The following is a 72089-nucleotide window of genomic DNA, read 5'->3' as shown; positions in this document are numbered from 1 at the left end:
TCTTAACGGTCATAAAGTAGGGCAGTTGGTGGGGTTCGTAGGTTATTTTTGGGATTCCGTCAGAAGGTGAGGAAAGCGGTCGAACTGATCGGACCGCTACGGACAGGCGTCTGGAGGGGTTCCGGTTTCAGGGGTCACGCATAGGTGGCCGGTAAGAGGAGCACATTGTTTACGGAACAATTTTCATAGCTGGGTTTCACTACTGCTTGACAGCGGTGGCTATGAGCCACGAAGTTATGCCTCCCAGTCGTTCTGAATTGGGGTGGTCACGGGGGGCTGCCAGGCCCAGTTTCAAGTTATGTTACAAATAAGGGCTTGGAGAGGTGGGACTCGGGGATGGATTTGAGTTTTTTTATATTCGCCCATATTCGTTGCAGATTTGGGTCTAAAGATGCGGCTTTCGGGCCTTTATCTTAGCATTACGGAAGGGGGAACTTACTGTTTTGGGTTGTCATTTTCTTGTTTGCATTGGGGAAGTTGGCCAGTGTTGATCCTGGGTCACTCATAGGTTTACTGGGGTGGGCCAGGGGATCAAATGTTCGGCTAATAGGTGCGCAATGGGGCAGCTCAGCCAGCATGGTCATGGCTTGGTCTGATATGGTGGGCAGTCATCTTGGCCTGCGGAAAAGTTTTATAGGACTCTGGGGGGTAAGAACATGGAAGTGAGTAGGCTTGTGAGCAGGAACGGGGGTATGGCTGTACGTCATGGTGAGCTGGAGGTGGATACTTGGAGGTATCTTGGGAACGATGGGGGTGCGCTGCAACGAAGTGGTACCAGTCTTTGGGCTCTAGGTTTGCGGAAGGCATACATCGAGCGAGGAGGGTGTGGAGGTGCACGCAAGGGTAAGGTTTTACCCCTTTCGTGCTGTGGCAGTGGTTGGATCTTTGAAGGAGGAGAATATGGATGTTATATGCATATATAACATGGTTGGTACCCATCCGTGGGATGGGGGTTAACATGGTTGGTACCCATCTGTGGGATGGGGTTAGCATGGTCGGTACCCATCTGTGGTACGGGGTTAACATGCTTGGTACCCATCTGTGGTATGGGGTTAACATGGTTGGTACCCATCTGTGGCATGGGGGTTTAACATGTTTGGTACCCATCTGTGGTATGGGGTTAACATGGTTGGTACCCATCTGTGGTATGGGGATAACATGGTTGGTACCCATCTGTGGTATGGGGATAACATGGTTGGTACCCATCTGTGGATGGGGTTATCAGGTACCTTCTGGTTAACAAGGGGTTAACCTGGAAGGGGTAAAAGGTGGGTCACTGCGAAAGTTGAGTACCGTCTCCGGGTCCGGGGATTTGCGACTGGAGGCCTAAAGTAAAAAGAAGTTTGTCGCAGTGACCAGTGGGGTAGGGTTCCCCTCAAAGACCCCAAAAGTACAAAAAGTTGGTTATGAGTTATTTAAATGTTGTTTATTTAATCTCAAAGTAATTGTTAATAAAAGGCCATCAAGGCCATTTAATCCAAAATCTTGTCATGTCATTTGTGAAGGGATTTGGAGAGGGTTAGATATTATGGTTAACGGGTGGAGGAAGTGACTGTGGGTTAGGTCCTTCACATGTCATGCCATCGCAGTGCTCATCCATTCCACATCAGTGCCATCACAGTGCTTATCTATGCCACATCAGTGTCATCACAGTGCTTATCTGTGCCACATCAGTGCCATCACAGTGCTCATCCGTGGCACATTACTGCCATCACACTGCCCATCAGTGCCACACCAGTGCGAATACAGTGCTCATCCGTACCACATCAGTGCCACAGTGCTCATCCATGCCATCACAGTGCTCATCCGTGCCACATCAGTGCCATCACAGTGCTCATCAGTGCCACATCAGTGCTGTCACAGTGCTCATCCGTGCCACATCAGTGCTGTCACAGTGCTCATCAGTGCCACTACATTGCTCATCAGTGCCTCATAAAAAGTGTAATAGGTAGTCAGGAAATGAAATGCTCCCTGCATGTTGGGCAGGGCTCAAGTCCTGCGGGAACGCATGGGAATGGAGTTCCTGTACTCTTTCCACAACAGGAACTCGGTTCCCGTTAGCAGCCGCGTTCTAAAAGACTTTGAAGTATGCAAGCTGTGTGGCAGGTGCTACACCAGCAGCCGCCGACACAGCTCGCAATAGTAAGTGCCGCACACCAGGGGTGGACTGACGATTCAGGCATTGCCAGTAGGGGGCCCCATGACAGCTTCCTCTTCGATCTACCTGTCAATCACAGCTAGCTGATGGGTAGATCAGGTCTCTGCTGCTAAGAGATTGTATTTAGTCAGACCTCTTGTGATGCGTTCCTCCCTGCCGGCCCCCCCAGTCTCCTGCATAATTGCTCTGTGTGTCCCGCTGAATCCCTCCCTCCTCTACCTTCAGTGCCATATGATGAGAGAACCCAGAGGAGGAGCACAGCTATTCTGCTCACAGGACATGCAGGGAGAGAGGTGAGCTGAGGGAGGAACATCAGTTTGGGGTTGTAAGCTGAGCACAATACCTGGCAAAGTTTAATACCAGGAGGGAAGTTTATGTGGAAATATGTGAAGGGTTGGAATAGCAGCGAGTGTGTGTTGGAGCCCTGCAGAGTTTGCAGCCCCCCCAAGCTAACATACATCTCCTAAGCAGGAACACATCACTATCTCCCCAAGCATTCTGTCCAGATAATGTGCAGTTAATTTATGACCTTTCCGTTTAACCCTGTGTTATCCAAACTCTGTTCAATGAAAAGTGTAAACTCATCACATAAACACTCTATATACAAAATAACATTCCCCAATAAAGATCAGAATTTGCATGGAAGCACAATTGAATGAATGCTGATTATTCAGAGAATTACCATATTTATGTTTATTTATTTTTTTATGTACTAACAGTTAAGCTTCATACACACGATATGAAAATTGGATGAAAAATACCACTTTTGAAGTTGTTCGTGCATATTTTTTTTTTTTTTTTTTTTGGTGGGGGAGTGGATCTTGGTTGGGAGTTCCCACACTTTTTTCCCCAGGACTTGACCCCTGATGTTGGGCCTCTGTATGTGGCCAGGATGTGTAAAAGTCTCACACATGTGGTATCGCCATAGAATGTATTTTGGAGTGTAATTTTTGGTATGTACATGCTACAGTATATGTTAGAAATATTTTATAAATGGACAACTGTGTATAAAAAAAAAATGCATTTTCATTTTTCTTTCCACATATTCCAAAAACTTGTGGAAAAAAAATTACATGTTCAAACGACTCATTAGGCTTCCCAGACTATGTGTTGGGGTGTTTAACTTTCAAAAATTGGGTCATTTTGTGGGCATTTACATTATCCTGGTGCTCAAGGGCCTTTAAAAGTGTAATAGATAGTCAAGAAATTAGATGTTTACTTTATGTCCCTAGAACACCTGACGATGCTCCCTGCATGTTGGGCCTCTGTATGTGGTTAGGCTGGAAAAAAAGTCTCTCGTATGTGGTATTGCCATGCTCAGGACGAGTAGCAAAATGTGTTTTGGCTTGTAGTTGCAAGTATGCATATGCCATGTGAGGGAAATAACCTGTTAATATGACAATTTTGTGGGGGGGGGGGGGGATCTTAATTTTACATAAAATTGTGGGAAAAAATTACTTAAAAAAAACTCACCATGCCTCTTACTAAATACCTTGGAATTTCTACTTTCCAAAAAGGGGTCATTTGGAGAATATTTGCACTGTCCTGGCTTTTTAGTGTTTCAAGAAATTAGGCCCTCGGTACATCAGGTGTTATCACTTTTCAGTGATTGGCACTAGAGCTATAATCTTCAAAATGACCAAATAATATACACCGATTTGGGTTATTTTTACCAAGGATATGTAGCAGTATAACTTTTGGCCATAATGTATGAAGAAAAATTACTAATTTGCTAAATTTTATAAAACGGAAACAAAGAAAAGTGCATTTTTTACAATTTTTTCGATCTTTTTTTATTTATAGCTCAAAAAAAAAAAAAATCGAAAAAAATCAGTGGTGATTACATACCACCAAAATAAGATGGAAAATTGAATATCAAATACCAAAATTTTCCTTTCATGATGAGCTCCATGTCCTGCAGGACCTAACTCATAAATTTGACTCCCTCCCTCAGGTCGGCATTCCATAACACAATTTCCGCACCTGAGTGGAAGTTTGTGCTGACATGGAGTTCGTCAGGAAAGGAAAATTGCGGTAAGTATTTGATATTCAACTTTCCTTCTTCCTGACAGCTCCATGTCAGCCTACCACTGGGAACTAACTACCTAACCAGGGCGGGATAATGCAGAAACAAAACAGGGTTAATTTTGGCCTTCAGCTAACAAGATAACCGTTTTGCCAAAAATTAACAATTGTCAAAAATGGATAACCATGTTGCCGACTTGCATATTAACGTCATTCAGACTCTACAGGCAGCTGCCCAGGAGGTTGAGACTCTCCTTGTGGAGAGTGCCATTATTCCTTCTGAAAGGACCAACCCCCTATCCGTATATGAGAAGGAGATCACTTTCACAAAAGAAGCAATCACTCTGCTCAAAGCTCTGGCCCACTTGTGTGAACCTCTGGGAACCACAAATGGGCAATCTGATGACCTGAAAGTTGGAGTAGCATGGATATACATCTTCAGTATCTCCCCGACATCCAAAGGACTAACTTTTTGTCCATTTTCCAGAAGAAAAGTAGGCAAAAACGATTTCTTGACTTAAATGGAATCTTGAGGCCACTTTTGGTATAGAATCCAGCATCGGGAGCAGAATAACTCTGTCCACCAGGAAAGACTCATTGGATTTATTATACCCTGGGGTTTCCAGCTCAGAAACCCGCCTCCTAGCTGAGGCTACTGCCACCTGGAAAACAGGTAATTTCCATAGCCACAACTGCATCATGGATTTTTTGGTGCAGACAGGTAGTTGAGTACTAATGTGAGGTCTCATGTAGAAATGTGGGGCTCTGGGAGGCCTTAGCTTTACTACCGCCTTAAGGATTAAAGAATCAGAGGTCCACTAAGTCCTGCTAAGGGCCGATGTTGAAGAAATGTGTCCTTTGAGTGTGATTGTGCTCAGGCCCATGTCGAGAGCTCTTTGAAGAAAACAGAGGACATGACAAACTCTTGCCTCCCTGGAGAAAACTTCTGATGTAGCATATTCTTAAAATGTTTCCATACATTGTTGTAGACTTTGTTAATGCTGCTCTTCCATGCTCTCATGAGGGCATCTACCATTCTCGAAGAGCAACCTAAATCCGCAAACCTTCGCCTCTCAAAATCCAGGCCGTTAACTTGAGCTTCTCCAGAGCTGGATGGAGAACTTGACCTTGTGCCACTGTCTGGCAACTGAGAAGTTTTGTACTAGGTGTGAGATATAAATACTTTGGTTTATATCCACTGTTGAAGAGAAACCACTGGAAAGGGTATCTTCTCCATTGAGCCACTCAACACAAGGATAGGAGAGTGATTAAGAAATGGTGTTGCGCTCCGACTACTTAGATCTAATTAAATTAACATGTACTCAAGTGACAACCAAAACAGAAATAAACTAAAATGTGAAACTGTATGTTTAAATAAGCTCAGACAATGTGCATAAATATTAAAGTGCAATAAACCAGGTCACATTGTGCGCTTGACAAAAAACTTGATATGAAAAATCCTCTATAGATGACAGTGAGATGATATTAAGTATATATCCAAATATATAAATGATATGAAAAAAAAAAAAAAAAAAAAAAAAAAAACACAACTGAGTGTCGTTATAAAAGTGCAAAACAGATCAAAGAATACACAAAATACTAATAATCCATGTGTAGTGTATCACGTGTCTGAACAAAATACTAATAGTCCATAAGCAGTGAAATGTGTGTTTGAGCAAAAATTCCAAAAACAAAAATAAGGTGAACTATAGTTATATGGAGAGCATATCCATTTAGTGATACAATGCGTCCATTTGATGATCAACAAGGCAGTATCCTGCGTGCTCCAAAAGCAGGGGGTGGATTCCACCAGTGCTCCTATGCGTATAATATCCTCACACTAGGTGCAGTAATTACCTTACCTTACTGCTGTAAGGTAAACAGCATTTCCAAAGTGACGCTTGTTGTCCAATGTAGGTTCAGTAGGTGATGTAATCCTGGACTCTCATTCACCATGGGCACGTTGTAACATGCAGAGAAAGCAAGGGGAACACTCCAATAGTGAAGTACGTATTCACAATTTATTGGGTATAAAACGAAGGTAAGGTACTCACATTTAAAACAATAATAAAAGCACAACTTAAACGAACGCGTGTCACGTTCGCGCTTCCGGACGTCACTTCCGGTGTCCTTACTGGCCAATTGTGTTCCTACGCGTATCGTCAAATGACTTCATCAGGGAATAACAACTGGGGTAAGGGCGGACGTATAAATAGTGTCAGTAATTAGCAGCCATTTTTGTGAAGTCCATTGTGGCCCCATCTACGGCCATTTTCTCGTGGGCTAATATATATAGAGTAATGGTCAACGGACGTGACAGTGGCAGGAAATGTGCAAGCCTCACTTGCGATCATTTTGTGGGGGTATTTTTTATTGTAGATGATCATTAACTGTTATAGCCCGCTGGGAAATACCCAGGAAACATTATTCTTATTGGCGCAGCCCCAAAGGTAATAACAGAGCAACCCTTCTCATTAGCGCACCTGCGCAATAACGTTCGTTTCTAAAATGACATCTAGCATAAAACAACAAGAAAGAAAAGTATGGGCAATACTGGACGAATATATTAAAATTGAAAGTGATTAAATAAAATCAAAATAAAAGCTACACTAGTAAAACCATAGTCATAAAATTATTATGTGTAAGAGATATCGATAATTATATAAAATCTTAAGGTGTGTGGTATAGCATGGCCAATAATTGGGAATCAGCTATTGGCGATATAAATTATCAACAGGTCCATCTAAAAAGCAGTGATGTCTAGGAGGGAGACAGTGATCTAAAACACACTTACGACTATTTACTAGATCACTACCAGTGTATAGACTGAGTGGTATGGGAAAGAATTAAAAGTTATAGCTAAAATTGTGTGTATATGAGATCAACAATATATTGGACTAGGATGTAAGAATTCCATGATAACGGCCATCATAGATGGTCCTAACGGGAGTCATAATCGATCTCCAAGAGTAACACTAAAAACATAGACTGATTAAAAAAAAGGGGAATAGAATATATATAAAAATAGAATAGGATAAGATAGAATATGTAAAAATATCAGAATCACTCTGATATGAGCGTTATAGTTTAGTATGAGCGGTAGTCATAATCGATCTCCAAGAGTGACACTAAAAACAGAGACTGAGTAAAAAAAGGGGAATAGAATATATATAAAAATAGAATAGGATAAGATAGAATATGTAAAAATATCAGAATCACTCTGATATGAGCGTTATAGTTTAGTATGAGCGGTAGTCATAATCGATCTCCAAGAGTGACACTAAAAACAGAGACTGAGTAAAAAAAGGGGAATAGAATATATATAAAAATAGAATAGGATAAGATAGAATATGTCAAAATATCAGAATCACTCTCAATTTAGGAGAGGACACCGGAAAGGAGATCCAAAATTCACATAATAGTAATTTTAAAACATCCTAACAAAAGAAGCTTATAAATAATGTAGTCAAAAATCACTAATAAAACAATTAAGGTCAAAATCAATATTGAGTCCCTGGGGCGCAAAAGTGTCTAAAGTGAAAATCCATCTAGACTCTGCCTGACTTAGTGTTCTGACCTTATGGCTCCCTCTCCAATGTCTTTTGTAGGGTTCGATACCCCAAAACATAAGCTGGGTAGGGTCCTTGTTATGGTGTATGCAAAAGTGCCTGGAAACGCTGTGCTTGTCGAAGCCATTAATGATGTTTTTAACATGCTCTTTTATTCGTACCCTTAAAGGTCTTTTGGTGCGGCCTACGTATTGCAAGCCACAACTGCATTGCAACACGTACACCGCTCCCTCGGTATTACAGCATACGAAATCTTTTATTTCGTACGTGTTCCCAGTGCTTGTAGACGTAAAATTAAATTTCTTTTCAGCTGGGCGATTTGTTTTTAAGCATGCAAAGCACCTTTTACATGGGAAGAACCCTTTACCAGTGAAGAAAGTCAGGCCTGTGGGTGGGGGGTCGGGGACGTTCTTGACTATCTTGTCCCTTAAAGTCATTGCCTTTTTGTACACAAATTTAGGGTATTCAGGCAACAATTCCTGTAAGTGTACATCTAAGCGTAGGATGTGCCAGTGTTTTCTGATAATCTTTTCAAATTTCTTGTGTTGAGCGTTGTAGTTTAGTATGAGCGGTATCCCATCCGTCCCTCGTGCCGGGGTGGTTTTATCTCTAATTAGAGTGGTTCGATCCATATTTTCGACTTCTGTAATTTTCTTTCTAATGTCTTCATTGTCATATCCCTTATTTATGAACCTCTGGCCTATCTTTTCAGCCTGTAGGTGGTAGTCCTTAGTGTTTGTACAGTTTCTGCGTAATCTTATCAGTTGACCCTTAGGAATATTACACAGCCAGTTGGTGTGATGGCAGCTACCTCTTGGCAAGTAACTATTCCTATCGACATTTTTGAAATGGGTCTTTGTATATAATTTGTTATTATTTTGTGTCACTTCTAGATCTAGGAAAGATATTGATCCGGTACTCACTTCCCAGGATAGTTTAATGTTTCTGTTATTAATATTTAGTCCTTCCAAGAATCTAACTAGGCTGGTTGTTTCGCCTCTCCAGAGTATCAGAATATCGTCTATATACCTTTTATATATAGCCAGTTCTCTGGGTCTGTTAGTGTATACCGCTTCCCCTTCCCATTGGGCCATGAATAAGCATGCCACACTGGGAGCAAATTTGGCTCCCATCGCCACTCCAGTTCTTTGATGGAAGTACTCACGGTTATGCCAAAAATAACTGTTTTTAAGGCAAAAGTCCAGACATTTAACCAAATATTTACGCTGGGAGCACGACAACGTGCTGTACTTTCTTAGGCCCCATTTTACAGCCTCACAGGCTTGATAGTGTTGAATCACCGTGTACAATGAAGAGACATCAACTGATGCCATAATCCAGGGTCCTTCCTCTTCAGGTAGTTCTTCTAATATTTGCAATACCTGCTTCGTGTCTCTCAGATAGGCTTCGGTTTTTGTGACCACAGGTTGTAAGAATTTATCTATGTATTCCCCCATTCTAGAGGTGAGGGAGTCAATCCCATTCACTATGGGCCTAAACGGGGGATCAATTTTATCCTTGTGTATTTTTGGTAAGGCGTAAATAATCGGAGTCCTGCATGCCTCTGGAATCAGGTATTTGGCTTCTTTTTTACTCAGGATATCCTTTTTCAGCCCAAGGTGAACTACCTGCTCAAGTTCTTTCCTACATTTAAACATGGGGTTCTTGGTTAGTTTTGTATATGTAGTGTTATCTCCTAGTAGCTTCTTCATATTATCGCAGTACTGTACTTTTGAGAGGATGACAATTCCTCCGCCCTTGTCGGCGGGTCGGATAACGATATCTTTCCGCTTTGATAGTTTCTTAATCCCATTTTTCATAAACTTGGGATCCTCACGCTTCTTGATTTTTAGGTCCTTGAGATCTTGTAGCACTACCTTTTTGAATACTTCAACATGTTTATTATTGGAGACCGTTGGGTTGAACACCGATCTATTCCTTAATTCACTATGTGTCACATCCTGATCCGCTACCTGGATGCGTTTTTTGATGGGATTGCTCGCTAGATATTTTTTAATGTTTAATGTCCTAACATATTTTTGTACTCCTAGATACGTCTCAAATTTGTCCATATTCTTAGTGGGAGCGTATTTTAGCCCTTTATCGAGTACACCTATTTCCTCTTGAGATAAGGGCTGCCCACTCAGGTTGAAGATCCCCTCCCCTTTCAGTCTCTTGGAGAGGAGGAGAATAGAGACGGGAGAAGCCAAAATTATTATCAGGACGCCTATCAGAATAGGCCTTTTTTAGGGAGAGGTATGGAGACTCACCCACAGAGACGTCCAAACGATACCAGGGACATAAGGAGAAGTCCACCAAGAAGAGAGGAAAGAGGGCCGGAAAAAGATTACAGGCAAAGAAGAGACTGAAAGGGGAGGGGATCTTCAACCTGAGTGGGCAGCCCTTATCTCAAGAGGAAATAGGTGTACTCGATAAAGGGCTAAAATACGCTCCCACTAAGAATATGGACAAATTTGAGACGTATCTAGGAGTACAAAAATATGTTAGGACATTAAACATTAAAAAATATCTAGCGAGCAATCCCATCAAAAAACGCATCCAGGTAGCGGATCAGGATGTGACACATAGTGAATTAAGGAATAGATCGGTGTTCAACCCAACGGTCTCCAATAATAAACATGTTGAAGTATTCAAAAAGGTAGTGCTACAAGATCTCAAGGACCTAAAAATCAAGAAGCGTGAGGATCCCAAGTTTATGAAAAATGGGATTAAGAAACTATCAAAGCGGAAAGATATCGTTATCCGACCCGCCGACAAGGGCGGAGGAATTGTCATCCTCTCAAAAGTACAGTACTGCGATAATATGAAGAAGCTACTAGGAGATAACACTACATATACAAAACTAACCAAGAACCCCATGTTTAAATGTAGGAAAGAACTTGAGCAGGTAGTTCACCTTGGGCTGAAAAAGGATATCCTGAGTAAAAAAGAAGCCAAATACCTGATTCCAGAGGCATGCAGGACTCCGATTATTTACGCCTTACCAAAAATACACAAGGATAAAATTGATCCCCCGTTTAGGCCCATAGTGAATGGGATTGACTCCCTCACCTCTAGAATGGGGGAATACATAGATAAATTCTTACAACCTGTGGTCACAAAAACCGAAGCCTATCTGAGAGACACGAAGCAGGTATTGCAAATATTAGAAGAACTACCTGAAGAGGAAGGACCCTGGATTATGGCATCAGTTGATGTCTCTTCATTGTACACGGTGATTCAACACTATCAAGCCTGTGAGGCTGTAAAATGGGGCCTAAGAAAGTACAGCACGTTGTCGTGCTCCCAGCGTAAATATTTGGTTAAATGTCTGGACTTTTGCCTTAAAAACAGTTATTTTTGGCATAACCGTGAGTACTTCCATCAAAGAACTGGAGTGGCGATGGGAGCCAAATTTGCTCCCAGTGTGGCATGCTTATTCATGGCCCAATGGGAAGGGGAAGCGGTATACACTAACAGACCCAGAGAACTGGCTATATATAAAAGGTATATAGACGATATTCTGATACTCTGGAGAGGCGAAACAACCAGCCTAGTTAGATTCTTGGAAGGACTAAATATTAATAACAGAAACATTAAACTATCCTGGGAAGTGAGTACCGGATCAATATCTTTCCTAGATCTAGAAGTGACACAAAATAATAACAAATTATATACAAAGACCCATTTCAAAAATGTCGATAGGAATAGTTACTTGCCAAGAGGTAGCTGCCATCACACCAACTGGCTGTGTAATATTCCTAAGGGTCAACTGATAAGATTACGCAGAAACTGTACAAACACTAAGGACTACCACCTACAGGCTGAAAAGATAGGCCAGAGGTTCATAAATAAGGGATATGACAATGAAGACATTAGAAAGAAAATTACAGAAGTCGAAAATATGGATCGAACCACTCTAATTAGAGATAAAACCACCCCGGCACGAGGGACGGATGGGATACCGCTCATACTAAACTACAACGCTCAACACAAGAAATTTGAAAAGATTATCAGAAAACACTGGCACATCCTACGCTTAGATGTACACTTACAGGAATTGTTGCCTGAATACCCTAAATTTGTGTACAAAAAGGCAATGACTTTAAGGGACAAGATAGTCAAGAACGTCCCCGACCCCCCACCCACAGGCCTGACTTTCTTCACTGGTAAAGGGTTCTTCCCATGTAAAAGGTGCTTTGCATGCTTAAAAACAAAACGCCCAGCTGAAAAGAAATTTAATTTTACGTCTACAAGCACTGGGAACACGTACGAAATAAAAGATTTCGTATGCTGTAATACCGAGGGAGCGGTGTACGTGTTGCAATGCAGTTGTGGCTTGCAATACGTAGGCCGCACCAAAAGACCTTTAAGGGTACGAATAAAAGAGCATGTTAAAAACATCATTAATGGCTTCGACAAGCACAGCGTTTCCAGGCACTTTTGCATACACCATAACAAGGACCCTACCCAGCTTATGTTTTGGGGTATCGAACCCTACAAAAGACATTGGAGAGGGAGCCATAAGGTCAGAACACTAAGTCAGGCAGAGTCTAGATGGATTTTCACTTTAGACACTTTTGCGCCCCAGGGACTCAATATTGATTTTGACCTTAATTGTTTTATTAGTGATTTTTGACTACATTATTTATAAGCTTCTTTTGTTAGGATGTTTTAAAATTACTATTATGTGAATTTTGGATCTCCTTTCCGGTGTCCTCTCCTAAATTGAGAGTGATTCTGATATTTTGACATATTCTATCTTATCCTATTCTATTTTTATATATATTCTATTCCCCTTTTTTTACTCAGTCTCTGTTTTTAGTGTCACTCTTGGAGATCGATTATGACTACCGCTCATACTAAACTATAACGCTCATATCAGAGTGATTCTGATATTTTTACATATTCTATCTTATCCTATTCTATTTTTATATATATTCTATTCCCCTTTTTTTACTCAGTCTCTGTTTTTAGTGTCACTCTTGGAGATCGATTATGACTACCGCTCATACTAAACTATAACGCTCATATCAGAGTGATTCTGATATTTTTACATATTCTATCTTATCCTATTCTATTTTTATATATATTCTATTCCCCTTTTTTTTAATCAGTCTATGTTTTTAGTGTTACTCTTGGAGATCGATTATGACTCCCGTTAGGACCATCTATGATGGCCGTTATCATGGAATTCTTACATCCTAGTCCAATATATTGTTGATCTCATATACACACAATTTTAGCTATAACTTTTAATTCTTTCCCATACCACTCAGTCTATACACTGGTAGTGATCTAGTAAATAGTCGTAAGTGTGTTTTAGATCACTGTCTCCCTCCTAGACATCACTGCTTTTTAGATGGACCTGTTGATAATTTATATCGCCAATAGCTGATTCCCAATTATTGGCCATGCTATACCACACACCTTAAGATTTTATATAATTATCGATATCTCTTACACATAATAATTTTATGACTATGGTTTTACTAGTGTAGCTTTTATTTTGATTTTATTTAATCACTTTCAATTTTAATATATTCGTCCAGTATTGCCCATACTTTTCTTTCTTGTTGTTTTATGCTAGATGTCATTTTAGAAACGAACGTTATTGCGCAGGTGCGCTAATGAGAAGGGTTGCTCTGTTATTACCTTTGGGGCTGCGCCAATAAGAATAATGTTTCCTGGGTATTTCCCAGCGGGCTATAACAGTTAATGATCATCTACAATAAAAAATACCCCCACAAAATGATCGCAAGTGAGGCTTGCACATTTCCTGCCACTGTCACGTCCGTTGACCATTACTCTATATATATTAGCCCACGAGAAAATGGCCGTAGATGGGGCCACAATGGACTTCACAAAAATGGCTGCTAATTACTGACACTATTTATACGTCCGCCCTTACCCCAGTTGTTATTCCCTGATGAAGTCATTTGACGATACGCGTAGGAACACAATTGGCCAGTAAGGACACCGGAAGTGACGTCCGGAAGCGCGAACGTGACACGCGTTCGTTTAAGTTGTGCTTTTATTATTGTTTTAAATGTGAGTACCTTACCTTCGTTTTATACCCAATAAATTGTGAATACGTACTTCACTATTGGAGTGTTCCCCTTGCTTTCTCTGCATGTTACAACGTGCCCATGGTGAATGAGAGTCCAGGATTACATCACCTACTGAACCTACATTGGACAACAAGCGTCACTTTGGAAATGCTGTTTACCTTACAGCAGTAAGGTAAGGTAATTACTGCACCTAGTGTGAGGATATTATACGCATAGGAGCACTGGTGGAATCCACCCCCTGCTTTTGGAGCACGCAGGATACTGCCTTGTTGATCATCAAATGGACGCATTGTATCACTAAATGGATATGCTCTCCATATAACTATAGTTCACCTTATTTTTGTTTTTGGAATTTTTGCTCAAACACACATTTCACTGCTTATGGACTATTAGTATTTTGTTCAGACACGTGATACACTACACATGGATTATTAGTATTTTGTGTATTCTTTGATCTGTTTTGCACTTTTATAACGACACTCAGTTGTGTTTTTTTTTTTTTTTTTTTTTTTTTTTCATATCATTTATATATTTGGATATATACTTAATATCATCTCACTGTCATCTATAGAGGATTTTTCATATCAAGTTTTTTGTCAAGCGCACAATGTGACCTGGTTTATTGCACTTTAATATTTATGCACATTGTCTGAGCTTATTTAAACATACAGTTTCACATTTTAGTTTATTTCTGTTTTGGTTGTCACTTGAGTACATGTTAATTTAATTAGATCTAAGTAGTCGGAGCGCAACACCATTTCTTAATCACTATCACTTAATCTGGGGAGGGTGTATACCCCTGCCGGTGTTTTGCTGCAACCCCACTAGTTTTAGGACACATTGGTAGGCGCGAGAATACTTTTACTCTCACAAGGATAGGAGAGACCCTGGTCCCAATAGTCACCAGACATGCAGACGCTGACAGTTGAAGAGAGGAACACCAGGACAAATCAGTACCTTACCACCGGTATGTTCTCTAGCAGCAGAGAAAGGAATACTTTAAATCATGATTAGTTGGGCTTCTAATTACAGAAAGAATGTGTAGGGGCCAAGTGACCCTGTTCTTTATTTGCTAACTGCCAACTCAGACATGTATTTTGAGGCAGGAAGCCAGACTGTCCACAATCACAGAACCTTGTTGTCAATTTACGCTTCAACTTCTATGAACAAATGCAGTTAATGAGTACTTCCTTGAAGGCCAAATCATCTTCTAATACAGGGATATGCAATTAGTGGACCTCCAGCTGTTGTAGAACTACAAATCCCATGAGGCATAGCAAGACTCACAGCCACAAGCATGACACCCAGAGGCATGATGGGACTTGTAGTTTTGCAACAGCTGGAGGTCCACTAATTGCATATCACTGTTCTAATAGTAAAGTAATGTATTTGGCCAAACCCATGAGGGATACACCGACCAAAAGGGGTGAGTCCAAATACTGGACACTTTCCTCTTCACAAAGACTTGTCTCAAAAATCATTCCCTGACATGCAAGGATACTGAGTCTAAAGAAGAACTCCACATACGAATAATAATATAACATGTGCAATGCTACTCGAGTCATCTGGTAACTTAAAGTGGAAGTAAACCCATCGATTTAAACAGTTTAAAAAAAAAGGCATGCTAGGAATGCTAACTGCACATTGGCTGTGCTCTCAGCCAAACTATCAAACCATCCAATGGGTGGTGTCATAACAAATCACATGTGCAGCACCATAGCAGTTGAAGATTAAACAGAGGCAAAGATGGCAGCTTCCTTGGCTGAAAACGATAGGGGAGTTTACTTCCACTTTAAGATAACTAAGATGTTTATAGGTTACTGTTAGAAAAGTTTTAAATGTTTATTGTGTGACTATTAGAAAAACAATATTCCTGAGACTGATTTTTAAAACTTACTTCTGAGTACATTATTGTATTAACTTGTTGTATTGTTTTGTCTTAACTAACTCCATAGTAAGTTGTAGGATGATTAGGTTTAACTATATATGATAGCCTAAGATTGTACAGGAAACCTGGATACCAAAATAAAGTACTACTTTGTACCAGACACGTTATCTATGTTTCCTCAGCCAATAGAAGCATAGAGGTGGCATTCTTGTAGAGAATAAGGAGGGGGAGACACATTCTTTTGTGGGACTTTTACTGCAGCTTTTGTCTTGTAAGCATGTCTCCCTTTTGTGGGCCACATCAGAAATAAATTGTCTGCTTCTCAATACATCTGGAGTTTTGACTGATCACACGAGAAGATTCCTAACATTTTTGGTCCTTCGCAGCCGTAAACAACATGTTGGTTTTCAGATTAGACGGTCCAGACAAAACTTCGGTGAGTATTGGACTTTGGAGCTCACTGAAAATAACAGTCCCCCCATTCAATGTTATTAGTGAAAAACGGGTGGGGGCCTATGATCTGAATTCCACTGTCTGTTTCCGAACTTAGTGTGATCCAGTCCAGGTGTTTGAGAGGTAAGATAATTTAAATTATTCTTAATTCTTTCTAAGAGTCTTTTCTTCTTTCTCTTTGATTCTGATTTAATGTGTTGTAATTGCCGACATTGGTATTGATCGTATATCTAGATGATCCAGTGCTCGTAGACAGAGACACTTGGGGACGTTGTCTAAGGTAAAACATTACATTGCCTGCTGTCTGGACAGATAACAAAAAGATTTGAGGTATACCGAACGTCAGAGGTCGATTGTCTGACGCTGTCGGAGGTTGAATGCCCGACTATTTAAGCGCTGTTTAGTTAAGTGATCTAAAAAGATCGCAAGGCTAACTTTCTTCTGTGTGTGTTTACTTTATCTTTGCTCATGTTTAACCTTTTTTGATTCTCTCTATAGTGTGGGGAGTGCTGATATTTTTACTCTTGTATTCCTGTTGTTACCGTGGATCGGGTACAACAGTCTTTGTTCGTTTACATGTTTTGTGCTGCGTATTCCTAATGTGCCTTTAGAAGGAGATAAGAAATCATTCTTCACGTTCTCATGATCTGTGTGTCTGTAAAAAAAAAAAAAAAAAGGAACGCACTGAACTCACTCTTCCCCTCCCCCTCCCCTCATGTAAGCAGTGCAAATTCCTGTCTGAAAATATCTGTAAAAGTTAACCCTTGACCAGCTATGACAATACAGAAGGGTTATATTGTAAATATTGAAACTTAGCATAAAAGAAAAAAGGTACACTGATAACACCAGGTTGCTTTATTATTTTAGCATGCCATGGTGTTACAGGAAGCAAGTGGCAGAAATTGTTGATGGTTTGGGGGTAGATGGGACACATGAAGGTGGATTGCACTGTGGAGTGAATAGAATGTTGTAGAATTATTATCAGGTGGCTTGATGAATGTGAGAAAAAAAAAAAGGGCTGAGGATGTTTTAATTACTATGATGGTCAAGAAGCTGTTTCTCGGAAACAAGAAAATGCAGATTGCCTGACAGAGGTCAATTTGTGCATCTGTGAAAATATTAGGACTTTTGGTGGGAAAGAAAGTCTGAATAATAGTCTTAAAGTAAATATTTATATTGGATGAGTTATTTTTAGAATTCACAGACTTTCAACTGTGAAGTGTTAATGATGCAATGCTGTTTATATTTGGGTACATTTATAAAGTCAAAATGCTAAGTTCTGAATCAGAATACTAAATATGGATTCAAAAGAAAGAAAGTTCTATTTTGGGACCCTGTGGATAAGCTTAAATTGTTAGGACCCAAAGATCAAAAAAGGTATTATGGGTTGGAAATGGCGGAGTACTGGCTTCAGCATGCTAGAATTAGAGTAGAAGGAAGGAGAACAAAGGAAAAATGCCAAGCCCAACTGTCCCTAGTGGACAAAGAGGATGATCTCATCTGCTATACCCAGAGACCACCTCCTTATAATGGTCCTCCCCCTCAGGTGCAAGCAACCGCCCAGAGTAACACCTTCCCTGTGACATCCACCCCTGTCAAAGGAACCGCCTCTGAAATAAACCCCAACTCCACTTCCTCAATCTCTCCAGACAGTAGTTCAGTCCTGGAGATGAACAGATCGATCCTTGAAACATTAACTGACGCCATAACTAATGCACTAGGTGCCCCAGCGGGAGCCAAGAGACTAAGTAAACCTCCTATTAGGTATGGTGTGGAGGACGGTGAGGAATACCCCTTGATAGAGGTCCAAAACCCAAGGGGAGGACAGAATGATGCACTGGGCCAGCCATATCCCTTGACTATGACTGTTTTTCGACCATGGACTGACAGTGATATACAAAAGGCTACAGAACAGATAAAACATCCAAAATTAGGTCCAGCTGAATTCATTGAAAACATAGAGGGATTACGGAACAGTTATAAATTGAATGGGGTGGAAGTAGAGAGAGCCCTGGAGGAGAGTATTAGGATCGGATTGGGCCTCGGTAAAGGGGGACTGGGACCCCTGCGCCCCAGCAAATGCACAGGGACGGGGGGATCCATTGCCTCCAGAAAGCCCAGACTTAGGGAACAAGTTGACTGCCTTACTGAACAGATGCCAGCTTAGATGCATACAACAGACTGATTGGCAAAAAAATAAATATGACAGTACAAGAAGACAAGGAAAGTGTCAGTGACTACCTAAATAAATTACGAGAGATTTTTAGAGTGTTCTCCGGGCTCCCCGAAGCTGAGGATGTGAATAGTGCATATTAACAACAGCTAAAGATTGCTTTTTTAAATGGATTGAAACGGGATCATAAGGATTATATTGTTAAAAACATGGTTACTTACCGAACTGCATCAGTTTTAGATGTTTTACAATATGCTAAGCATTCTGAGAAGTATTTGAAAACAAAGGCAAAAAAGAATGTGAAAGTAAAGGTTTTTGTGCAAGGTGATGAAGGAGAGGAGGATGCAGAAGAGTACACTGCTGAGGCAGAACCAGAGGGGTCTCATAGAGGGAGAGGCACAGGTGGTTTTAGAGGAAGGACTACTCTACAAAATTAGACAGTGCAACTAGAGCACTTCCACCCTGTGTACAAGCACTGGTAGCAGCAGTTGTGTAGTGGTTGGCACTCTCACCTAGCAGTAAAAAGGGTCGCTGGTTTGAATCCCAACCATGACACTACCTGCCTGGAGTTTGCATGTACTCCCTGCGTGGGTTTGCTCCGGGTGCTCAGGTTTCCTCCCACACTCCGGGGACATGCAGGTGGGTTGATTGGCTTCTGTTCCGGGTTGGCCCTGGTATATGAATGGGGACCTTGGATTGTTGGATCCTTGAGGGTAGAGACCAATGTGAGTGTGCAATGTACATGGGTAGGGGGTAGACACTCACTCAGGCTGAACTGGATGGACTGGTGTCTTTATTCAACCTTACTAACTGTTTTGGATCCCAGATAAATGTCTGGCCGAGTTATCTGCACCTGGTCTAAGTCAAATGTCCATGCATGCATGTTTAGAAGGATTACGCTGACACACACTGTTCAGTGAAAAGCTTCCTTTATTGCTCTGGGCATATAGCCCCCTTTATAGTAAGAGATGACTCATTGTTTGCAAACATCATCTCAGGTGTATTCTGTGCTGTCAAGCAGAGATTGGAGGACCCTTATCTAAGGGGTCGTCTGGCCAGTTTCATCCAGGTTTTCTGCTGATGGCTTGTGGACTCCTGTACTCTCTCCAATGGGAGGGGGTCTCTAGGTTAAGCATTTTGAGTAAGGAGATTCAGCATATATCTTGACATAATAGAAAATAGTCATTTAATCAAAGTATTAAACAATCGATAACACTAACTATGAAAGGTACCACATGCAGTGTCTGTTATCCTGTTACAACAAAAGATATCACATTTGAGCCCAGCACGACACCTTTCCTGTATGACAATACTCTTGACACAACCTCACATAACAATACAGAGGTGTACTACATTAAAACCCATCCACAATACTACCACTTCCTACTGATGGTCATAAAACATGACTGCGCTGCTGCCATCACTGAAAAGGTACTGCCACAAAGTGATCTGAAAGATATACCGTTATCTAACCCTGACATGACACTTTTTGTTGATGGTTCTAGTAAGAAAAATCCAGATGGCACAAATGCAGCTGGATATGTAGTAGTGACACAGGATGAGATTTTGGAAGCTGGGCCACTACCAAAATATTATTCAGCACAAGTTACAGAACTTGTAGCATTGACAAGAGCATGCATACTATCAGAAGGAAAATCCGTAACCATATACACTGACAGTCAATATGCCTTTTCAACAGTACATGTTTTTGCACAACAATGGAAAAACAGGGGGATGGTCACCTCCAGTGGTAAACCAATTTCACACACGGACTTCATTTTAGAACTCCTAGATGCAATACAGTTACCAAAAAAGCTTGCAATCTGCAAATGTCAAGCACACACAGAATATGCGGACCCCATCTCGAAGGGAAATAAAAGGGCAGATGAAGCTGCCAAAATAGTGGCACAAGAAACACATAAAATAATGACAGAACGAGAAATCCATAGAGATAGATCATACAGTCCTTACTGATATGCAGCAGTATTGACACAAGGAGTAACTCATGTGTCAAACAGGGGGGTGACTGAGATGTTTATTTAAGGTATGTACAGTCTATGGCTTCACTAACTTCTAAAAAAAACTTTTTGCTGTCAATGCATTATATGTTCAAGATACAATGCTCAGGGAGGCATAACACCACAGAAAAGGAAGTTCCCCATACAGCAATATCCATTCCAACACATTTGCATGGATTTTATTGAATTACACAAATGTTAAAGGAAGAAATATTGTTTGGTAACCAGACACCCTGACCAAATGGGTGGAGATATTCCCGACAGGAAGTGCAGATGCACAGACAATTATAATGGACCTCATTTTGTAATTAAAAATATACAACATTTGACAGAAGTGATGAGAATTAAAGGGAAATACCATTGTGCCTATCATTCCCAATCAGCTGGATTGGTAGAAATACATAATGGCATTCTAAAAAGCAAACTGAGAAAAGCTATGGAAGAAACAGGTAAAAATAATTGAATGTATTGCCTACTAGTAGCTGTGACCAGTATGTATATTACACCCCCAAAAGAATCTTTAAGCCCATTTGGAATGATAAGGCCATATAAGATACCCTTACAATCAAATGAAACACCTACTGAGTAGTCTGAGCACACACCAGCAGAATACATGTCTAGGTTGTTAATACAAAGACGTACTAATGATTTTGGTTCTGGTCTATAAGGTCCAATTTAAGAAGATGAAAAGGTGCATGTGGGAGATTGGGTCTTCTCAATTAAAGTAATAAGAAAAAAGCAGTGGTACTCCCCAAGGTGGGATGGTCCTTTCAAAGTCCTCTTAACTACCCCTACTGCGATAAGGATTTCAGAGAGGTCTACCTGGATTCACCACTCCCATTGCAAAAAGGTTTTACAGGCAGAATAGGGCCAGATGGCTACAAGAGGTTCAGAAAATCCGGCTACAAAGGGAGGTCTCACACAAGGTGGAACTTGTCTGAAACCGGTGAAGTCTCCCTCCCCTTCCAACTCCCCTATCCTATCCGCTGGAACTCTGTAGCTGGTTAGGATGAAAGGGACAGTAATTATCCTTGGGTTACTGGTGACTCTAGGAGAGGCATCCATAAGAGGGGGTAGGCGCTACGGAAGAGTAGAGGAACCTTTGGATTAGGAAAGAACAGAAAAAGCATTGAATCTAAAACTTTATAGAGGGAATAACTAGCACTATACTGGTAGACTTCTGTCAGATTGCAGATTGTGGGGATACAACTGGGGCTAGAGGACTTCTATGGGCAGATAAATATATCTGCTGGCTCTGGAATAGGGCAGGATGTCAAGCATGGGATCCACAGTGCATCAAGATTGGGGGTATAATCAACCAGGGGCTAAAAAGAGTGGAATAAAGGAGAGACTCATAATCACAAAAGCGGCCAACTCCCCCTGCACAAATAGTAAGAACTGTAACCAACTATTAATAACATTAAAGGAGCCGAGGAAGGAAGATCAGCGGTTGTATTCCATGGGAGCATGGGTGTCAGGAACTGACCCCTCAGGAACATTTTTTCTTTGAGGCATTACCACCTAACAAAACTAGACAACAGGAAAAGGTAGACTCAGAAGGGAAAGAAGAAGGCCATACTAAAATTGAAGTTCTGAGTAAAACTATAAGATTTACTAACCTAACAATAGAAGATGCCATAGCTTTGGAGATGGGCTACCAAGAAAAAAAAATGAGTGGTTAGAATGGTTGAGGTACACGGTTAAAACTCTAAAAAAAAAAAAGGAAAACTGTTTAGTTTGTGCCGGAACCAGACCACATTTAGCAACAGTTCCTTTTCCTCTAGATCACAATACAGATCCAGAAGGTTTAAAATGTATGTTGCAATTGTATAATAAGACCTATAAACCTGAAACAAATTCTACTTGTCACACATTAAGTTTGTTGTTTCCCCCAGTACAGAGACCTCAGATACCTCCAGCAGTTACCGCTTATCTGGGCAACTTTACTTGTTTTGCACTCCCAGGGAACCGTAGCGCGGTGGATCTTGGGTCACTACCTGATGACTACCTTGTGGAGAGGATTAACACGGACAACGGTGACTGGGTTGGACATGACATTCAGAGAGCTGATGTCTGGTGGATGTGTGGGGATAAGAAACTGCAAGCTAGACTACTGGCCAATGCCAGAGGGGATTGCACTATGGTCCAGCTGGCTATGCCCCTGAGAATCCTGTCAGAATACCCGTGGACTAAGAGTCGCCGACAGTATCGGAGGGACACCTCTCCCATGGGGTCATTTGACTCTCAGATCTACATAGATGAGATTGGGGTTCCTCGCGGTGTGCCGGATGAGTTTAAAGCCAGGAATCAGGTGACAGCTGGGTTTGAGTCTCTTCTCTGGTGGGTGACTATAAATAAAAAAAATGTTGACTGGATTAATTATATATATATATATATATATATATATATATATATATATATATATATATATATATATATTATAACCAAAAACGATTTGTAAACTATACTAGGGATGCTGTGAAGGGCCTAGCAGAATAGTTGGCCCCCACATCTCTAATGGCCTGGCAGAACCTAATGGCTTTAGATATGGTCCTAGCTGAAAGAGGAGGGTATGCAAAATGTTTGGTAGCATGTGTTGTACCTTTATCCCTAACAATACAGCTCCTGGAGGGACCATGACCAGAGCCTTGGAAGGACTGACTGCGCTATTGAATGAATTGGCGGAAAACTCAGGTATTAATGATCCATTCACAACCTGGCTTGAAGGATGGTTCGGTAAATGGACTGGATTTATCACATCATGTTTGATCTCAATCGCTGTGGCTTTGGCTGTTTTGGTCACTTGCGGATGCTGCTGCATTCCCTATATTCGAGGACTTTCACAAAAACTGATTGAAACTGCAGTCTCAAGAACAATGTATCAAACCCTCTCTACCTCTGAGGAGACCTATGTGGACATTGAAGCTCAACTTAATGACATACAGTCCGAAAGTGTATAACACAGGGACTATGATCGAAATGTGTTGAGATAAAATAGTCACACAAAGAGGACGGAATGTTAGAAGAGTTTTAAATGTTTATTGTGTGACTATTAGAAAAACAATATTCCTGAGACTGATTTTTAAAACTTACTTCTGATCACATTATTGTATTAACTTGTTGTATTGTTTTGTCTTAACTAACTCCATAGTAAGTTGTAGGATAATTAGGTTTAACTATATATGATAGCCTAAGATTGTACAGGAAACCTGGATACCAAAATAAAGTACTACTTTGTACCAGACACGTTATCCATGTTTCCTCAGCCAATAGAAGCATAGAGGTGGTATTCTTGTAGGGAATAAGGAGGGGGAGACACATTCTTTTGTGGGACTTTTACTGCAGCTTTTGTCTTGTAAGCATGTCTCCCTTTTGTGGGCCACATCAGAAATAAATTGTCTGCTTCTCAATACATCTGGAGTTTTGACTGATCACACGAGAAGATTCCTAACAGTTACCCACCTACTTCAAATTACAGCCATGCAGACTAATAAAAAAACAGTACAAAAACAAATTCAATATAATAGTAATTAGGTTGCTTGGGAATAACCTTCTAAGGGGTTAAATACTGCTAAGGAAAGCTAATATTGCAGCTTCCCAGACCAGCCCAGACATGTCACCATTTGATTAATTAATTTAAGGTTAGGAATACAACCAATGCCTGAATGAAGGAATGGTCAGTGTCCGAAGTAACAAATGCTGCATCTAAACAAATAGAACAAAACAAATGCATCTGAAGTTACGTATGATCTGAAAAAACGAGGGAGGCTGCAACTGCTGATCTCCTTTAAATGCTAGATGCCTGGCTTTCTTACTGGTCCACTGGCTTCAAGTGTTTTCTGAGTCACTGACCTAAAACAAATATACAGACCAAGAAAGTCAGCATTACTTCTCTATATACTTCTTTCAGGTTGGGTACTTGAAAACCTGACTGTTTTAGCCCCTTCCTGTCCAGGCCATCTTTCACACACATGCTGTCACTATTTGAATGACAATTACTCAGTCATACAAGATTGTACCCAAATAAATTTTATATCATTTATTTCAGACAGATAGAGCTTTCTTTCAATGGTATTTAATCGTCGCTGGATTTTTTTATTATTCACTATATAAAAGAAAACGGAAAAAATGCTGCCAGTCTTTTTTTTTTTTTTTCTTTCTTCATAAATGCATACCAAATTGGATCCTATTACATTTCTTTGGTGGAAAAAAACAATAAATCAGTTTATAACATTTAGGCTGTGTTAAAGTTATAGAATGGAAAATATATTTGGAAATTGATTAATCCTGATGCATATTTACATAGTTAGTTAGTCTGGTTGAAAAAGTCCATCTAGCTCAACCAATAAAAAATCCTAAAAAAAAAAACAAAAAAAAAAAAAAAAAACACACAAATCTTATATACAGTGGGGCAAAAAAGTATTTAGTCAGCCACCAATTGTGCAAGTTCTCCCACTTAAAAAGATGAGAGAGGCATATAAATGTCATCATAGGTGTACCTCAACTATGAGAGACAAAATGTGGAAACAAATCCAGACAATCACATTGTCTGATTTTTGAAAATTTATTTGCAAATTATGGTGGAAAATAAGTATTTGGTCACCTACAAACAAGCAAGATTTCTGGCTCTCACAGACCTTTATCTTCTTCTTTAAGAGGCTCCCCTGTCCTCCACTCATTACCTGTATTAATGGCACCTGTTTGATCTTGTTATCAGTATAAAAGACACCTGTCCACAACCTCAAACAGTCACACTCCAAACTATCGAAGGACACCAGAAACAAAATTGTAGACCTGCACCAGGCTGGGAAGACTGAATCTGCAATAGGCAAGCAGATTGGTGTGAAGAAATCAACTGTGGGAGCAATAATTAGAAAATGTAAGACATACAAGGCCACTGATAATCTCCCTCAATCTGGGGCTCTACGCAAGATCTCACCCCGTGGGGTCAAAATTATCACAAGAACGGTGAGAAAAAATCCTAGAACCACACGGGGGGCCTAGTGAATGACCTGCAGAGAGCTGGGACCCACGTAACAAAGGCTACCATCAGTAACACACTACGCCACCAGGGACTCAGATCCTGCAGTGTCAGATGTGTCCCCCTGCTTAAGCATGTCCGGGCCTGTCTGAGGTTTGCTAAAGAGCATTTGGATGATCCAGAAGAGGATTGTGAGAATGTCATATGGTCAGATTTAACCAAAGTAGAACTGTTTGGTAGAAACACAACTCGTCGTGTTTGGAGGAGAGAGAATGCTGAGTTGCAACCAAAGAACACCATACCTACTGTGAAGCATGGGAGTGGCAACATCATGCTTTGAGGCTGTTTCTCTGCAAAGGGAACAGGTCGACTAATCCGTGTACATGAAAAATGAATGGGAACATATATCGTGAGATTTTGAGTGCAAACCTCCTCCCATTAGCAAGGGCACTGAAGATGAAACGTGGCTGGGTCTTTCAGCATGACAATGATCCCAAACACCCCCCCGGGCAACGAAGGAGTGGCTTCGTAAGAAGCATTGCAAGGTCCTGGAGTGGCCTAGCCAGTCTCCAGATCTCAACCCCATAGAAAACCTTTGGAGGGAGTTGAAAGTCCGTGTTGCCCAGCGACAGCCCCAAAACATCACTGCTCTAGAGAAGATCTGCATGGAGGAATGGGCCAACATACCAGCAACAGTGTGTGACAATCTTGTGAAGACTTACAGAAAACGTTTGGCCTCTGTCATTGCCAATAAAGGATATATAACAAAGTATTGAGATGAACTTTTGATATTGACAAAATACTTATTTTCCACCATAATTTGCAAATCATTTTTTTTTTTAAATCAGACAATGTGATTGTCTAGATTTGTTTCCACATTTTGTCTCTCGTAGTTGAGGTATACCTATGACGACAATTACAGGCCTCTCTCATCTTTTTAAGTGGAAGAACTTGCACAATTGGTGGCTGACTAAATACTTTTTTTGCCCCACTGTATACAACCCCATACCCACAGTTGATCCAGAGAAAGGCAAAAAACCCCAGCAAAGCACAAACCAATTTGCTATAGCAGGGGAAAAAATGTCTTTCTGATCCCCAAGAGGCAATCGAATATTCCCTGAATCAACTTTACCTATAAATGTTAATACCCAGTTATATTATGTACATTTAGGAAAGAATCCAGGCCTTTTTAAAGCAATCTACTGAGCTTGACCGAAACAGCTCTTGAGGGACTCTATTCCACATATTCACAGCTCTGAAGAAACCTTTCCATATTTAGTGATTAAATCTCTTTTCCTCTAGACATAAAGAGTACCTCCTTGTCCTCTGTGATGGCCTTAAAATGAATAGCTCAACACCAAGTTCACTATATGGCTCACTTATGTGTTTATGCATGTTGATCATATTCCACCTAATTTCTTCTTCTCAAGAGAAAATAAGTTCCTTCCTTAATCCTTCCTCATAGCTGAGCTCCTCAATGCTTCTTATCAGTTTGGTTGCCCGTTGTTTTGGTTTGGATGCACTGACTGTCTATCTCATTTGTTGAGGTCTTAAAATGTCAGGACAGTACAAATACCCCCAAAAATGGCCCATTTTGGAATGCAGACAGACCAGGGTATTTAACCGGTTCCCGACCGGACAGGTACGTCCAATCTTCAATGCCGCCCTGCCATCGCGAGCGCGCCGGTCGGGACCCCCGTGAGTCCGGTCGCGGGTCCCGCGGACTCGATCGCCACAGGCATACCCGCGATCGTCTCACGGGGCGGCTAAATGGAGGAAATGCTGTGTAAACAGCATTTCCCCATTCTGCCTAGCAACTAGTGACACTGATCTCTGCTCCATGTGATTGGGGCAGAGATCAGTGTTCACTAAATGAAAGCCCAGCCCCCCCCCCACAGTTAGTAACACACCCCTAGGAACACTTAACCCCTACACTGCCACCCACTGGTTAACCCCTTCACTGCCTGTGTCATTTACACAGGAATCACTGCATTTATATAGCAGTGATTACTGTATAAATGACAATGGTCCCAAAAATGTGTCAAAAATGTCCGAGGTGTCCGCCGCAATGTCGCAGTCACAATAAAAATTGCTGATCGCTGCCATTACTAATAAAAATAAAAAAATTATTAATAAAAATGCCATAAAACTATCCCTATTTTGTAAACGCTATAACTTTTGCGCAAACCAATCACTTATTGCTATTTTTTTAACCAAAAATATGTAGAAGAATATGTATCGGCCTAAACTGAGGGAAAAAAATGTTTTTTTTATATATTTTTGGGGGATATTTATTATAACAAAAAGTAAAAAATAATGCGTTTTTTTCAAAATTGTCGCTCTATTTTTGTTTATAGCGCAAAAAATAAAAACTGCAGGGGTGATCAAATGCCACCAAAAGAAAGCTCTATTTGTGGGAAAAAAAGGACGCCAATTTTGTTTGGGAACCACTTCGCACGACCGCGCAATTGTCAGTTAAAGCGACGCAGTGCCGAATCGCAAAAAGTGGTCTGGTCTTTGACCAGCAAAATGGTCTGGTCTGTAAGTGGTTAATAAGAGACACGATGAGTTTGCATAGTTTTATTTAGCTATATTTAGATTTCACACATACCAGGGGGTTACTTAAAATTAGACTCTCACTATGTAACTATGTACCTATGCATTCTTCTACACCTCCTGATGTTGCGGACACCACATGTGTGAAACTTTTTTGCTGTCTAAATGCACAGAGAGGCCCAAAATCCAAAGAGTACCTTTGGGGTTTTAAGGGGCATAAATTAAATGTCTAATTTCCAGACTACCTATAATATTTCTTGAGGTCCTGAAGGATCAAGACAGGAAAAAAAGGACCACATTTTTCAAAACAGCCCCTCCAATGTATTTACTAAGAGGCATGGTGAGTCTTTTAAAGATTACATTTTTTGCCGTAAGTTTTTTGAAAAATGCAGACAAAAAAAATAAAATCTGTTTTTACAGTCAATTATTAAAATATTTGTTCCCACACAGAATGGGCATACTTAGTATTAAACCCTAAAACACATTTGGCTACTCCTCCCGATTATTGGGATACAATATGTATGAGACTTTTTCATACTGTAGCTAAGCTGCATAATGAGGCCCAATATCCAAGGAGCACCTTTGGACTTTATCCAAGGTGCACCTTTTGTCTTTCAGAAGGCATAAGTTGAGCATCTAATTTCCTGGCTACTGATCAAATTTTTTGGAGGCTCTGGGGCACCAGGACAGTAGAAATGTCTACATCAATGGAACTGCCTGCATGGGGATACACAAACACCTGTACATCACCGGGTGGGTAAACATGGTCCTCACATGGTGTATGCATTGATATGCTCCGTGTGAACAAAGCCTTATGGTGACACATTGTTAATGGTGTGGAGGTAATAGGGGACACTGAAACTGGCTGTAATATTAGGCCTTGTTCACACAGGGCATATCAATCTATACCCTGTGTGAGAGCCATGTTTACCTGCTTAAAGTGCACAGATGTTCTGTGCATCCCTGTGCAGGCAGTCTCAATAAGTCTATTGGGGCACAGCAGCTACACGGACACAACTGATAATCCCAATTTGACATCAGTGCAGGCGCACTACCCTGGACATTGTATTTGGGAATATGCACCTGCATAAAAGTCAGATTGGTAGCAGCGGTTTCATCTGTGTAGCTGCTACATCCCAATAAAGATCAAATGGGACTGCCTGTACACGGATGCACAGAACACCTGTGCATTTCCATGCGGGTAAACATGGCCTTCCCACAGGGTGCGCATTGATATGCTCCACGTGAACGATGCCTTATATTGACACTGGGACTGGTGTGACTAGTGACTTCTGGTAATAGTATTATTTTTTGACACTAAACAAGCACTATACTAAACACTCTCTTCTCTCACAGCTGATCCCTTTTAGAGGAAAACTTCAAAGGTTGCATCATTGGGTACTGCAGCCCGCTGGTGTGAATGGTAAAAGGACACCCATTCATGGCAAGTTTGATTTAAGAAACTTTATAGACATTTTTTTTTCTATTGATCATTGATTATCACATCCTGGAGATCGCTAATGTCATGATGGGAGTATCTGAGGACACCAGAAATATCATAGAAAACAGAAATTAATTTAAAGATATGCTATACATAAAGCTGCCACTGAGTGTCACCACACTCTAGATTAATACACTGCAAGTCACCTGAGATATGACAGATAATCACTGTGTTACTAGAAAATATATTTTAACTCTTTCATTGCTATAATGTTTTTCTTTGTCAGGATTAAAGCCTGTATAACTAATATATACATATGTGTAAATATTTTTTTAAATTAGACAGTGTTGGATTAAATACTGCATCCATTGATGTAAATCACTGCATTCTCCAGGGGGGCTCCCTTGTATTTCATGTAAAAAAATAAATAAATAAATAAATGCTTAAAGCCCACCCTATTCTCATCACCCAACTCTATGCCTAGAGACAGAGAACATTTGTAATATGGGACTGGGCCCTGGGATTACAGGAGAGCTTTGTTACTGCAACATTAACATTAGTTTTATAGCCAATATGAAATAGATGAAAGGTCATACTACAAATAATAACCGGATCTTAGTTACACTATTTAAATATATTCTGACAGCTCTATAAATATTCAGTAAAGGGTTAATCCAGCCAAAATGATATTGCATTTATAGAGGGCATCCTCTGGGATGAATTCATACTTGGATACTCCAACGCTGAAATCTTCCCGTTATAATTCCTGATTCTGTTACCATGCACCGGGAAGCTTTGGGTGTTCCCACCAATATTATCTGAATTCCACCTTTTCTTGTTACAATTTGTACAATATAAAATTACAAAGGGAATAAGAAATTCAGCAGGGACAGTGAGACCTCCTTATAATGGCCACAGCAGGCATGCAGAACTAGGTACTTATTACAGAGATCTTAACATTACATTTCCTGAGGGCCCAGTTACACTTCTGCATCATTTTAAATGACACCCCAACTCACTAAGGCATTGCACCAGTCTTCTAGCAGGCCACAACGCATGGCAACTTTAGGGTACATCAGCAGCTCATTCATTTTTAACCCCCTTCTCGCTGCTGTACCCTGGCCCTTTAACAGGATATAAATGCTGGGAGGTGGGCTTTCTAATCTTGTGGCTGCTGTGATTGGTCGAAAGTATGCATTGGGAGCTGCCCGTGACATCTTAGTTACTGTGCTGGGAATGCGGAGCGCCTTTCCCTATAGACGTGTATATGTGTACGGCCTGAGGGAACAGGTTAAAGGGCTTCCTTAACATACAGAAGTAAAGATCTAAAGGGACTGGCATATTTCTCCAGCACCTTTCAAGCACCGAAACATCAAGTTTGGGTGGTCTGAGCATTTAAGAAAAGTATCTATTAAAACCATTTTGTTTTGCGGGAACGTGGCGGAGTGCAGTTCTGGCACCTCCGGCACTGAATATATATTTTATGGCCAGGAGTGTTGAGGTGTGCTGGAGGGTCTATTGATGCTGGCTGCTGGGGATCTATTGTCGCTGGTGGGGATTTTAGAGATGCCACCTCATGCCTTTCAACCCAAACACCTTTGAATTACACAGGTTCTGAGGCTAATTAAATGCAGATAAAGCACCAAGTGAGTTTAATTATGATTGTGTGGGGGTCTGTTGTTGCTGGGTAGGTCTATTTTTGCTGGTGTTCAGCTCAATTATTGCTGGGGGGTCAATTGTTGCTGAGAGGTCTCAGGGAGAAGGTCTATTGTTGCTCATTGCCGGAGGGTGTATTGAGGCTGGCTGCTGGGAGATCTGTTGTTGCTGCTGGGGTGGTATTTTTTTGTAGGGAGGGGTGTCTTTTTGTGTGTAGGGGATCTATTGTTGCCGGGAGGGGGGGGGGGGTTGCTATTGCTGGGATAGGGTCTATAAAATTCCATAAAAATTACTTAGTAGCACAAAATGATACTTGGTTCTTTATTCTCTAAAAGGGGAGGTACAGGGAGGTGAGTCGGGAGTGGAGCCTAGAGGTGGGTAGGGGGCAGAGACGAAGGGTGACTCAGAAGGGGGGAGTTCCTGTACCTATGATCAGAGAGAAAAATCCCAGAAAACCTCTTTGCATATAAACTGGTGATAACGTAAAAGTGACTCTGTCATGAGAATGTATGGTAGCTGCAAAGGCTGACCTCTCATTTGAAATAATTAGTTCCTCGGCTGTCATGCTGATGATTTGTCTTAAGTGCTTTCTGAGTCTTTGACCTGGAACAAGTATAGACATAAAGAAATCTGAACTTTTCTGATGCTCATTTATAGCATGCTTGTTCCAGGTTTGTAAATTCAGCCCTCATTGTTTTTTCAGGATAAATTAAAAAAAAACACATTGCAATTTTATGGAAATATACAGGGTGAGCACAAAAACACTCCTTGATTTCCAACAGATATAGAATGTAACTTTATTGGAATATTCTTACACATTGGTGGCTACAGTTGCATCAACTCATAAAGTTTCATGTGACATTGGTTGGTATCAAACACACACTTGATGCGTAAGATACTTCTTACCATGCTCTGCGGGACGTGCAATTCTTGGCTAGCTCTGCATGTTGACTTCGTGTGGCTGCACAAAAAAACTTGCTCAGAAATAAACGGTCGGCCTCAATGTCCCTTTCCCTGATCACAAATGCATGCTTTCTCAATGAAATTGTTGTACCACTACAAAATGGACTTAGTAGGTGGATACACATTTGCGTTTGAAAGCACGCTGTACAGCCGCAACACTGTTTATTTTAGGAAATTCCAACATGCACCAGCTGCATTGCTGTGGGGTGAGCACCATAATGGATTTTACTGCCCTCTGAAGGTGGGAGGCGTGCACAGAGAATCTGTATGCTAATGTAGCTGCTGTCACCAAAGGTGTAAACACATACGCCTATAAGTTTTGATTTTGCATATGATTGGCACAGTGAGGCTGTATATTGTGTGCACACTGAGGCCGTATATGATTGGCACAGTGAGGCTGCATATTACAGGCACAGTGAGGCTGTATATTACGAGCACACTGAGGCCGCATATGATGGGCTCAGTGAGGCCGCATATGATGGGCTCAGTGAGGCCGCATATGATGGGCTCAGTGAGGCCGCATATTATGGGCTCAGTGAGGCCGCATATTATGGGCTCAGTGAGGCCGCATATTATGGGCTCAGTGAGGCCGCATATTATGGGCTCAGTGAGGCCGCATATTATGGGCTCAGTGAGGCCGCATATTATGGGCTCAGTGAGGCCGCATATTATGGGCTCAGTGAGGCCGCATATTATGGGCTCAGTGAGGCTGCATATTACTGAGGTTGCATAATATGGGCACAGTGAGGCTGCATATGATTGGCATGGTGAGGCTGCATATTATGGGCACAGTGAGGCTACAATTGTTGGCACAGTGGCTGCACTTGATGGGCACAGTGGCACTACAATTGATGGGCACAGTTTCTGTAATTGATGTACACAGTAGTTGCAATTGATGGGCACAGTGGTGCTGCAATTGATGTGCACAGTGGCTGCAATTGATGGACACAGGGAGGCTACAATTTAATGGGTACGCTGTCTGCCATTGATGGGCACAGTGGCACTACAATTGATGGGCACAGTGGCACTACAACTGATGGGCACAGTGGCACTACAACTGATGGGCACAGTGGGGCTACAATTGATGGGCACAGTTTCTGTAATTGATGGGCACAGTAGTTGCCACTGATGGGCACAGCGGTGCTAAAATTGATGTGCACAGTGGCTGCAATTGATGGACAGAGGGAGGCTACAATTTAATGGGTACGCTGTCTGCCATTGATGTGCACAGTGGTGCTGCAATCGATGGGCACAGTGGTGCTGCAATCGATGGGCACAGTGAGGCTACAATTGATGTGAATACTGGCTGCAATTGATGGGCACAGTGACAAAATAATTGATGGGCACAGTGGCTGCAATTGATGAGCACAGTAAGGCTACAATTGATGAGCACAGTGAGGCTAAAATTTATGTTTTTTTCCAGTATTTTTCTAAATTTTTCAGTTTGTTTGCGCCTCCCCCCCAAAAATTTTGAGCATCAGTCGCCACTGTGTGGATCACTTTCAACAGATATACCCTTATAACCACTTTAAAGTGAAACTTGATGCAGATTTGTTGCTTCTCTCACCCAGTCATTTTGAATATGATGGCTTAACAGTACACATGCTCACTTAATGACCAGTAGTTTCCTTTCCAGCTGCCCAGACTTCAGTCACACTATAATATTCTTGGTCATCACCACCTGTCTGACCTCATACACTGCGGAAAATTGTGACATTACTTACTGATCTCCCTGATGCTTATATTTATTTGGAGCATGCATTCACTGCTCTAGGGTGGAGGGAATGGAGCAGTAATTAGGAATGGTAATGTGCATAGCTCAAGTCTGGCAGGAACACATGGGAACACTGTTCCTGTACTTTATCCACAGCAGGAACGCTGTTCTCGTTAGCAGCCATGTCCTGAAGCTGGGTGGTTTGGGAGTCGGGAGTGGGTGATGGAGGGACAGGGAGGGATGCAACAGGCAGCTAGTGGCTGAGGATAGACATGATCTGTCACCTCCCTACACAAGGTGAGGTGACTTTACATACAGGGAGAATTCTTTAACACAAGGCTCTCCAAACTACACCCACTGCAACAACTTATCTGGAACTGTCCAAAAAATAATGAAGTATAGCCTCCCATATAATAACTATTGATATAGAAAGTACCATCATCCAGTAATAATTCAAGGGGAAAGGAGGTAGATTGAAAATTGTGAAGGTAGGAGAGATGTGATAAAGAGCTCCCTATACCAATTCCACATTCAATCATACCAAAAGCATGTTGGACTATACCGGTACTTAATTCAATACATAAAACTCAGAAAATATATAATAAAAATAGTACAAATTTTAATACAAGGAAAGAATTTTTTCACAAACAAAAAACAATATATTGATACAGCGAAACATATTATTTAAAAAGCTAGTGTATCCCAGATTTCTTGTGTACAGTTACTCATAATCGAGTTCCGTTCTAGGAGTACATTTTGAAGATTCCTCGACTAGTTTCACGGAATTTATCCGCTTCATCTGGAGGTAGTCTGAGAATTAAAATATACAATAGAAAATTCATACCTATTCATATACTTATACAGTCATATAGATATATATCGCAAAATAAGCAAGATCAAAAGAAATATACAATTAAATTTACAAAAAAGAAGGGATTGTAGGGGAGTTTGTTACAAAGAACAAAGGGAAAAAAATAAAAAAAGGGGGGGGGGAAGCAGACGTCCGAGTCCCCTCAAATTTTCTCACCCCGGCAGGCATGGGGGATATAATGCACATGATGGGACATGGTAAAATCGGATATAAAGAGAAAAAAAAAAAAAAAAAAAAAAAAAAAAAAAAAAAACACACACCACCCCATATAATGTAATAATTGTATTATATAACCATAACTTAAGAAAGTGAAGTTAATCAAGACTATATAGCTGTATCTGACAAGGAAAATGTCTCAATCCAGAAATTGGCAGTGTGTGGATCGCTATTTTGAGGATTTATGTTATCTGTAATTGCAGGATATAGAGACTAATATATTCCCCAACTGTGCAAAGTTGGTCAGTGGGGATGAATGCTCCTCAGTTTCAGCAGTTCAAAGGCAGGCAAAATATTCCTGCAGTAAGTATAAAAATTAAGTATAATATAAATGGACACATCAAGGAGCCACATATAATATAAATAGGTAGTGAGGTAAACCATAATAGATCCAATAAGTGATCACATACCTGGTTTGCCGCTGTCCTGAGTGAAACTGAGGCGTAGCAAAATTCCAATCCACCATATAGAGTGCAGACCCATAACTAGCAGTCAATCCAGACTGCTGTTATATGGGATCCCCAACAGGATGTGATGTCAGACAATCAACACACTGTCAACACCTCCACAATGAACAGGTGGACTCCAGGAAGGCGTCACACAGGAAGTGTGCTAGGGAAGGGCGGAAGACAACAGATGTACTGATGTCTAGCCCTTAGAACCTGCAAGCCAAAAGGGGAAAGAAACAAAGGTGACTGCCCCTCCTGGCCAGGAGGTGTACATGTCCGCCAGGGGGAGAAAGAGGAAGGAAACGAACGGCTCAAAACAGAAAAAATGGGAAAAAAAAAAAAACGGAAAAATATATCGAAAAAGTCTACGTAACAAAGACTCCAATAATACACTTATAATCAAGCAAATAATATAATAAACAACATAATAACCAAATTGTATAACTCATATACATATATATATAATGGATGAAAAAAACTGGATCTGGAACTGTAATAAGGGAGACACTGATAGAAAAGGGGATTCTGATGTAAATGGGAGCCTGATACATAGTTGCCAACAGTCCCAATTTTCCCAGGACATTCATGGAAAGAATCCCAGAAAACTGGATCTGTCCTGACTCCTGGACAGCCTCTTGGGGCGCTCTGATTCCCTGTAACAAGGCCGCAGCTTCTGCCCATTAAAACATGGGAGTGAGCTGACTTTACAACTGCACATGCACTGCTCAGGCTCAGGCTCAGGAAAGCTCGGATGTTTGGACTTGAGCAGGGAGGGGACGAATGCACAATGACATCATTGTGACCCCCTTCAGAAGGCCCACCGGAGACCCACAAACACACCCTTTTTTTATTTTTGAGGTGGGGGATCTTGGGTGAGTGCTGTGTTACGTGTGGCTGTGTTGTGGTATGCTATGTTGGAATGCAGTGGCAGCTGGTGGGTTTTTCTTTTGGGGGGTGGCAAACAACCCCCCCCCCCAGGTGGCCAGGGGGGTGGCGCTACGACGGCACTATCACTCCCCCAGCTCAGATGGCTGGCGGTCCGGCACTCACCTGAGGTGGCGGGCTGTGGTGTCCTCCAGTACGGTCTGCCCGTGTGGGTGTGAGCAACGGCTCTAGTGTCCGCTACTCCAGCAGCTTCCTCCGCAGTGTGTCTCCTCACTTCTGACTAAGCGCTAGGCATCCAATAGGATCACCTGACGTTTAGACCTGCCTCCTGATTGGTGGGGAGGAACTTTAGTGTCAAAATAGCAAAAATGTATTCGCTATCGTCACACAATAGCGCCCCAAGCCCACACTTTTTTGAAACTTATTAGAGCTTCTGGCTCTTATCAGGTGCTTAAAAAAACCAAAACACTCCCCCCCCCCCCATTGAAATCCTGATTGTCAAGATAAATCAGGGGGCCGGATGCATGGATGGGGGGCAGCGCCCGTGCACCCTCTATGGATGGGCCGCAACTGTTGGAATGTAATAATAAATAATAATGTCCAAACCAACACTCTCTGTGATTCCTTGTAAATTCCCTATTCCACACTACCTCATCCCGTACGCTGCGCCATGCATTCCCTGTTTTGCACTATTCCATTGTGTGTCATTTACTGCACTTTCCCTTTTCTGTATCATCCTATTCTGTGCTCTGGGCTATTTCACAATGCCTTATTTTGTATGCGGCACTTTACATTCCCTATTCAACAACACCCTATTTGAAATCTGAACATTACTTATGTGGGTCATTGTTCACAGTTACTATATGAGCTAATATGTTGCTTGCAATGGCAATTGAGGTGTTGTACAATGGTTTTATTATTTCTGTTTGGGGGACCATTGAAGGTTATGCTGTTGGGCCCTGTCATTTCTAGTTACACCCCTGGTGCCCTGCTTTCCATTCTGCCTTTGGCTGGTCCACCAACAGTGGCGGTTGGTGCTAAAATATTTTGGGAGGTGCAAATGAACTGAAACATTCCGAGAAAAACTGAAACAAAAACATCAATTACAGCCATTGTTCCCATCTTATGCAGCCACTGTGCCCATCATATGCAGCCAGCTGTGCCCATCATATGCAGCCAACTGTGCCCATCATATGCAGCCAACTGTGCCCATCAAATACAGCCAACTGTGCCCATCATATACAGCCAAATGTGCCCATCATATGCAGCCACTGTGCCCATCATATGCAGCCAAATGTGTCCCGCAATGCAGCCAACTGTGCCAATCATATTCAGCCAACTGTGCCAATCATATGCAGCCACTGTGCCCATCATATGCAGCCAACTGTGCCCACCATATGGAGCCACTGTGCCCATCATATGCAGCCACTGTGCCCAGCAAATGCAGTTAATTCTGCCCAGCAAATTCAGCCAACTGTACCAATCATATGCAGCCAACTGTGCCCATCATATGTAGCCAACTATGCCCAGCAAATACAGCCAACTGTGCCCATAATATGCAGTCAACTGTGCCCATCATATGCAGCCTCTGTGTCCAACCAAGCAGGTGAACCGGTATAAGATCCGTGCCTCCAGATTGTCAGAGAGGCGGTTCAGTGTTAGAAAAGCAAATAATCATTTACTTTGCTAACACACCTGGGTGGACTTTGAGCGCAATGCTCTGCGGGTGCAGTTTACCTTTTTTCAAGCCTATTAGAGCCAATGGCTCTAATCAGGTGCTTCAAAAAAACTCCCCCGCTGTTGTAATTCAGGCGCCTGGCAAGGGGCCAGATGCCTGAATAGGGGGTGGCTACAGCAGCCATGTATAGATGCATGATATGCATACATCTATCCATTTTACCTTTTACAGAGGGGGTGGCTGGAGAGAGGGGGAGGTGCCTGTGCACCCTTAATGGACGCACCGCCACTGTCCTCCACTATTCACAATCAGTGCAAGGAAATCAAAATAGGCATGGAACACACAGCAAGAAGGTCTCACAACATCACTGTGCACTTTTGGGTCCATGTGAAAATGACTGTCAGACTCAGAGCTGCGCAGTGACACTGAGACAAGAGGGTGGCAGCTGAGAGTTGGATACCAGCTGTAGAAGACAGTCAGGCACAAACATCACAGAGTTGGGGGGGGGGGGGCAGCGTGGCATCCTTGGCACTGGATAAACTTTGCCCAGCATTGCCTCCTACTGGTCTGCAACAAACAACACAAACATGAATTATTTTAAATTTTAATGTTGCCAACATAGGTAAATAGATGCATTTCATATTTACTTGTTTTTAGCGTTTTGCTTCCCGGTTTCTGGCCTAGGACAAAATTATATCTAAGTACACCCTCCTGCCGATGGACTCCAGTAAGTAAATGCTACATGAATCATCTGCCCTTACTCAAGATGGCCCCAGCTAGGAATACTGGGGGTTGTTTTTCAAAGTGATTTCTCAACAAAACAAAGTATGGTGACATGGATGAATGGATGGTGTTTGCTGCATCCTCTGATAATTTCAATGCCTGATTTTAATTTACTTTTGTAAGTATAACCTTTTATCCGCAATACATTTCCAGTCTGAACATACTTCACTATTGTCCCCCCTTTTTTCTTCCTTTTTGGGTACCTGTTTTTGTATGGCTGAGTATTAACATTAAAGGATCGTTTATCATCTCATCAGTGAACCTTCCATCCTGCAACATCCTCTGGATATCACTATAAGCCTATTTCGACTCCCAGACTGCAAAGCTGGGTGTCGTCGTGATTTGATCTGAAAAATTTGGCAGTGATGAAATAATCACCTTCCAGCCAGTTGAAATCCCTTGTCTGTGGTATGGAATGAGCAGTGTAATTATTTGTGGGGAGCACCCTGAAGGATACATCCTCCATGCGGTCTATATCCTCCATGCAGTCTAATATTTAACCGAGTGGCGAGTTACTTGGCAAGCTGTTTGCCGATTTTTGGTCTCTTATATGGGATCAAAGGAGATAGCAAGAGGCAGTAATTTTGGTGGTGGAAGAATCTTTTCTATCTTCTTTTGGGGACACTTTTTTCGTTGGTGAAGTGTGTCCTATCACGGTGAAGATCACGAGGAATCATATAGAAACCCTTTTGGAGATGGACTAATTTTTACCAATTGTTTGATTTATGCTGTTTAAAGGGGAAATTAATTTACTTTATAATTAATGTTGCACAATTTGATGATGTATAAATGTCATTAACGGATTGATTTCTTTCGAACTTATATATATACAACCAGTGTAGGTTGAATTCTATAGCGCAGCTTTTTTGGAAAAATGGATGGATGGGCGATTTTTCTTTGAATATTAAAAATGAATTAAATAGCACTTTCAGTTTGTTGTGCTCAGATACAGTTGAGTTGCTCTCTAAGTGTAGGTATAGACAAAACTTTTTTTAAAGTTTTGCATGGAGAAGGATACAGTTATATCCCCTGTGAGTTTTTTCTGTCTTGGTCCTGTCAGAGATTTCCATGGACATCCTATCCTAAAGACAGGACATTAGAGCACATGCCTACAAATGTGTTCTAACCAGGGCTGGACTTACCATTGGGCTTGACTGGGCTCAAGCCCATGGGCCCTGCCCAATAGGGGGCCCCTTGGACCCTGCCGGGATACATAGCCAAGTGCACTCAACACGGCTCACAGTCACACCCAGTCCCGCCCTATGATGGACATAACACAGGGACAGGGCATGACTGTGAGCCGAGCCGAGTACACTCGTCTACTCTTGGCTCTGCGAGAGAACCTGAGAGCCACCAAGAGGACCCGAGAGCCGCTGAGAGGACCAGATAGCCGCTGAGAGGACCCGAGAGCCGCTGAGATACACAGGACTCTGTATCTCGGCTGCGTCATTTTGAACCTTGAAGACTGCAATGGCAAGGCTGCAACTGACAAGGCTGCAATGACACTGGACAAGGCTGATAAAGCTGCATTGATGGGTATTTAAATGTAAGTTTTTTTATTTTTAATAAAGGAATTTTTCAAAAGTGTGTTTGTCTTATTTAACCATTTTTACACTTTCTTTGTGAAATGGTAGGGGTACTTTTGTACCCCCTTACCATTTCAAACAGGGGGGGGGCGGGATCTGGGGGTCCCCTTGTTAAAGGGGGCTTCCAGATTCTGATAAGCCCCCCGCCCACAGACCCTCACAACCACCGGCTAGGGTTGTGAGGATGAGGCCCTTGTCCTCATCAACATGGGGACAAGGTGCTTTGAGGGGTTACAGACCCCCAAAGCATCCTCCCAATGTTGAGGGTATGTGGCCTGGTACGGTTCAGGAGGGAGGGGGGGGGGGCGCTCTCTCATCCCCCCCTATTTTCCTGCGGCCTGCAAGGTTGCATGCTCGGATAAAGGGTCTGGTATGGATTTTTAGGGGGACCCCTACGTCAATTTTTTTTTAAAATTTGATGCGGGGTTCCCCTTAATATCCATATCAGACCTGAAGGGTCTGGTATGGATATTTAGGGGGACCCCCACGTAAATTTTTTTTTTTAATTTGACACGGGGTTCCCCTTAATATCCATGTCAGACCTGAAGGGCCTGGTAATTGAATTTAGGGGAACCCCCACACTTTTTTTTTTTTTAATCAATGAATGAATGAATTGTCGGCTAATACAGAGAACACTCATTGAGTGTTCTCTGTATTACGGAGCCGACAATTCATAATAGCTGTGATTTTAAAAGACTTTTTTTCCTGCACAAATGACACTTTGTGCAGGGACAGTTCTAAGCACCAGAAACATGCGCCCCTTCACAGGCATACTATAGATACCCCCCAGCTACGAAATTTAAAGGAATATTACACTTTTATTGTTTCACTTTAATCATTATTATAATCACTGCTCCTGAAAAAACTTTTTTTTGCATTGATCCATGTCCCCTGGGGCAGGAGCCGGATCCCCAAAAACTTTTTAGGACAGTAACTTGCATATTACCCTTTAAAATTAGCACTTTAGATTTCTCCCATAGACTTGTATAGGGTGTTTCTGCTTTTCGAATTTGCTGCGAACAGCCCAAATTGTTCACTGTTCGCTGAACAGGCGAACAGGCAATGTTTGAGTAGAACATGAGTTCGACTCGAACTTGAAGCTCATCCCTACTGTGGAGTATGGACATCTATTTCGAAATAACTTCCACTGGGATGTGGCATGGCATGATGGGGTGTCCACTTGTCCCGTTGCTTTAAAAAGCGCTTATAGCTCTGCTCAACATGTTTCGCGATTAAAGAATCGCTTCCTCAGGAGCTTCTATACAATATAGAGAAAAAAACATTATTTATAATACATCTTGTATAGTGCAATATACAGAAAAAAGTAAGACGTGAATAAATCCACACTTCATCAATATGTACATCACACATGAACTCACCAATCTTAATATTTGGTGTGCTTTTTGAAAACCCCACACTGAAAAGATGCCACTGTTGTCCTCAAGAGACAGCCTTGCTGGATGTAGGGCTGGCCAAAAAGGCCCCCTGACGATACCTCAAAGTAATTGAAGTACTTGCAAAGTATTGCAAGTAACAACGCCACCATGTGATTACTGTGGCCAATCACAGCAAATCACATGACAATTGTACACAATGAATGGCTTTGATTCATGCCTTTCATTGTGTACTATTTTAATGAGCTTTCTCTCTCTCTCTCTCTCTCTCTCTCTCTATATATATATATATATATATATATATATATATATATATATATATATATATATATATATACACTGTGAGAGTGAAAGCCCCTGTCTTGGTGAAATTAGGGTAAAAAGGGACAAAGGACTCTCAAAGAGGCAGTTTGAGAAGTTCCAGCAGAATATTTGTGAGCAGAGAAAGCTATGCTTTAAGTTTTCTCTGGATTTTGTAAGTCTGGATTGTGGCTGGAAACTTGAAGACTTCAAAGAGCATTGGGTGGGATGGAGTTTTCAGTCTTGTGTGCAGGCTTTCCAGAAGTTCTACAGGTTGTGTGTGTGTCCAGGTGCACACACCCATTATAAAGCAGACCTGGGCACCGGTGGGAAAGGAGTTGATGTAGGAGCAGTTGCTGCGGTCAGCAGGGAGGTGTGCTAGTATTTAACCACTTCCCACCCGGCCAATGCACATATACGGCCGGGTGGGAGCTGTCTACTTCTGATAGAACGTTCAGGAACGTCCATCAGAAGGAGCAGGATCGCGCGCGCGTGCCCGCGCAGCGGCGCAATCCCGATGCGCCCGTGTCACCCAGACACGGCGCATCTCAGATCGGCAGGAGGGCTCTGTGATTGGCCCTCCTGATCACATGACGGCCGTGTCCAATCACGGCCGTCATGTGATGTAAACAAACAGCCGGTTGCTAGGCAATCGGCTCTTCCTCTCCTCACACAGAAGTCATCGCTGAGGAGAGGAGAGCAGATCGCTGCAGCCGGCTGATGATCAGTGAGTATGAGCTGTTTTTTACAGCTTTTTACTCACTGATCACCAGTCTAGCGTAAACACAAATCACCACACAGTGTAAACACACCACACAGTATAAACACAATGTCCCCACACATGTCCCCAAAACATACATGTCCCCAAATAATAAATACACATGCCCCTAATAATAAAAACATGTCCCCCACATATGTCCCACTAAAATCACATGTCCCAATGATTATCTGCACACATATGTACGTGATCACCTGCACACATATGTACATGATCATTTGCGTACATATGTCCGTGATCACACAAACCAATTATTATACACTTAACAGAATTTTTTTTACCAAAAACATGTAGCAGAATACATTTTGGCTTAACCACTTCAATACAGGGCACTTAAACACCTTCCTGCCCAGACCAATTTTCAGCTTTCAGCGCTGTCGCACTTTGAATGACAATTGCGCGGTCATGCTACACTGTACCCAAATGAAATTTTTATAATTTTTTTCCCACAAATAGAGCTTTCTTTTGGTGGTATTTGATCACCTCTACGGTTTTTATTTTTTGCGCTACAAATAAAAAAATACCGAAAATTTAGAAAAAAAAAATGTTTTTTTTGTTTCAGTTTAAAAACTTTGTAAATAAGTAAGTTTTCTCCTTCACTGTTGGGCACTGATGGGGCTACACTGATGGGCACCAATGATGTGGCACCAATGAAGTGGCACTGATGAGGTGGCATTGATGGACACTGATATGTGGCACTGATAGGCGGCACTGATAGGCTGCACTGATAGGCGACACGGATGGGCGACACGGATGGACACTGATAGGTGGCACAAATTGGCACTGATAGCTGGCACGGATTGGCATGGATGGGCGGCACGGATTGGCATGGATGGGCGGCACAGATGGGCATGGATAGGCAGCACAGATGGGCATGGATAGGCGGCACAGATGGGTATGGGTGGGCACTGATAGGCGGCACAGGTGGGCACTCATAGGCGGCACAGGTGGGCACTCATAGGCGGCATTGGTGTTATACTGTACTAATGGATGCCAATCAGTGCCAAACAATAATGCATGCCAATCAGTGATGCCTATTGTGGGCACTGATTGGCATCTATTATGGGCACTGATTGGCATCCATTGTGCTGACTGGCATCCCTGGTGGTCTAGGGAGGATTACCTTTTCCCTGGTGGTCTGGTGGCGTCCCTGGTGGTCCAGTGTGGGCATCCTCGGGGGGGCTGTGCTGATAAGCGATCAGCACAGACCCCCCCCTGTCAGAGGAGCAGCCGATCGGCTCTCCTCTACTCGCGTCTGACAGACGCGAGTGAGGAAAAGCCGATCACCGGCTCTTCCCATTTACACTGTGATCAGCCGTGATTGGACATGGCTAATCACGTGGTAAAGAGTCTCCGTCGGAGACTCTTTACCGAGATCGTAGTTGCCGGGTGTCATACTGACACCCGGCAACAACGATCGCCGCGATGCGCGCCCCCGGGGGCGCGCAGCGGCTCATAACCCTGATCACGTCATATGACGTCCGATCAGGATTATGAAACCACTTTGCCACCGTCAATTCCCTATAGGGCGGGCGGCAAGTGGTTAAATTTATGACAAAATTTGATTTTATTGGATTTCTTTTAAAATAGAAAAAATAAAATATTGTTTTTTTTTCCAAATTTCCGCTTTTTTTGCGCTTGTATCGCAAAATAAAAAAAATGGAGTCGTGAATAAATACCACCAAAATAAAGCTCTATTTGTGCGAACAAAATGATAAAAATTTCATTTGGGTACAGTGTAGCATGACCGCGCAGTTGTCACTGAAAGCGCTAGAGCGATGAAAGCTGAAAATTGGTCTGGGAAGGAAGGGGGCGAAAGTGCCCTGTATTGAAGTGGTTAAGAACCCAGGCAATACCTTTGAGACGGCAATCCATGTGGGAAAGGTTGCAGGTCAGTGGAATGAGAGAGTTGGGCCAGCTGAGAGAGTCGGGGGGACCATAGCTGAGACCAGAGGCACAGCTTGAAGCTTGTGGGCCCCGATGCAAAAGTTGACATGGGCCCACCCCCACTACCAGCCACCATTTCCACCGTATGTGCAGATATTCCCACCACACGCCAAGATACTCAAAGTGCCTTAATAGTTTAGAGTACCCAGAGTTCCTCCTTACACTAGAGGACAGGGATTACCACTGGAGAATCAGAGGACAGTGATCACCACTGGAGAATCAGAGGACAGGGATCACCGCTGGAGAATCATAGAATGGGGACTTCTGGCAGGTCACTTGGCAGAGCTCCTTTCCTATCAGCTCCTCCCAATACACCGGGCTGAAATCACATTCCTTTACACACAGTCTGTCAGTCTTCACAGGGTGTATCTGACTTTTATGTTGCCGTTCTGACCTGTGAAATGCTCTGGTCGGAGCGGCAGTGTAGTTGTAGTAGGCAGATACACCCTGTGCAGATCATGGCTGACTGGCTGTGTTGTAAAGGAATGCGATTTCAGCCCTGCAGAGGAGAAACAGTATACAGTGCTGTAATGGGAAAGAAGTTCAGTAACAGGGCTTAGCATCCAGGGTGGAGGGGGTGGTCAGAAGGCTTTGGGGGGGTGCAACTTAGATCTGGGGGGAGTGGCAAAGCGAAATCTGGAGCCTGCAGCCCCTCAGAGGTCCCTCAGGTGGTGTTAAGGGATTTTTTTTTGCAATTTCTGAAGGCTTCTCTGTCAGTGTTGGCAGGTGTTGGGGGAAGGTCATCTCCCAGGGGGGTGTGTGCTTTCCCCAGTTGTCAGGGAAGTGGGGTAAGCGGACATCTCCGGGTGGGGGGGGGGATGGGTACAGAGAATCCCAGTTGGGGAATAGGAGAGACTGAGCTGTGTCATACCTCACTAGTGACATCGGTCCCATCGTGGCTATAGGAAGGCACTCTCCTCCTCTTAATTCGGTTACCATTCCATGTTGCCAGCATACAGCACAGACATGTCCCCATCCTGGGCTGTTCTCACCTCGTGCTCCTCTCCATTCAGGAAATGCCTCGCAGCTTCTCCCCAGCCAATTGGTACAGAGGGGTGTGGTCTGTGGAAGGCAAAGTGGAAGCCCAGTATTGGAGTGTGGCTGAGGGGCCCTAGGGCATATCGGAGCTGGACTTTGTGGAGGATATGATAATATGACAGAGAGGCTGCAGGGCCCCCTGGAGCTAGGGGTGGGGTTACAATTGTGACCCCTGCAACCCCTTATGCTCCACTAATTGCATATCCCTACTGTATACAATAAACATGTATGATGTGGGTCATGTAGACAGTCTGTAGAACATACCAAGCCCCGTATTTCTACTTCATAACAAAAATGTCTCCTTTATGTTGTTTCCCCTTTGCTTGATTTTAAATATGTATTCTCCTTTCATAGAGGTGGATGGATAATGAAGATGTAGAAATAGTTATTGAAATCTTCCACAATGTCCTATCATGCATGGGGTATTGTGCACATGAGCACTTCAGCAGGCTCTGATTATGTCAAAGATAAATTGCATTTAAAACTGACCATTAAGCCTTCAAATGCAAATAGTGCCAAAAATCCAAAGTGCTAAGGTATTGCAGAGATCAGAAATTTGCCTCAATGTAGGGGTATTACTACAATGATTCACTTCAGTACTTCATCAAAGTTGCCCTCTTCCTATTGGGGAAATCTTTCTGCTAAAAAAAAAAAGTGAACAAGGGGGCGCAAAGGTCTAGTGCATCATAGTGTCTTCCTCAGAAGATTGTTCATTCATCAAAAAGGAATCAGTTGTGCGTATGAGTGATGCCAAGGTCTCTGGGAAACATGTAGCCAGGTGCTGGACTACAGCAATATGGAGAGGACGACATTGCCATTTATTCTTCTGTCCCTCTACTGAGATACTAATGTTATGCTGCACCCATTCTCCTCTGACCAGCAGGGGGGATAGCTCAAGCCAAGCAAGCCCATAGGTTTCTATGCAGAGTTCTGAGAAATCTGGGAGTTGTAGTTTGAGATGGGAATAATAAACTGCTTACACTACAGATCCCAATTAAGCACTGAGCAGTAGGAGTGGACAGATGATTTTTATAAACTGCCTGCGAAAGTTATTCCTCTTGGCACCAAGGGAGTTAGAGAGAGAGAGAACTTCTGCCTGGATATTTGCCGGCCAGTGGGAGACCATACCAGTGGAGATCTGAGCCAGAGACTGGGGGTAAGGACACCCAGGGGCAGTGCAGCACTGCCCACATTACAGCACCTGCACCGCTGCAGGGAGACTAGAGCATCCATTCACCCTCTGCTTCCCACTGCAGATCGATGAAGGCTTTCAAGTAGATACTAATAGAGCCCCCCCCCCCCTTTCTCTGCAAGAGGTCACCTCATCATACCGGGGACTGGTAAGAGGGCTGTTCACCCATTGCTGATACTGCCCGCAGGGACTAAGCCATGTAGAGCAGGACGTCAAGTGCACCCAATTCATACTGCACTCTGTACCACACTTATTCCAACCCTGGACTGCACCTATACCAACCGTATACCGCATTATACCAAACATTTATTGCCTCTGAACCACATCTACCTTGTGTCATGGTTATGCAGTGATCTTCCTGTGTTTGCTTACCTCCCCTCATGTCTTCAGACTAAGAGGCCAGCCACTTCCACCTGGTGGTTTTTATAACCTCTCCTCTAAGCATGGCTCCACCCCAGGTCCTATCAGGGAGCCCTATATTAACCTGTGCACTGCAGGCCATCAGTGCTGATCAACCATTGTGTATTCCTTTGTGTGTTAGTTTCCTGCCGTGTGCTCTTCTACTGGTTTCCATTACCGACTTTGGCGTGTTTTGACTATCCCTGTTTGCCTGTGATCCTGACCTTTTGGCGTGTCCCTGACTATTCTTGTCTGCTTGTGGCCCCGACCTTGGCTTTGTCCCTCACCATCCCTATCCTCCTGTTGCCTACTGTGGGTGTGAGCTGGGGGACCCTGGGGGTCGCGACCTGGAGCCAGTTGCAGCCATGTCCATCCTCACCACCAGAGGCGCTGGTGAACACCTGCTGGCTCTTAGACTCCGCACCCCAGGGAATCTTACGCTCTAACCCCAGTGGGATCTGTCCCACGTCTGCAGCAGTCAGCCGTAGGGTCCACAACCTTGCGGTGCACTCCTGATCCTATGGTGTGCACCTGTCACCTCGCCTCAAGGTGACCTGACACCTTGCACCTGTGACAAGACTATACCATACCAAAACTGTACCTATACTGCATGCAGGTTAGCTGGGACTGTTGTTAATTGCACTGATGCTCTTAAAGGACCCCAACGATAGCCAGCAGAAGAACATCTTAAAGGACTGCCCCTCCCATAATAATTATTCTGCAAGACCCTTTTGTTGCCCTGCCCCTCTGCTATCATCCTCCTTTTCTTTTGGGCAGTGCACACCCAGTCGGTCTAGGACCAAACTTGTCTTGCATACAAACGGCAAAGAATTGCTGGCCAACAAATACAAATGTAGTGATGTACTGTGTTGTTTTTCAGGTCTTTAGCGCCACCCTTTGGGCTCCTTCTGCTAATTTCGTGTTAGTAGAAGTTTGGTGAGTGTTGATTTGCGCTTTTTATTTTGCGTTATTCAGTTCGCTCTTTTCAGTTCGTTTCTAAACAGCCGTTCGTAAATCAGCCATGTTTCAGAATCGGAAGAAATAACGTGTTATTTATTATTGGCCTTGGAGTTATTGCTTTGAAATAATTTTTTTGATTGAATAATGATTTGATTTGGTATATTTTTGGATGCATAGAATGCACTTTTTGGTTAAGTTCTATTGGCAGATAGCATGTCTAATTTTATTTGTTTTCTTTTTTTAATGCACAATAAAAAAATTGTTGAGAATAATACTTGGCTTTACTTCAAATGACAGTTTGGGAGTAGGCAGTTACATTTTAAAAAATACAATGTAAAATTAACAAGGGACACCAACATAGTTATATCTTTGATCTTAAAAACGACAGGATAATGGTGTTGTGGTAACTTGCCCAAATAAAAAAAGAAAAAAAGCATAATAATATTATTCTTGATATCACTAGAAAAAAAAAAAAGCCTTTGAAAATGTGTTTGCAATAACTCCATCAGTATCATCAGCAAAACTTGTAGATCCATGAAATATCTCCTTAACCTACATGGTTAAGGAGATATTTTACAAAAATAGGGCACCGCTGTCTACGTCGCATGCGCGACATAGACGCAGGCGCATTGGGCGTGCCGCAAGTGAATGCAAAACATGCTGTCACTTACGGCTCCCGTGCACATGTGCTGGAGTGACGTCACCCAATAGGAAGATGGATGCTTCGTGCTACAGGGGACAGCATTGACATTGCTGGCTCCTGTGTCAGGTAAGTGACACTTAATGGGCTACTATGCGATGCATTGTAGTCCATTATGCTTTACCTTTGCAGGGAAACAAAGAGGAAGTAAACCCATCAGGGTTTACTTCCTCTTTAAAGAAGAAGAGAATATGCACTGCATTTCGAGATTTCATAAGTTGCCACGTCACGAATGTTAATTCTCAATTACGAACGCTAGTTTACAAGACCGACTGATTCTGGCTCGTCCTTGCTTCCGAGCATGCGTGTTTGTATTTTGGACTTTTGTCCGACGGACTTGTGTACACGCACTCGGAAAATCCCACAACACACATTTTGTCAGCGGAAAATGGGAAAACCTGCTAGTCAACATTTGTTTGCGGAAAATCCAACAACAATTACATGGTCGTCTCATGGTCAGATTTTCCGCCAACAGCCTGTCATTGAACATTTGCCAAAGTAAAGTCCGATCATATGAAGGAGCCTTAATCTATGTAGTAGTTAGTAAGGTTGAATAAAGACACCTGTCCATCCAGTTCAACCTGAGTGAGTGTCTGCAATTGTCCCTATCCCTGTACATTGCTCACATTGGTCCCTACCCTCAAGGAGTCCACAATCCAAGGTTCCCATTCATATACTAGAAGCTAATTAACCTACCAGCATGTCTTTGGAGTGTGGGAAGAAACCAGAATACCTGGAGGAAACCCACACAGGCACAGGGAGAACATGCAAACTCCAGGCAGTGTCGTGGTTGGGATTCAAACCAGGGACCCTTTTTACTGCAAGGTGAGCGTGCTACCCACTACACCACTGTGCCACTCAATCTGAGTAGCCAAAACTGAACCTTCAGTTACCTATTCAGTTTGCCTTCCTGAATATTGTACCAACGTGTAAATAAGCTTATATTATCTATCTTTAAATGATGTGGGAAAAAAATTGTGGCTGATATCTCAAGAAAAAGCTACATAATTTGTAGCTACATAATTTGCCACCACAATCTCTAAACACAGGCATATTGTGACTAATGCTAAACCTAACTCAAATTATAGACATGATACTACAATGAAGGCACCATTCATGGTGCTATGAAGCCCTGTGATTTCTAGATATGCACCTACTGGTGGAACATGACATTTTAACAAATTGAATTAGCAAAGAAATATGCAAATATAATTACAACAGAGCAGATAATATGTATATTGTAAAAGAAAACATATGCTTTTGGGCCATACCAATAATTCTGTATATAATAGAGAAGAAATATATCTTTATGGATTTGTTTAAGGCCTTTCGAAGTGTGCTGCATTTTCCATGTCAATATTTTTATACAAACCCTTGAGGTATGGTGTAAGTTTGCCACATTTTTGCACCAACAGAAAGCCCATTGTTTTTTTTCCTAGACAAACATCAGGCCATTTTCATATGGTGTTTTTCTTTTGTATCAAGCTTTCCCTTGAGAGTTGCTCACTAATGAAGCTATTAGTTACTGTGTAATCACTCTGATTGTGAGCTCAGGTGCAGCGGTCCCTTGTGAGCTGGTTGCCTGCTTCTACCAGGAGCTGAATCCCCCCCACCCCTCGAAAGATGAGTGCAGAGGTCTCTCGTTAGCAGGCAGGGGAGCGCTGCTTTGTTAGCACTCCTCGTTTTCAGGTGTCACTCCTCATTTGGAAATAAGAATAAAAATAAGAATATCAGAAAGTGATTATCAAGCCCAAAGGGAGCTGCGAACAAGTGTGAGAGCCTAGAGAATCTCTCCTTTGCTGCATAGGCAAATTAACACTGCTCTCCTTAGTTAGGAAGAATTTTCAATATCCATCGTTCCCCAGGAGAGGAACCGCCAGCCTGTTCTTCGGCTTCTTTTCATATTCCGCAGCTGGGATTTTATCAGCTCATGCAGCTTAGGGAAATTGCTGCCAGTGTATGCCAAATCTTTTTCTACCCCTCCTTCAAACCTGCAAGAACGCCTCAGCACGTGAAATGCCTTATTATGTTTGCCCTTCCATTCACTTGAGGTCCTGAAGTCACCTGCAAAGCTGCGGATCCCTGGTTCAACTTTGGATACTCTCATTTACAAAGGCATGCATAGCTTAATATGCCCATATTGCATTATAATTCATCATACAAGCCATTTAAAACGTGGGTTCCAGTAGTTTATTATAAAACAAGTCTTATTAAAACACAAAAAATACATAATAAGTGTTGTATTGTGATAATAGCTCTTGACTCACGACAGATCTTTGTTTTGAAAATTAGTTTGGTAGCAAAAAGTCATTTTGAGCAAAAGCTGGCCATACACTGATTGAAATTCGGCTAGTTCTGAAAAGACTGACCAAATTTCAATCAGTGTATGGCAGTTTCCGTTCAACAGAAGTCAGTTGCTTGATCGACTTCAGTCAATGGGACATAGTCAGGTTGAAAAAAGACACTAGTGCATCCAATTAAAACAATAGAAAAAAAGAATAAATAAATAGAATACCTCCATATACAGAATCCTATACCCACAGTTGATCCAGAGGAAGGCAAAAAAGAAAAACCCTATAAAGCAAGCAAACTGTTGGACGTGGAAAACTTTTCTCGATCAGCGGATGCCTCTGTGAGAATACAATGTCCCAGGGGGGTTTTCTCCATATGCCTGATTTGTGTAGATGGAGGAATCTATTCATTTTTTTTTCATTCAGCCCTCTGGCTGAAAAAAAAATGAACAGTGTATTGCCACAATGTATGTTGTCACATATGGAGAGTCACTAATGATGCTGAAATTCACTGTAGTAGTCTGTGCTACATGCAGTCAGTATTGACCTGTTCAAGGTACTGCTAGAGCTACTTGCTGTCTGTACACTGAAGACTGGCAGACACACACTCCCATACCTCCGCCATTCAGCAAACCTCTTGTATTTTTCAGTTAATACACCAATTTTCAAATTGGTCGAGTTAGCGAGAAGGAGCGGATGATGTCATGAACATTGCCTGCAGGCTAGATATTAAGAACACTTTTCTAAAATATTTCTTATGTATCTAACAAAAGTAATATTTTCAAAAAAATTTTTTTTTTTAGTGCCAACCATAATAAAATAATAAATAAAATATACACACACTCATTCCTTTTAAATTAACCATGATACAATGTGGGCTGAAGTGAAGCCATTGGCCTTACTTCACAATTATTACTAGAGGGTGTTAATACGTCTAAGAGTATAATGAATTATTCACTTGTGGCCTAGAAATGAGTGTGTAGTGCACGAATGAGGTCAGGGCATGCTGTCCCCATTACAAGCAACATGCTGTCATGCCTTCAAGTGGTATTAAAGGTTCAGCTTTTTTATTGAAAAAAATAACAAACATGTTATACTTACCTTCTCTGTGTAGTGGTTTTGCACACAGCAGCCCCAATCCTACTCTTCTTGAGTCCCCCACTGGTGTTCGTGGCTCCTCCCCCTTGAGCAGAGCCCCAATAGCAAGCTGCTTGTGATGGGCGGTGCCTGCTCACAAGCCCTGCTCTATGTGTCCATAAGACACATAGAGCCGCGTCTTGGCCCCGCATCCCGCTCACTGGCTTTGATTGACAGCAGTGCAAGCCAATGGATTAGGCATGTATTTGTATTAATACAAATCATAACAAATTTCATGTATTTGCAAATAAATGATCATAAAAATATCTCAATGTTTTTTTACAACATGATCAAAGCTCATCACTCAAAAGCTTTCTTGTGAAGTCTGTATTTTTATGTTGCACATTTCTAAGCAGGTGACCATACAGATCATATAGTCCTCCAGACACATCTGGCCTCTCTGCCAAATGTGTTTAGTAACACTACAGAGGATCATTCTCTTATGTTAATTGTGGGCATACACATAGCAAATTGTTATTGATCAAGGCGCAAGCAAATGATAACACAATATTCTCCCTTGTCGATCTGAATAAAAAAAAATATATGTATATATGTAAGGCTGGCCATACATTATACAATTTTCCTTAAATTTACAAAAACCCTATAATGCAAGGTCAAACCTAAACAGTTTCAATTTGTATGTCTTTAGGCAGGCGCTTGCACTACATAGCTGAAGATAAATTTAAATTAAAAATGAATAGAAAAATGTATGGCTAGCTTAAGAAAGGTATCTATTAAAAAATGGTTGATCAATCAATTTGCACAGAATTCTCCTTCCTCCTCTTCTTTATTCTATGTGCATTATTCTCCTTCCTTCTCTTCTTTATTCTATGTGCATTATTCTCCTTCCTTCTCTTCTTTATTCTATGTGCATTATTCTCCTATCTTCTTTTCTTTATTCTATGTGCATTATTCTCCTTCCTTCTCTTCTTTATTCTATGTGCATTATTCTCTTTCCCTCTCTTCTTTATTCTATGTGCATTATTCTCCTTCACTCTCTTCTTTATTCTATGTGCATTATTCTCCTATCTTCTCTTATTTATTCTATGTGCATTATTCTCCTTCCCTCTCTTCTTTATTCTATGTGCATTATTCTCCTTCCCTCTCTTCTTTATTCTATGTGCATTATTTTCCTTCCTTCTATTCTTTATTCTATGTGCATTATTCTCCTTCCTCCTCTTCATTATTCTATGTGCATTATTCTCCTTCCTCCTCTTCTTTATTCTATGTGCATTATTCTCCTTACTCCTCTTCTTTATTATATGTGCATTATTCTCCTTCCTCCTCTTCATTATTCTATGTGCATTATTCTCCTTCCTCCTCTTCATTATTCTATGTGCATTATTCTCCTTACCTCTCTTCTTTATTCTATGTGCATTATTCTCCTTCCTTCTCTTCTTTATTATATGTGCATTATTCTCCTTCCTCCTCTTCTTTATTCTATGTGCATTATTCTCCTTCCTTCTCTTCTTTATTATATGTGCATTATTCTCCTTCCTCCTCTTCTTTATTCTATGTGCATTATTCTCCTTCCTTCTCTTCTTTATTCTATGTGCATTATTCTCCTTCCCTCTCTTCTTTATTCTATGTGCATTATTTTCCTTTCTTCTATTCTTTATTCTATGTGCATTATTCTCCTTCCTCCTCTTCATTATTCTATGTGCATTATTCTCCTTCCTCCTCTTCTTTATTCTATGTGCATTATTCTCCTTCCTCCTCTTCTTTATTATATGTGCATTATTCTCCTTCCTCCTCTTCATTATTCTATGTGCATTATTCTCCTTCCTCCTCTTCATTATTCTATGTGCATTATTCTCCTTACCTCTCTTCTTTATTCTATGTGCATTATTCTCCTTCCTTCTCTTCTTTATTATATGTGCATTATTCTCCTTCCTCCTCTTCTTTATTCTATGTGCATTATTCTCCTTCCTTCTCTTCTTTATTATATGTGCATTATTCTCCTTCCTCCTCTTCTTTATTCTATGTGCATTATTCTCCTTCCTTCTCTTCTTTATTCTATGTGCATTATTCTCCTTCCCTCTCTTCTTTATTCTATGTGCATTATTTTCCTTTCTTCTATTCTTTATTCTATGTGCATTATTCTCCTTCCTCCTCTTCATTATTCTATGTGCATTATTCTCCTTCCTCCTCTTCTTTATTCTATGTGCATTATTCTCCTTCCTCCTCTTCTTTATTATATGTGCATTATTCTCCTTCCTCCTCTTCATTATTCTATGTGCATTATTCTCCTTCCTCCTCTTCATTATTCTATGTGCATTATTCTCCTTACCTCTCTTCTTTATTCTATGTGCATTATTCTCCTTCCTTCTCTTCTTTATTATATGTGCATTATTCTCCTTCCTCCTCTTCTTTATTCTATGTGCATTATTCTCCTTCCTTCTCTTCTTTATTATATGTGCATTATTCTCCTTCCTTCTCTTCTTTATTCTGTGTACATTAGAGTATCTTAAGGCTCAGTTGAGGATTTGCTTTCCCCATATTAAAAGACTAATTTTCTGCACCATAGTCATTATTATTATTATTTCCGGTCAATCTGTATTGTGATCCGTTTTTAGACACACATGCAGAGATTTGTTCAATTGATCAGAAGTGATTGACTTGGAAGGGTCAGAAGTGATCAAGAGCTTAGTCACATTGAATGATCATATTGGTAGTTGTGTGGACACCATAACAGAAACAATACTGACAATAGGAATATTTAGAAAGTGGTTATATTCTATATATTTTTGTGGTTCAGATTTTATGGTAATGTCAGAAAGCAGAACTTGATGTAGAGCTCTGTGTCTTTTAATAGCATTTCTTCTGGCATACAGTGTTCTTTGAAAGGTTGGAAAGCAAATCTCTCATGTTGGTCTTAATCAGCATGTGTTATGCTCTGATATGAAATTAGCATTGCAGTCGTCTCAACGGTCAATCATCCAATGTATTTAAACTCACTTAGGGGGGTCTCACCTAATTACTTCATTAATGGCATCCCATTATCCCTTCTGTAAATTGGCCTTATTGGAAGGCTTCTTGAGCTGATTGAGGAAATGTATCTCTAGGTGGAGACCTGAAAGGAAAAATATGTCAGGCATTTACGGTAAGTACTAAATATGATGGCATCTTAGACACCAAAATTAAGTTAAGTGGAAATATATGATACTACTGGGAACTTTACTATTAATATATTATTCAATTTGTGCTTGCATTGTTTTAAATGTGTTACTAGCAAAATATTATTTAAAGCACACACACACACATCAATATGGCATACATATTTAAATTTTTATTAGAATTTTAAATTGTTGTTTTTCCACACATTTGTTTGCTGTTTTTATTTATTTTTGCATTTTTATTTTTTTTAACAATTCGATCCAAGAAACAACTCTGTTTGTGACTGAAATTAAAGTGGCACTTCACTCTCTTTCTTTTAGGTTTCCAGGCCTCGGCAAATGAGGTCATACATCTTAGGAGTCTAAGGAGGCGAGGAGAGTTTTTTTCAGCTAAGCACACCCTCCTGCCTGCAGGACTGAGCTAAGGGCAGACGGATTCCAGGAAGTAAATACTACATGAATCATCTGCCCTTACTCAAGATGGCCACATGCAGAAATGCTAGTGGGGGTATTTTTCAAAATGTAATAAATCTAAAATAAAATGCAATCAAATCTACCCTCTGCTACTCGCTAAAGGGAATGTGTAAACAGAAAAACTCAAAAAATCCTCAGTGTATACAGTAAAATAAAAACACTGCTGCTACTTTAACCTTAAAGCAGAGTTCCACCCGCATCTGTCGGCACCACAGCTGATGTTTCCATCAGCTGGTGGGGGGCTGCCACCACCATTGCGGGTTAAGGGAACCCGGCAGTGCAGCCTTTTGGCTTCACGGCCGGGTCCCTACTGCGCATGCAGGAAGCACGCTGCACTCTTTTACTGGCTCAGCAGAAGGGGAGGAGGGGGACCCAGCTGCTATGTAAGTCGCCGCAACCTGGCCTCCGAAAGTGGGGACACGGTACCTGCAAAAAACAGGTACCCCCCAAAAGTTGCCAAATGTGGCACCGGGGGGGGGGGGCAGGGGATTTAGATACCGTAAGTGCAAATTCCACTTTTGGGTGGAACTCTGCTTTAACTATAAAAATAACATAATATGATTAAATAACGCTTAATCGTTGGTAGGGCTGTGAAACAACATGTTTATATTGATTTTTGCTTTTTTTTTAAATATATTGTTTCACAGCGCTACCAAAAATGAATCACTATTTAATCATATTATGTATTTTTCATAGTTATTTCTTAGGAACATAAAGCATTGGCATTAGCTTTGAATAATAAAAAGGAATTAAATAGTGTTTTTGGTTTGTGGGACTCAGATACATTATAGTTCCAATTTAAAGAGGAATTGCTGGTGTGATTATTTTGTTCATGTCTTTTGATTCACACCCAGCTGAGCTCCCTGGAAGCTGGAAATTACTGAAGTAGACAGCGCTACTCCAGTGATCTCCACTGGCCTTTGGTTTTGTGCCGAATAGCTGCCCTGCTGCATGCTAAACACAGGAGCTCAGGAGCCATTCAAAGAATGCTTTCATGCTCTCCACCTCATCCAATCAGAGAATGCTTTGCATTCATTCATATAATGCAAACCATTCTCCAAATGGTGCTCGTGCCGAATGGGCAACCTCCTGTGTTCACAATGCAGCAGGAGATCCAGAAGAAAGCAGAGATCACTGGAGTAGTGGTGTCTACGTAGTGATTTCCAGCTTCCAGGGGCATCTGCCATGTATGGTATATACATAGTTACATTGTCCAAACGGGAACAATGTAACTATGTATAAAATGTTCATACCTGGATTTCTTCTTTAAAGTGTTGTAAGGGTTTTTTTATTTTATTTTTTATTTAAAATAACAAACATATCATCCTTACCTCCACTGTGCAGCTCGTTTTGCACAGAGTGGCCCCAAACCTGCTCTTCCGGGGGTCCCCCAGCAGCTCTCACGGCTCCTCCCCGCATCAGATAACCCCCTCGGGAAGCATTTCCTCCCATCCACAGCTTAAGGAAAACAATTCTTTGGTATGCTTATGGCGCTAAGGTTATTATTAGATGTGCAAAAACAGGATAAAGCAAAAAGAGGAAAAAGGACTTTAAAGGTTGCCACTAAGATCCCGCAATAAGAAAGAAAAATGGTGTCAAATTTTAATAAAAATATTTAATTTATTATAATAACAATAAAAACACACGATATAAGAAAAAACATGAACATATCTGGAAAAAATACTGTTACATGTATAAGAACAGATATAATGCTGATATATGAAAATAGCATGGAAGGCCTAGAAATTGGTTACAAAGTAATCCTCGAAGGTCCCTTCTGGCTGAAGGCCACACATACGAGATCACAGTGTCAGCGCCAATGGACACTGTGATCTCGTATTTGTGTGTCCTTCCATCAAAAGGAACCTTCTAAGACTATTTTGTAATAGATTTCTAATCCATCCATGCATATACCAGCATTATATCTGTTTTTATACTTGGAACAGTGTTTTTTCCAGATATGTTCATATTTTTTCTTATATTGTGTGTTTTAATGTGATTATAATAAATTAAAATATTTTTATAAAAATTTTAGACCATTTTTCTTTCATATTTCGGGATCTTAATGGCAACCTTTAAAGTCCTTTTTCCTTTTTTCTTTTTCCTGTTTTTCCTTAATTATTATTGGATGTGGTGCCACAAAACTATATATGTCTCAGATTTCTTCTACAATATTATTGGATGTGGTTAGATTGTACCTTAGGCTGGCCATACATTATACAATTTTCTTGTATAATTTTCCTTTAGATTTACCAAAACCATGTAATATGAGCTCAAACCTAAACACTTTCATAGCTCTCAACTGTCCATGATTTTGAGGGACTGTCCCTGATTTGCAACAAAGTCCCTCTGTCCCTCTTTTCTCTTCATTTACTCCTCATTTTGGTCTGATCTATATATGGTTGTATATAAAATAAACATTTATCATTCAAAAAGTGTTTCTCAATGCTAAACCTTTTATCCAATTTCTAAATTGCTGCACTTGTAAATTCCAAAAGCTAGTATAAAGGAATAGTAGTGGTAAAAAAAAAACACTTGTGGGTTTAACTAATCTTTTATTTTAAGTATTATTCTCTTTAGGGGATGTGTCCTATGCTTACATACTTTTGCTAATAAGTATCCCTCATTCCCCTATCAAAAAGTTGGGAGGTATGCAATGTGCTCAGCATGACTGTGACCCCCTGACTTGTATTGATGCTCAGCATGCCTGTTGCATACTCTGTATTGTTGATCAGAGTGCTTGTGGTGCCTTTCATTGGTTTTCATTGTGCCTGGGCCCCCTTTAATTTGTGCTCAGTGATAGTACCTTTCTTCCTTGGTGTTCAGAGTGTGGCCCCTTTCATTGGTTCTTAGCATACCCATGGTGTCCTCCATTGATGCTTGTGCTCAGCATGGATGTGGCCCCCTTTTTTGATGCTTAGTGTGCCTTTTGCCCCCCATATTGATTCTTAGTGTGCAATGGCCCCTTCATTGGTGCTCTATGTGGCGGTATGTTCCTTCATTAGTGCACAGTGTGACTGTGGCCCCCTCCAATGGTTTTTAGTGTACCTGTGACCCTTACATTAATATTCCGTGTGACCTTTACCAATTAATTACCTTAAAGGACCTCAGAGATCCTGCTTCACTTCCTCCCACTTCCTGAGTTTCCAAAAAGTGGCATCAGTCTGGAACTTTTCAGGCAGTATTGGGCTGGATATTGCTCCGCATGTTACTGTCTGCATGCGACAGAGGACATCACTCTGACAGTCAGAGTTTCTTGCTGCATTGGCAGTCAGTTGCAAGACTTTTTTTTTTTTTTTTTTACACATTGCATTAATGTACATTTTTAACCAGCAAAAACAAAATTATTTTATTTTGTTTGGCTATTGGAAATTATGGATTTCAGCTTGTGATTATGGTGGGCCTGTATTGTGCAAAGTAGTTCAATAAATGTGATGTGAATGGACCTTAAAGCAAAAATAAACTCCTCCTTTTTTTTTATGGGCCCCAAGGTGGTTTATGCCATAATGTGCTAGTATGCATTGCATATTAGCACATTATGGCAGACTTACCTGTCAGACAAAAACCCTCTTCAGTGTCAGCTCATCTTCTTCCGGTCTGCCTTCCGGGTTTGTGCTGTTTGGCCTTTTCGAAGGGCCGGTCTGCAATGACGTCACTCTCACAAATGCCCATGGGAGTCACTTAATCGTGGCACAGAGAGGTGCCATAAAGATACTCTGAGCTGTGCATGCTTAGAATACATTACCGCTGACAAGCAAGAAGAAGCAGAGAACACTAGAGTCTCTTCTGTTATAAAAATCCTATGTGTCAGCGTTTTTTCACAATTTTGTGTTTATTCTGCATTAAAGTAGAACACCAATCAATGGCAACCAGGAAAAATAATTGTGGGGTCACAGAGCACTTTGTATTGGCTACAGTACACTGGAAGACCAAAGATATGGAGATATATCTGCTGAAGCCTCCAGGAAGCTAATAGCTTGATTAAACTGGATTATCCGTTTGAATTAAAGCGGGAGTAAACCCAGTTTCAAAAAACACCTACATTTCCGGCATGCCGGGAATGCTAACTTTCACATTGGTTGTGCTCTCAACCAAACTTTCAAACCATCCAATGGCTGGTTTCATAACACATGTGCAGCATTATGGCAGTTGAAGAATCATTAGAGGCCAAGATGGCAGCTCCCTTGACTGGAAACGATAGAGGGGTTTACTTCCACTTTAAGTGATCCTTTAATCTAAGTTAAAGCTAAATTGGATTGTATACTCACTATTATTTACAATAAGTTAAAGTAGTTCCTCAAAAAGCCATAGCTTTAATAGTGTTAATGGTGTCTATTCTTTAAGACCTTTTTCTTCTTTAACACCTGCTCCATTACAAATTCATCCCTAATTTTAGAATAGACTTTATTTTCTATGGTACATGACTTGCAGTTTCCTCTCACTTCTCGATGGTGGTGCCTGTACAGGAATTGTAGGCCCCTTCACATGGGCTCTCCATTCACTTCTATGGAGCGACGGATGTCAGTGGTGGCATGTGCACTAACACCCGCTGCTACTCGATCTGATCTTGTCTGGGAAATCTAGACGGATAATGACCCTATTTTCCATTCATCTGGAGGATTGGATTGGATCGGATTGGATGAAAATGGACAAGCATTCCGTTTTTATTCAATCTTCCCATAGAGGAGAGTGGGACTGTCTCTGCACAGTGGCGGGGAGACAGACCTGTCATGCACCTGCTCAGAGGGGATCGATCCCCCACTAAGTGCATGCTAGGTATATGCTAGGTGTTTACACTTTTTTCATGCAGGTGCAGTGAAATTTGACCCATTCACAACAAATGGGATCAGATCACACTGCAAAGAATCGCATGTAATTTGAATAGGAATGCGGTGTGATTCCTGTCCAAATCACATGTTATTCTCCACACCGCATGAGTGTGAACCGGGACTTAACAGAGAAAAAAGGGATCATATAAAAGATCACATAAAAGATCAGTGTCAGGGTTTTACATGCACGTTAACACTACAACATATAAAGAGATTATAGACAATTGTACACTCCCAACCTTGGAGAAACAGTCTGAGGAAGGTTTTTTTTCTGTTCCTGTATGATTGCTGTCCTGTGCACAATAATAGACCAAAAAAGACATTGTGTGACAATTGGTGTGGAGGAACATGAAGGACCTTCACAGGATCCTGACTTCAACCCTACTAAGAACCTTTGGGATGAACTGGAATGCGGATTGGGAACCAGGACTTCTTATCTAACATCAGGACCTGACCTTGCAAATGCTCTTCTGCCTGAATAGCCAAATGACAGCTGCACTGTGAAAGTGTATAACAAGATGAGATAGAACAGTTATCGGTAATTTATGTTATGTGGTATGTATGATCACCCAAAACAAACCAAACCAATGAAAAGACAAAATGAAGTGTGTTGTGTATCGGTGTAGTGATAGGCCCTCTTTACAATCATGTATGCTTGGAAAATAACCACTTGACTGTTTGCATCCAGAAATTCATCACTGCTCTGAGAACGAGTGATGGAGAGGTAGAGAAAGAGCAACTGTGGGAAAAAATGATCGCTGGTCTCTACTGACACTGCGGCACAGACACTTCTATAGAATACAGTCACCTGGGACATTTACTCTCCTTTCCACACAGCTGCTCCTATGTCAGGCAAACAAGAACATCTGCCTTCTGGGGAGGAAAAGGATGGAAAATGAAACAGAGGTTATCAGGTCTGTGCGCTAAGGACACACCAAAACCATCCTCCTTCATAATCCAGATCTAATATACAGTACAGTACTTAAAACCATCATAGACATAGAGCACCAATAATTAGGATGTTGAAATATAATATATACTGTGTATACATATATATATTGTGTATATATAGCCTATATTTTTAAATATACTGATCTGCATATTAAATATACTATGAAGACATGCTATTAAATGTACAGTCATGAAGGCAGGGAAATACTTTTTAATCTTTAATGTTTTGCAGCTTGGTATACCCTTATGAATGTGAAATATCTGTATGGCACTATGCTCTGGTTCAGATGTTATAGTCACCCAGGTAAGGTTCTTTCTTACCCAAAAAACTTGATAAGGGCTTATTTAGACTTGTGGTTGAGGGATGGTGAAACTAAACAGTAAGGTAGGCCTTGCTCTTATTCACCACCCCCAAGCTGGCCCGATTTGTACCTATGTTGTAAGGGCAGTATGACAGGGATGTACATATGTTGTGGCCGTAGCAAAAATTGGATTCCCTGTAGCGTTAGGCAGCCAATAATGCTGCTGAATGTTGCAATGTTGTAGCATTTACAGGCAATATATCGTCTCCTCGCTGCCTGTCAAACACCTCTGAAAATTGATCCATCAGTGCATCCACTGCTGCAAATATACAGTATATATATATATATATATATATATATATATATATATATATATAGTATATACAGTAAGTACAGTATATGCCAAATACACGCTATTGCATTTCTGTGTGTTCTTTGTGCTTGTTAACATGTCATAATGCACATCTATCTATAATGCACTATAATACTATATAATTCAATATTAATCTATGTATTCAGGGTGTGTTTTCTGGGGGTTTGGGTTAAAGGGAAGACTTCATCAGGGTGATGATGCTTAGCCCTAGTAGTATGAGTAGGCTGGAAGCAGGGTAAGATGGAGATCCAGGAAACCAAAGAGCTAAATGATTTGTATATGTGTATAATCCTGTCATACCTTTCAGCCTTCAGAGATGAGAAGGAATGATACCTTTTAAAGAGTTCAGACAAAAGATAGCCCCCCTAATCTGCAGGATGAACCAACAGCTCAGGGAGGACATACCTAATGCAGCAGAGGTAGATGTTCAAGTGATCTGCAGCCAAGTGAAAGGCCCTCCACTGTCAGAACTGACATGCAGTTCAAGTGGAGTGGTCCTTTGTCCTCCTGTTTATGTTCTGACCTGTTTTACTCAAACAGTAATTCTCAGCTAGACTATCTGTTGTTATAGAGTCTTATAGAGCCTATGGTAGGCATTCACATGTTTCTTTAAACGATTCACAGGGATATTGCTGTAAAGAGTCCATGTTTGTGCCGCTTTCTTAATTAAACTGTAGACTCGGCATGTCCTTTGCCATCTTGAACCTGTTTTCATTATTGTTCCTAATTTAGCACGGTTTAATAAATTGCAAGTTATACTTACTCCCAGTCTAATCATTTGGCAGATTACCTATTCTGTTAAAATAGTAAATATATTTGTACAGATTTCTACACTGTAGTTGAGAGAGGGACCTCTCAGTCAAAATAAGAGACAGAGGGATATGTTTCCAAAAGAAGGACAGTCTCTGCGTGTAAGGGGTACCTATGATTGGACAGTTATTGGTTCCAAGTGTATCAGTCCTTACCCCTGCTTCTTCTCAGGTAGCGAAGTAGTAACCTCACATAGAATAAACTATGTAGGAGATATATTAGCAGGTACCATCATCCAGGAATTATTGAAAAAATGGAGAAAGGGAGACCAGTCCCCAACAAGTCACCCATATACAAGAAGGGATGGACTATCTCGGTAACAGTTTGGACAAAATTATTTTTAAAAAGTAACATTTTATTCATACATCATTATTATCAATATATATTATAAAATATTTGTATATCAATATCTCACAATGTGCTAGAAAGAATACATTCCAGAATATAGACATACATCCTAACAATACATGTGTGTCACTATTACTTGATGCACTCCAAGCAGGAGGACAGAGGTATAGTGGGTCCTCACAAGTCATGTATTCCTCATAATTTGCTGAACTTTATCGCTTCATCATTAGAGTAATATCAATGAACCCACACATAGCCGGAGTCACAGCACCGCCAAATTTCCCCTACAGTGGATGTGGGGAACAGTTGCAAGTGCAGGAGAAAAGTAGCTGAAGTAGCCAAAGTTACTTGCATACAAAATCCGTCTGACTTTTTCCGACGGATTTTGTCCGAAACCTGTGTTGCATACACACGGTCGGACAAAGTTGTTGGAATATCCGATCATTTGGAACATGTTGACATTCGTTGCGTACGACGGGATTACGTAGAGACTAGTAGCCAATAGCTTTGGTCTCGTAACTTGATCTGAGCATGTGTGGCACTTTGTCTAATCGGAATTCTCTTCAAACGATCGGAAAAATTCTGATCAGATTTTTTTGTCTGAAAATTTAAGCTCCTGCTCTCAAATTTTTTCTGACGGAAAAAGTCCAATAGAGCCCACACACGATCAAATTCTCTGACAATATAATCCCATCGGACCTTTTCCGTCGGAATTTCCAGCCGCGTGTACAGGGCATAAGTACTGCTACTACTATCTCTGGAGCCTGATGCACCAGGGATAAACGTCCAGTGTATATGAGGTCATAAGTATTTTGTCAGGTAAAGCTCTTTATGTACATGCATGTAAACTATTTGAATTATTTGTATGGATGAAGTAGATAGGTTACCATGGCAGAGGAGGGTTTGAGATAGAAGGAGCCTGCTTTCTCCCCTCCGGTGAGCAGGACCCATGTTCAACCCCAGAATCCCTTGCAGTGCAGAGCTGCTAGTAGCCACTTCAGTAAGAAAAGGAACTGTGCCAATTTTTTTCTAAGAGGTTCTGCAGCAGGTGATGTATTTTTTTCTCTGCTAATCATCGCTATTTTTTCTCATCAAAAAACTGACACGTAAGTTGTCCAGTATACTACTGTTTGATGTATAAGAAAGTAAGAATCGTTTTTCCTTAGCCAAAAGCTGCCAGGCGGCTCCTGCTTAGCGCTGATCAGTGCTCAGAACTCTCCTTTAGTGTTCTTTTGTGAAGGAAGCTCAGAGGTGCAAGGAATAAGAGGCTTATATAAAAAGCCCCAGCATCTAATCAGCAGTATTGAGGTTGTAATAGGCAGCTCGCCGTGCGCTGCTTTCACTGGAGAAGGGGAAAATTGAGAGCGAACACAGACATCTGGGAATAAGTGAAACAACTCTGAATTGGAGATTTGGGGGTTGGAAAGGGATCATGCAGCTTGGAAATTGAACTTGCTATTTCTGCAGATATGGATGCATTGTCCCAGGTGCTTTAAAAGTTGTGAGAGATAGAACATTAAAAAATATATATTGAACAAGAAAGGCCAGCACGCAGAGCGAGAGTGGAAATGGGAAAAAAAGAGAAGTGAAAGCAGCGGGAAAACCTTTACTCTGCTTTTCAGAAAATAAAAATCAGTTTTGCTGTTTTTATCTTTTGTTGCAGTGGGACACTGTTGATGTATACTGTTCTCTACGACACAGAACAACATTGCGGGGTAGCCAAGCCTGACAAAATTCACGCATACAGGCTGTGGCGCCGCAGCGTCCTCATCTAATTTAGCCTATGTGTAGGAGGGCAGTAGGGTACCTTGCTTACTAGTACATTAAGAACTCTGTTATGGGTACATACCTGGGCAGTTTATATACATTTGTTATGTTTGCTAAATGCTAAAAATTGCCTAAGAAAAAGTTATTGTAATAATCAATGTGTATGCAGTGGTGTTTGTGACAGGAATTGCCTTGTAAAAATCTATTTCTGAAAGTATGTGGAAAAACATCTCTCAGGATTCTCCTTGGGTGCACTAGAAGACACATACTGCGATAATGTGTATCGCCATGCATTTTCACATGTGCTTTGGTCCCTTTTTGATGGACCCCATTCAAATGATTTGAATGCTTTTAAGTCTTGTACACACGGTCGGAGAATCCGTCGGAATGTGTCCTATCGGACCGTGTCGTCGGATAATCCGACTGTGTGTGGTATGCATCGGACTGATTCCGTCCGAATCTCCGTCGGACCCAATTTTCCAACATGTTGGAAATATTTCCCGACCAACTGGGCCGGTGGGACCTAATCCGATCATGTGTAGAGCATTTTGATCGGACCTAGTGCCACGCATGCTCACATTCAAATTCCGTCACAGAAGCGCTCGTTCAGGTAAACCTACTGCTCGTAAGCGATATAGCACATTCGTCACGCTGCAATGTTAAAAATTCATTCATCAAGCTTATTCTCTTGTTCTTTACAATGCTGCAAGCACCAACTTCTTTTGATGCTCATAGTCACACACACTTCTCCCGAACGTATTTCATTACTCTTTTTTAACCATTTCAGCAATACAATTTTAGTTTGCGTCACATCTACACAATTTTAGATTCGTTTTTTTTCTTTTTTGGATGTTTTTTTGGGGGGGGGGGGGGGATTCCCTAAAAATCTCCTTTAAAGACAGTTTGCTCATTTCTCCTTATTTATTTTTTTGTTTTTTTGTGTGTAAACTTACAATAACAACATTATTCTATTTTTTAGATTTTGTTTTTCTTTTTTAAGCTACAGGAGGTTGTTTAGTGTTGGCACCCCTTGTTATTTATTTCACTTTGTTTTTTGGAAATGTACCTGCCTGCTCACAAATAAACTGTCCTTTTGGAAGGAAAACACATACGCAAGTATTTCATCCAAACAAAAAATACCTTTATTTCGGTGTCAGTAACAGATAAAGAGGGAGGCAGCAATGTCGAAACTGGGGAGATTCGTGAAGCCTTGGGCCCCCAGGGCACACATCAGCTATTTCAACGCAAAAATTGGTGGCCTGAGGAATACATATCTGAGGGAGAGAAGTCTGGTCCTGAAGTCCATGAAACCCGGAACAGCAGCAGATGACATCTATGTTCCCAGGCTGTGGTACTACAACAGGCTGCATCTTCTGTCAGACCAGACTGAACCCAGGTCATCACTCTCTGGTCTTCCTTCCACGCTTCCTTCCAGGCTGTGGCTGTGGTGCTGGAGGTGTGGCAGAAGGAGGAGGAGGAGCAGGGGCATGGGCCAAACGACACACGTGTGTTTCTGGTGTCATTTGGCCCAACAGACCCGTGTTGAGGGTTTGTAGAATAACCTGCTCACACAAGATCTGTTCCCCCTGCTCCATTTTATCAAGCTTGCACACAACCATGGCGGCAAAGGCCTCTTGGTAGGTGGGTTTAACTTGGAATGCCGCAGAAGCCTCACCAATCAGCCTCAGGGCCGACTCCTCAACATTCCCCCCCTTTCTCGCCCTTCTGCGTGGAAGGCAGAGAGGAGGGACCTGGCATTCGGTGAGGCTCCTTTGGCTGCCCACCGCCTGGCTGCCGCTTACCCCCGCCTCCTCCTGGCTGCCACTTTCCACAGCCACCTTCTGGCTGCTGCATTCCACACCCTCCTGGTCCTGGCTGAGGTCTTCCTGTGTATGAAAAAGGGACATAGTTTTAGTTTTTTGTTCATCAAACACACACAATTTTCACATCAACACTTGCAAATTGTTAACCAAATAGAAAAGACTATCATTCTGAGCCCAGCATTTTTCTTTCTTGTAAAAACAGGGGTGAACAGCGGCGCTAGATATGGTGATAACATAAAATTATATAGCAACTGGAATATAGGTATACATAAAATGTGTGTGAATAAGCACACATAATATTAAAACATTTGTTAAAACATAATGTTCATAAATGATCCGAGATCTTGTATGATTAGCACCTGGAGGCAGCTCCCTTATAGTGAAGCGATGAGCTCTGTGTAGAAATGGGAACAGAGGGGCGCCAGACTGAGTGCAGTATAAATCATATATTTAATAAAAACAAGTAGTAACTCACAGGTTAAATTAGATGAGTTCAGTATGTGGTGAAAATCGCCAGTCCTGGAGTCTCATAAAAGTCTTCCCTTTGCAGCCTGGGGCACTGGTGTGATCTTACAGGGATCCAGAGAATGCTGGGAACCAGGAGGCAGGAAACAAGAAGCAGCTGGTCGTGACTTCACAGGAACAGGAAATGTGATTATTCATAGTGGCAAGGAATGGTAATGCATTTCGAAGCTACAGCTTCTTCATCAGACCATGATTGGCTGACAAACCTGGCAGTCTTATATTACAGAGGAAATAGAAACAGAGAGATCTGATGGGCAGGTAGATGGCTGGAGACCGAAGTGAATGTACATATGAGTAAGAAGCTTGCTGATTAATAGTGGAAGATAAGTTTATAACGTTTGCAGAAATCGATCAATTCACTAATTGATTAAATACATAAATATAAAATGTATAAATATACCTCAAATTTAAAATGAATACATTTTTATAAGTAAATTAACTAAAAAATGAATTAAAAAAACAATTTGGAAATCAATTGATTATTATAAATTTTAATGAATTAATAAAATGGTGAGAATGGAGGAAAGAGAGGACTCTATGCTAGGTATAATATTAAGATTCTAAGTTATATCATGACCAAAAATACTTCTCAAAAGGATAAAATCGAATATTCAGATAATAAATGGTTAATGGATAATGCTGGTGATACCCACTGTGTATATATGTGTGCACACATATAGTCATACATATACACACACAAATACAATAACAGCTCATGCATACCCACATACCTGCACGTACGTGCAGTTGTAAACATGTATATGTGCAACAAACGCATGTATATACGTGAGTATATACAAACATCTTTCTGTCCCAATACTCTCTAGAGGGAACATAATATTGTATAAAAAAGGTAAGAAAAAAAAAAGGGAGAGGAAAAAGGGGGTGGTAAAAACAAAAACAAAAAGGGGGTGGTAAAAAAAAGGGTGCCAAATTTGTGTTTGTTGCACAAATGAGCTATTTAGTGGATACAACTGGGTATCCATTCACCAGTAACCAGGCAACCCACTGAGGCATGACCAGGGGAAAAAAAATCACACCAGCACCTGATTAAATAACAGTGCTGATCTCGATCTCCTCGTTCATTCCTCTAGGCGACATAGTATCCAAAGTGAAAATCCAATATGTTTCCTGACAACACAGTCTTTTGAAACGTTCTGCTGGGGGAAATTTATCTGGAATTGATTCAAGGACCCAAACTTTTAGATCCTTGGGTGATTGTTTATGATATTCTAGAAAGTGGCGGGGACACTGTGTTTAGGGAGACCAGCATCGACAAATCTGCGATGTTCCCCGAATCTGGCTCTAAGGGCTCTGATTGTACGGCCCACATATAGTATGCCACAAGGGCAAGCTAGACAGTAAACCACAAACATGGAAGCACAGTTATGGAAGGTGTTGAATGTGTATGTCTTACCCTTATGAGCAAAGGATTTTTGACCATGTTCAATATGAGCACAAGTCAGGCACAGGGATTTTTTACACTGAAACATGCCCACCAGAGGAATGAGTGTTAGTTGAATGTTATTGGAAATAGATTGGGCAGATTTAATTTTGCTAGGAGCGATTTTCCCTTTTATATTTGGAGCCTTCCTATAGGCAAATTGTGGCACTGTAGGAATAGTGGTTTTTAAGTGTAGGTCTTGCTGTAGTATAGACCAGTGTTTTTTGAAAACGCTCTCCATTTTCCAGTGTTTGTTGTGATATTGAGTTATGAATCTTGTTCCTACATTTTCTTGTGATCGCTGTTTTGATTTTGGAATGTCATCGTTATTGTAAACCATATGAGCCTGATCAATGAGGTCTGGGGGGTAGCCTTTCTCTATAAATTTCTGTTTGAGGTGGACACTTTGTGCATTATAATCCTCCAACCTAGTGCAATTGTGCCGTAACCGGCAAAATTGACTTTTGGGGACATTTTTAACCCATCTCGGATGGTGACAGCTGGTGAAATGTAAAAAAGAGTTCCCTGATGTGGGCTTGGTGTAACCTTTAGCTATAATTGTGGACTCTTGGTGACTGAGTTCCAGGTCCAAAAAACAAAGAGAAGTGGCATTTATTTCCGAGGTAAAAGAAAGACCAAAATTGTTAGAGTTGCAGTGTGATAGAAATTCCTGTACAGTATGAAGAGGACCATCCCAGATGATAATAATGTCATCGATGTAGCGCCCATAGAAGATCAGGTGCGCTGCGAATGGGTTATGTTCCCATATGCACCTGGTCTCCCATAGGCCCATCGTGAGATTTGTATAACTGGGGCAAAATTTGCCCCCATAGCAGTCCCAGTATTCTGAAGGTAATAATAATCCTTTAAAGTTGAAGTAATTATGTTCCAGGCAGAATCTGGTCGCTTTCAGAATAAACTGTGACTGTCTGGAATTGATGTCACTGTCCTCGGATAAAAAATGCAAAACCGCCTGTAGTCCAACCTCATGCGGGATCGAGGTATACAATGAACACACATCCAATGATACCCACAGATATGTTGGTTCCCAAGTATATGGTTGTAATAACTCTAGGAGATGGGTACCATCCCGGATATACGAGGGGAGGGCCTGGGCCCTCCCCTCGTATATGTTGGGAACCAACATATCTGTGGATATCATTGGATGTGTGTTCATTGTATACCTCGATCCCGCATGAGGTTGGACTTAGAGTCTTCTGCATAATTTTGGGGTACACCGATCCATGGATCAACTGAGAAAACGCTGGTCAGACCTGAAACTGAGGAAGCACGAGCAGTACATAAGGACCAAGCGTGTTCTTGACAAAAGTAAGTAGTTGTTGTGTGTTCATATGATTATTATTGCTTGCATACTGCTCCATGTGCTTTGAGTTGTGCATTTTAAAATGGCCACTTTCAAGTTCATGGTTTCATTCGTTTTTAGGAAACATCGTTCTTCCGGTAAGTATTCCAGCTGAACACAGTGTCCCCAATAATGTTATGACCTTGAAAAAAAAATAAACAATTGAACAACACTTCCAAACAATGTTTCATATTGTTAAATCTGCCCTCTGTGTGCTAATTCTTTATTTTTTTCCAATCTCATTGGGGAGAGAAGACTCGGCAAGTATGAGGACACCAGGGACCCCACCCCTCACAAAGAAGGACAACTTCCAAAAGCACAAACAGAGGAGCAGGAGGAGGAGGAAGGAGAGATCGTGGAGGTTGGGCAAATTGTCCCCACAACAGGTGAGTGTGGGAGAACACAGCTTCCGGTAAGCTCATCAATGTATGTCACCATATTTATATTACATGGTGTTTTTTTTTGCTTTGTTTTGTAGGTGATGTGGAAGAAGGTTCCTGTTTTACCAGTGAAAGTGCCCAGATTGTGGAGATAATGGGGTGCAATCCGGATTGGGAACATATCCTGCAAAACATCAATGATGTAACTCCAAAATTGAAGAACATCATTGATGTTTTGGGGAAAGTGTGAAACACCCAAAACTAGATAGGGTCTTTTATTGGAAATTTTAAACTGAAAATGTTGTATTTCTCCAAATTCGACATTTGGAAGATACACAGAGTGTGTAAACATGCATTATCTCCCATCGTGGGGGATCAATGTACGTGTTTTGTGTAAAGTGTCTGAGATGAAGGGGTTGCAGCCCCAAAGCATGTACATTGATCCCCCATGATGGGAGATAGCACATGTTGACACACTGTGTGCATCTTCCAAATTTGGATTTTTCAGGGGTGACACCCCATGTGATGAAGGCAATATCAGCCCAGTTTGTACATATTCATGGCTGATATTGTCTTCACTTTTCAAAGTTGAACTTTGTAAGTTCCTGTGTTCTGTATTTTACAGTTAGATACATGCCTGTTTCCCCAAAAACACCAAGTAACCCAAATTTTTATTAAACTCTGTTTTAGAAACACACTATTTCTTGGTTGGTTGTATAAACATTTTCAAAATGCACATGTGAATGTGCTTGTATTAAAAAGTTAAATTATCAACAATGTGTGGCTTCCTTTTCATGGCAACAAAAATGTATTTGGAGTACAATTTGAGTTTGTGCTGAGAAGGAGTGTGATTTACTAAAGTCAACTCCACTTTGCACTCCAAGTAGGTGTACTTTTGCAGTGCACTTGGAGGGCATAGTGGATGTGCCTTTAATAAAAAAACACCCACAGTGATGTGTAAATTTGTATAATCATGCCATTTTCCTGCCATGGTGCTGAAAATGAGCAAGATTTTGGTCAGTAATGCACTACATACTTTAGTTACCAAAAAACAAGGTGTGTGTGTAGCAGACCCACAACATAATAACATTATCTGAAGAAGAGACTGTCCCCTCATCTCGCTCTGAACTTGGGGTTGCACTGTTGGTGAAAAAGGCACAACTTGAAAAAACCTAATTCTACCTAGGAGACACCTAAAACCAAGCCAAGCCGTAAATGAAGGAGTTTCAGATCCAAATTTATTTTTAAAATGCTGCTCAGACATTGTCTGGCATATCAATGGCCCCCCTACCCACAAAGTAGTCCATGTATTGT

This window comes from Lithobates pipiens, unplaced genomic scaffold, assembly GCF_037356315.1.
Source record: "Lithobates pipiens isolate NorthernLeopardFrog02 unplaced genomic scaffold, aLitPip1_a1.2 Scaffold_30, whole genome shotgun sequence".
Classification (NCBI taxonomy): Eukaryota; Metazoa; Chordata; class Amphibia; order Anura; family Ranidae; genus Lithobates; species Lithobates pipiens.
The sequence above is the reverse complement of the archived record's forward strand: the minus strand, read 5'-3'. Positions refer to the sequence as shown.